General features: G+C 46.2%; 3 protein-coding genes across 6 annotated transcripts in view; 1 reads left to right on the top strand and 2 right to left on the bottom strand.

Annotated features, from left to right (window-relative positions):
* Nucleotides 1-2,128, bottom strand: part of NDUFB9 (NADH:ubiquinone oxidoreductase subunit B9) — a 7,140-nt gene extending 5,012 nt beyond the window's left edge. The window contains exon 1 of the mRNA XM_088442255.1: nucleotides 1,949-2,128. Coding sequence (XP_088298381.1) covers nucleotides 1,949-2,037 — 89 coding nt within the window. The 5' untranslated portion in view covers nucleotides 2,038-2,128. The remainder of the gene's footprint in view (nucleotides 1-1,948) is intronic.
* Nucleotides 2,129-2,399: 271 nt separating this feature from the next.
* On the top strand, nucleotides 2,400-35,728 carry TATDN1 (TatD DNase domain containing 1). Of its 4 annotated transcripts, none has more exons than XM_088442251.1 (12): nucleotides 2,400-2,558; nucleotides 3,735-3,800; nucleotides 5,784-5,833; nucleotides 7,476-7,539; nucleotides 8,568-8,711; nucleotides 11,057-11,099; nucleotides 11,353-11,438; nucleotides 13,681-13,721; nucleotides 20,423-20,499; nucleotides 21,894-21,964; nucleotides 25,617-25,743; nucleotides 34,154-35,728. In XM_088442251.1, exons 1-12 carry the CDS (start codon nucleotides 2,447-2,449, stop codon nucleotides 34,254-34,256), a joined length of 984 nt encoding a protein of 327 aa, XP_088298377.1. In that variant the 5' UTR covers nucleotides 2,400-2,446; the 3' UTR covers nucleotides 34,257-35,728. The 4 variants fall into 4 exon arrangements, with proteins under 4 accessions (XP_088298377.1, XP_088298379.1, XP_088298378.1 ...); XM_088442253.1 differs by lacking the exon at nucleotides 2,400-2,558 and adding an exon at nucleotides 3,050-3,096; XM_088442252.1 differs by lacking the exon at nucleotides 2,400-2,558 and adding an exon at nucleotides 3,578-3,649.
* A 3,457-nt stretch (nucleotides 35,729-39,185) lies between these two features.
* RNF139 (ring finger protein 139) lies at nucleotides 39,186-55,899 on the bottom strand. The gene is made up of 2 exons (XM_088442250.1): nucleotides 55,519-55,899; nucleotides 39,186-41,226 (listed from the first exon to the last, which is right to left on the bottom strand). Exons 1-2 carry the CDS (start codon nucleotides 55,685-55,687, stop codon nucleotides 39,410-39,412), a joined length of 1,986 nt encoding a protein of 661 aa, XP_088298376.1. The 5' UTR covers nucleotides 55,688-55,899; the 3' UTR covers nucleotides 39,186-39,409.
* Between the last annotated feature and the right edge of the window lie 16,190 nt (nucleotides 55,900-72,089).

Below are 72,089 nucleotides of genomic sequence, written 5' to 3'. Positions count from 1 at the left end.
AAAAAAGTGCTCATCTGTATATAGCTAAAGTCCTCAGTAGTATCTAAGGGCCTGATTCACTACGGTTCGCTATTCTGCTTATACTCATGCAACGCAGTTGCTAATATCAGCAGTGACTTGTAAATGTTTGCATTCGCATTACAATCGCAGCCTGACAAAAACGCCCACTTCCCCTTACTTTGACAACATAACAATTGGTAACATCGAGCAGTTAATGAAGGCCAGACCTTACTCAGGAATTGCTTACATTTGCGCACGCTATGATGCATCAGGCGGCATCTGGTATCGCAGTAGATCATTTATGCACGCCCCTGCAACAACATTGAAACACACTGTCACTCCGGCATTCGCCCAACTAATCCCCCGTCACCACCCACAAACGTCACTACCCGTCAATCACTCTGCCATGGGTCTACGTAGTCTCTGTGATCACAGCGTCTGGCTTGCGCACTGCGATGCATGCGCAACGCAAATTAATCGACCAATTGCATGCGTATAAGAAACTGTGTTCTTTGTTGAATCAGGCCCCAAGTCCTCTGAGGAAGTCCAACAGGACGAAACGCGTTGGGTAACATTACCAGTCCCTCCTGAGTGTGGATGTTCCTAGATACTACTAAGGACTTTGGCTACATACAGATAAGCACTTTATTGCTATTTCCTGTAGTCCATATCCCCACTATCGTATTGTAATAAATTCCCTTTGGAAATTACCACTGATGGAGGGTCATTTCTGCTTGATTTAAAGCTCATAAACCCATCTGTATGAAAGGTGTGGGGTTACTAAAGCATATTGGAGGAGCGAGCAGGAATTACGATTACATGCTGTGATCCCAGTGCTTTCTGGTACGCACATTATATTATTATCGCCACACGTTCAACATAAAAAAGTACTACACTATAGTTCTATCATATTTGGCTCAAATTGCGCCCCTCCCCTAAGGTTTCCTGCCATCAAACACCCCGGGTCCATCTGGTCGATTGAAATCTCTACGTTGAAATTCAGAGAAGCCTAAAAGATCTTTTATTTGGTACGCACAATGTGTTTTTGAGCACCTGCACTTTATTTTCCAGATACTACACTATTAGGCACATGTCCTTTCCAGAGCGCTTTCCAGATTACCTTCATCCGGCTGCCAAGCGGAAATACGGAGAGATTGCTGCCACCTTTACCAGAAGGATGTGTGTTTGGAACTAAGGGCCTGATTCAACAAGCATCGCGACTGCGAATACGCAGTCGGCCGATTGTTACGCACTGCGTACACGTCGCAGTGTGCAAACGCTCCAATGTGATCAGGACTGCGATCACAGTGGCTACGCAGACCCATCGCAGAGTGATTGACAGGAAGCATTGTTTTGTGGGTGGTGACGGGGGGAGGGGGGTCATCCGAGAAACGCAGGGGTGTCAGTGCGTTTGGACTCCATTACAGGGGCGTGCATAAATTAGCCAGTGATGCGCTGAAGTTAGCAATTTCTGAGAAAGGTCTGACCATGTGCAAGTGTACGTGGGGCTGCGATGGTACTCGATGTCACCGATGGTTTCGCAGTCTTGCTAAACATTACGGATGTGTGCTAAGTAAAGCGGACGTCCTTGTGTAGTGCTGCGACGGCATAGCAACCGCAATGAATTAGCATACTATCGCAGTTGAACTGCGTGCGTAATCGCTATTGGATTCGCAGTTGCAATCCGTAGTGAATCAGGCCCAAAGTTGCACACCACATCCTCTGCACAAACAGTACTTGGAGCGTAAGATCACGCACGATCCTTAAAAACTAACACATATATATATATATATATATATATATATATTAGTGTAATCCCAGACCTGTGACACAGCTGCCCTCCCTGGCTGTCATTGAGTGCCCTCTCTGGGAGAAAATCATGCCTGTGACTCTCAGCACCCGGCTTCCTCCCTCTCTCCTGTCGCCATGTACATACATGTAACATTACCTGAACACAGCCCAGGACTCCAGGTGCCGCACAGACCTCTTATAGAGCCGCAGCACCATTTGCTGGTGAGTCAGGTAGCCCGCCGCCATCTTACCACCCCCTCCTCCTCCGGCTTCGTCCCTGGGTCCTTTCTCAGACTGGGAGCACTGTGCTACAGACCTCTGACGTCACTGCGTCCTGTCCATCGATTGGTTACTTACTCTTGACACACGAGGTAACAAGTGTAACCGCCACCTGTCTGCGGCCAGAGCTGCTGCGGCGGCGGACATTTTCTGGGAGACTCAATCTCTTCAGCCTAGTGCAATGTTCTTCAACAAAATGGGCGATGCGATGGAGACATGATGGGGAAGACATTAATCCCATTCTCAATAATAATATTAATACTCATTTGTATGATTTTAGAGCTCATCAGTAGTTGACATTCAATAACAGTGTCTAGTGTTGTTGCTTGTTGGATGTGTACTACCCTATTATTTAAAAAAGGTTGGGTGTACCAAGATGGAGGAAGGCAACCTGTGGAGGGTGTACCAAGATGGCATCGTACAGTCCCTAGACTTGCAGGAAGCTTCAGCCACGTCCAGACTCAGCATGTCACTCCTCAGATTCATTGGTGAGGGCTGCATTCTCTAGATCCATGTTACCCCTTGCATTGACCTTGCTCCTTTAGTGTTTCCTTCATGCCAGCAAGCCATATATATATCCATGAAGCAAGGGACTGAAATTTTGGGCTAAGACTTAAGGTGCCTACACACATAGTGATATTTTACCCGATCTGGCTGATTCTGATGCATCGGAACGACAGATCGTGTAAAATATGCCAAAATCGTGAGTCCCCACTCACGTTCACGATCCCATGTGCATCCCCGCAGGTCGCATATCGCATCTTCAGATCTGCTGTGCTGTAGGGCAAATCTGACAATCTTAAGTCACGATGCACTGGATAGCATACATCCCAACATGACCCTCTCCAGGAGGGATGCAATGCTCTGTTCCTGGACTTCCCTAGTAATTTATTATTGCCATCACCTGTGGTGAGAGACCTTTCTTATCAATTAACTAGTTTAACACAGGTGATGGCAATCATACATTACCAGGGAAGTCCAGGAAACAGAGCATTGTGTCCCCCCTGGAGAGGGTCATGTTGGGAGGTATGGGATAGTTTATGAGGCACAATAGATTGTGTGTCAAATTGGCAGCTTTTCAGACCAAATTGTGCCCACGACTGCTGGGGAGCTCCCGGGGAGAGTTCAGGGGGAAATCGTACACATGTCGGGATTGTGAGCACATCACTATGTGTGTAGGCACCTTTAGAAATGTACTTAAAAATCTGAGCTCATGAGCTGTACCAATTACCAAATTCCCATATGAGTGTACGTATATATATATATATTATATTCCTGTAGCGTTGCATAGCAGCCCCGTAAAAGTAAGGAAAAGAGGCGGCACTCCTGAGTTCAATAAAAAAGCGTATACAGTATTCAAGTAATCAAAAACATAAATACATTAGTTGATGTTTCAAGGTCCTAAGACCTTTTCATCAGACCTTATGTAAAGGTCTTAGGACCTTCAAACGTCAACTAATGTATCTATGTTTTTGATTACTTCAATATACGCTTATTTTATTGATCTCAGGAGTGCTTGTATAATCCATTCTCACCAGCTCTGTCTGGCTATAGAACTGTACAAGGATGATGCAGATAGGTGAGTACAACAGACTTGTTACATATGCCAGCATTCTTTATTTCTGCTCTATATACTGTATAGGTATATACTTTTTTTTTTGCAGATATCGGCATCAATCTGACAGATCCTATGTTTAGGGGGATTTATAGAGGCACAAAGAAACATCAAGGTGAGTTTGTATATGTTCAGTTTCCCTATAGTTCTTCAGTGTCATTGTACATCGCATATCGTGTCTATCACTTATTCAAGCCCTGGAGGTAAGTGTAATAGCATGCGCGATTACGGCGAGCCTGCTTGTTCTGGAAAGCAGCAATAATTTAAAAGGCAAAACCAAACTTTTTTTCTTTGCCGGTTAAATGATTGCCGCTTTAAGAAACCGGAAAGACTCGCCGGAATTTTGACAATGCCTATATCTCGCTGGCTATTATATTTCCTCCTTGGAGTGGTCCCATCCGATCATATGCTAGGTACACACTGACAGAGATATCGCTTGTTCCATTGTAGTGCATCAGCGGGTGTGTACATATACAGACATATATCGCATCTGCCCTGCAGCACAGCTGATGCCGGTATATGTATTGCAGATACATCGGCACGTTTGGCTATATGTAAGGGTAGGGCGACCCCCCAAAATCTCCCCCCCACCACCTGCTGCAGAGACCAGCTTGTGACTGACATCTAAACTGGGCAGGCAATTGAAGTGCCCGTCCAGTTGTGATGTCTGCGTAGACACATTGGCCGAAAGATTTTGTAAGTGTGCATGCACCTACCAATCTCTATATGGGTTGGCCGAACCCATCGGCTAGGTGTGTACCCACCTTTAGATCTATTCAACTTCCTCCCCTTCTTTTTTTTTCCTTCACACTTTCTTCCTCCTCCTCCTCCTCTCACTTTCTCTGTATCTGGTTATCTCTTTCCCTCTCTCTATTTCTTTCTCTCCCTCTCTCTGTATTTCTTCCTGTCTCTTTCTCCCTCTCTGTCTTTCTTTTGCTCTCCCTCTCTCTGTATTTCTTCCTGTCTTTCTCCCTCTCTGTCTTTCTTTTGCTCTCCCTCTCTCTGTATTTCTTCCTGTCTTTCTCCCTCTCTGTCTTTCTTTTGCTCTCCCTCTCTCTGTATTTCTTTCTGTCTCTTGCTCTCCCTCTCTGTTGTTCTTTCTCTCTGTCTATTTGCTAAGCCCTGTATCGAGATAAAGTACCAGCCAATCAGCTCCTAACTGCCATGTCGCAGGCTGTGTTTGAAAAATGTCAGTTAGGAGCTGATTGGCTGGGACTTTATCTCTGGTCACTTTATCCCCATCCAAGGCTTAAAAAAATAGACCCCTGTCTGTCCCTTTCTCACCATTAATGTAATATAAGAAGTAATACTGTATTATTTGCAGACAATGATGAGCAGGAAAGTATCAGCAGTAGACACTGTATTGCTTATAGCCACATAATTGAGCATAGGAGGCATGGGTGATTTGAGACACCACACCAATAGTGGTAGTACATGTCTAGTGTTCCTTCTAGCACCCTGCACCTGTCACAACCTCTCTCCTGCCTGGGGGGTGGCACTCTCTGCTCTGGTGCTTCTAGCACACCTTTGTATCGCGGAAGAATATATACATGATGGAGTCTTTATCTCAGCAGTTTGTTGCATCAGCTGAGTGTGCTAGAAACACCAGAGCATAAAGCGACACCCCAGGCAGGAAAGAGGAACTGCGCGGGCTGTGACAGGTGCAGGGTGCTAGAATGTACACTATGGGGTATATTTACTAAAGTGCAGGTTTTTAGAAGTGGAGATGTAGCAGACTCTACTTAACACTTATCTAGCAGCTTACAGAAGATAATAGTTAGAATCTGATTGTTATGGGCAACATCTCCACGTCTAAAAACCTGCACTTTAGTAAATATACCCACACATGTCATTGCAAACTAAAAGTCAAGGGGTTTTATCACTGATGTAAAAAAATAAAATAAATAAATAAACAAAAATAACACGGACGTGTTGTAATGCAGGGACATTTGCATTGGTTAAGGGGCACTATTTATCAGGAAGCAGCCAATCATGTCACTTGGTCACAGAGACCTCATTGGGCCATTGTGATGGGTTACTAGTTGTGAACGTTTTGTGTGTGCTGTAACTTTACATCATTTGTGTTGTAAATTCACAGATGACTTTGCAGATATAATTGAACGAGCGGTGAAAATGGGCGTACAGAAGGTAAGAAGTCGCCCCTCGCACAACCTACTGTTAACTTTCCGTAAACCTGTTCAATGCTTGTTTGTGTGTATGTGTATATATATATATATATATAGATAGATAGATAGATAGATAGATTTTTTTATCTTTATTTTTTTTTTTTAAGTGCCTATGTATTAAAGGTACAGTTCATATTGTCTGCAGCATGATCATTATATGCTGTGATACTATATTCTGCATTCTCTATTGTTCTATATGAATAACTTATTATTATACTTATATTATAGCTTATTGTACCACCTTCAGTATTGCTAATGGTACTCCTTACTATATGTTCAATAAAAACATGTATAAAAAATAAAATTGCATGACGTAGTAAGTCAGCATGTTACACTTTTCATCATTCATGATCCAATATGCACTTTATAAAGATCAATCCTCACTGATGGTTAATTCACTATAGCGATCAATGATCCCTATGATTAGTTCAGACACTACAATGTTCAACACCGATTCATCTGAGGACTCTGTGGGCAGTAAGACTTGGTGCTAAGAAAACGTATATGTTCCCTGTATGTTTTCTTGCATGTATCTAAACACAGCATGGTATGTGAGAGCCTGTATAGTTATAGATGCAATTACAGCTAATAGATGTTTTTTTTTTCTCTTTAAAACAAAAAAAATCTGTTGCCACTCTAGGACGCTAATATCAGGGAGAGGGAATAAAATAAAAGGTTTAGTGTTCTAGCACCCTGTACCTGTTAAAACCCATGCAGTTCCTCTTTCCTGCCTGGGGTGTCGCTCTCTGCTCTGGTGCTTCTAGCACACTCAGTTGATGCAACAAACAGAAAATACAGAGTGTGCTAGAAGCACCAGAGCAGAGAGCGACACCCCAGGCAGGAAAGAAGAACTGCACTGGTTGTGACAGGTGCAGGGTGCTAGAATGAACACTATAAGGTTTATAACCGCTCTGATATTGGTTCCATTACTATGACATTTTTAAGGTGGCTGCTGTTTGGTGGCCCGCAGCAATTGTCTACTTTTATTAGAATGACATGGTAATCATGGGCACACTTATATCTACACTATCTAAAGATTATATTATTAGGTAATTGGAGCACACGATCTAGAGATTATATTATTAGGTAATTGGAGCACACGATCTAGAGATTATATTATTAGGTCATTGGAGTACACTATCTAGAGATTATATTATTAGGTAATTGGAGTACACGATCTAGAGATTATATTATTAGGTAATTGGAGCACACGATCTAGAGATTATATTATTAGGTCATTGGAGTACACGATCTAGAGATTATATTATTAGGTCATTGGAGTACACTATCTAGAGATTATATTATTAGGTAATTGGAGCACACGATCTAGAGATTATATTATTAGGTCATTGGAGTACACTATCTAGAGATTATATTATTAGGTCATTGGAGTACACTATCTAGAGATTATATTATTAGGTCATTGGAGTACACTATCTAGAGATTATATTATTAGGTAATTGGAGTACATTATCTAGAGATTATATTATTGGGTAATTGGAGTACATTATCTAGAGATTATATTATTAGTATATTGCAGTACACATTGCACCAGTTGTATTTCTCACGGACTTAAACAAACCATCTAATTTGCTTTATTACAGTTTATGATCACAGGAGGGAATTTACGTGAGAGCGCAGAGGCGATACAACTCGCACAGACTAACGGTATTCATTACTGACTTTGCGTGGATGAAAGTACAGGGGCTTGTGCTGGTTTATACTTTAGTTATATGATAATAATCCCTGCTCCTTAGAGAATGTGGAAGGAAAAGGTAGGCAGGTGGGTGGGCGACGGTAAATGCTACTCCTTGTACTTTATAATGTAAAGAAATCCGTAAATTAGTAGCCATATTAATGCTCATTTACAAACCACAGATGTTGCTCCGGCTTATTTGCACAAATGCATCCAATCATCCACCTAGTGCATTTCCAGCCTATGGTAACTCGCATGTATAGAATGTGTTTTTCCTGCATTTTCAGGTTTGCAGATAGTCATAAAAATGCGTATTTTGGAAAAACTTTTAAATCAAAGTCCAATCTACGTCTACTTGGGACCAATCCTTCCCAGCATTAAACTTTTCCTTTTACCTAATTTTAATGACTTTAAATGATTATCATGTTTGTATGGAGACACGTGGACTGTCTTACATGTGACACATTTGTGTGTTTGAAGGTTTCTATTACATCTGTGAAAATGTGCCTAGAAATGCACTGTGTGGAAAGTGTGAAATGCGTCACTTTAAAGGCGTAAGGTTGAGGTGGGGTGTTTGGCACCTCTCTCCTGCTGGATCTCAGCCTTTCCATAAATCAGAGGATGGCTTCCTAAATGCCCCTTCTCCATGCAGGCAGCTCACTAATCTAATCTCACTAAATTAAATCTATTTTTTTCCACGTAAAAGCAAAACTAGGCTCATTTATTCACCAAATACACAATCAGCAAGTAACATACCTGATCCACCTAACTTCACCCATTAGATGGTGCCAATGTTATCCTGCCCACCCTGCTAATGTCACCTTGGCTCCCAAATACATGTGTTTATCTATAATTCAGGTGCATTTGTAGTGACTGATGGTGTCTGATATCAATGATGATGTTTTGGGTAATACATACGGGCTTATTCAGTGCTTGAGTCTTGTATCTGTTTTTCTATCAAGTCATTGTCAGAAGAATTCTAACCAGTTGACTTTGGCAGATCGGTTTTTCAGCACGGTCGGTTGCCACCCCACCAGATGTGGAGAGTTTGAGGCTGGAGACCCCGACCAGTACTTATCTGAACTGCAGAATCTACTGGACAACAACAAGGGGAAAGTTGTAGCTGTTGGGGAGTGCGGTCTAGGTAAGTTTCAATTGGACATCGAGGCCCAAGAATTTTCTGGTTGTTTGACCACTTTTAAAAAAATATTTTTTGTCAGTGATCACCCCTATATTATATGCCAATAGTTCAAAACTACTAATATTTTTACTTGCTTCCTTTTCGAAATGGTGGCCATCTTTAAATCATGGCAGACAGCGATTTTCGTGTTTCTAGGCAATTAGGCAAATGCAAATCTCTCAGGACTGGGATGTGGAAGAGCCTTGGGACAAAAACCATTGTTCTCAACAAAGTTTGGGCTACATTATTGTTTTGATGCATAGATTACCTTATTTCACTTTTAATGGTGAAAAAGAGGGCCCGACGAGAACAAAATATTTGCGAAAATACGACTTTTCAGGGTGCCTTTATCTCAGCTTGGAAAGAAATATCAGGTTTCAGTTTTTGTGTGAGAGGTACATACGCACTAGTAGTTTGTTAACAAAATGCTGAAGATGTGTGCCCTACTGTTTTTTCATTAGATTTTGAAAATGTAAGTTTTTTTTCAAAATTTTACCAACTGTAGGCCTAAAAATCTTGGGTTGGCAAAAATAGAAAAAATTTAATTTTTGGTTCAGATCTGTGAGGATTAAGGACCTCATTCAGAGTCGGTCGTTGCGGCCGCTCGGTCGTAAGGGAAAAGGGACCGGATATGCAAATGATGCGCTCGCAAGTTGCGTCGTTAAGATGGGATCGTTAGCTGGACGAGTGAGGGGAGGATGCGGCCGTAAGACTAAAAACACGCCCACTTCTCGATCGCAAAACACATAATCTCCGGGCATGTAAGGATTAATCGGGAACCATCGGAGCTGGTCGTAGACCTTAAGGTTGACCATACCCTCTCTTAAGCTCTACGATCTAGTCAGTGTAAAAACCTCCCATGTCACATGTGCCATGACACTACTTTGTTAATTATGCACTCCCATAAAACGCCGTTTGCATAGTCAGGTACGCCTGCGTTCGGATCTCCACTCCCCCGTTCACAAGCACCTTCCCCTGTTACCACCCACAAACGCCTCATCCTGTCACTCAGACCTGGCTCAGACCTCTCCTTGAACACAACCTGGCTGTGTTCAAGGAGAGAGCAATTTCTGATCGTAATAGCTAGTTTGCGTACGCGCATTGCGAAACTTACGCATGCGCAGTTTAGCGAATATCGCTGGGTACGACCGAGCGGCCGCATACGACCGACTCTGAATGAGGTCCTAAATTCCCCACTACACTACAGTAACTTCCTTAATCTTTAGTGCAGTGTTCGATGTGTAGGTCAAAAATATAAATTTCTATAGTAATACCATGGGCCCTGTTCCTGCGGATACATTTGTCAATCATTACGGTGCATTTAGAGAGACCGAGAATTTTTTTTTTAAAGTGCCAATTACATTTTTAACAGGCAAAACATGTCGTGTTTGATAAATAAACCCTTGAGTATTTCATAAGCACTTAATAAAATGATGAAAGGTAGAGACGCATCTCCATTCTAACATGGCAGCTTGTTGCAGAGGTGTGAGATAGATAACGTGATGGACATATTCATTTAAGTTAAATTAACAGCGTAATTATTTCACCAAAATAATTGTAAACCTGCAACGAAATATGCAGGTGTTATATAAATAAATACAGGTTGAGTCTCCAATATCCAAATATTCCAAAATACGGAATACAGGGGTATTACTATATGGGCACTACTACGGGGGCATTACTATAAATTACTGTTTTGCCCTGGGTGACAAAAATCCTAGTTTCGGCCCTGGTCATTACGGTATGCAAATATTCCAAAATACAGAATATTCCCTGGTCCCAAGCATTTTGGATATGGGAGACTCAACCTGTAGTAGCAAAAAAAAATTGGCTTATAGTTGCACTGTGGCTCCATTCTGAGAGATGAAAATCTGATCTAGTTGCAGTGGAATATCTCTGTCCAGGTGGAAAATGAAGTTGACATTCATCTGACGTGTTTTGCACCATCAACTTTAAAAAAATGTTACTGACTACTGATTCTTTTACTGACATTTCACTTATGTCATTTGAAGATGAAACTGACCTCCTTACCGCAAACCAGAACCAAACAGATTTGCGCCAATCAGTCGAAAACCTAGTTTGTATAAAGTGCACTGTAAATCCCTGTGATCGGTGTGGTCCCTACACATTACACCTCACATTTTACACTCTGTTGTTGCACCTTGTCACACATTAAACCAGCGCTATAACAAAAACGTAAATATAGATGGGTCAGTGAGATAAAACAAGGTCTTCACCTTTCTGCAAAGAAATCATGTTCTAAAAAGTAACACAGAACCTCAATAGCCGCACATCTGTCTCCCTAACAGACTTCGACAGACTGGAGTTTTGTCCTAAGCAGACGCAGATAAAGTAAGAAATATTTTATATTGATACTTTCTGAAATATGAGGAGGAAAGACTGTGATCTGGTCATCGGTGTATTAGGATGTCGCTGACCATTTGCAGCGAGAGAACGTGCTAGATTGCTGAATATACTGTAGTTATTACATATATCTGTATCAGACCTATGTGTTCGATGTGTGCATAGACATATTTTTACAAACTGCATGGTGTAATATATCTGTAAGTATAGAGCATGACACAGCCTTATTCTCTCTGACAAGGTATTTTGAAAAGCAGTTTATTCTGGCCGAGCACTCGAAGCTTCCCATGTTTCTGCACTGCAGGAACGCGCACAAGGATTTTCTAGGTAGGTCGCTGCGGGTTATAAGGGGCTTATTTGCATAGTTTCTATGGGAAACCGTATTTTAGCACCACTAGAAGATAAGACACATATGTAAGTACAAATTGTGTCTCACAGTGTGCGTTACAACGAGATGGCCCTGGTAGTATGTAAGGATAACGCATTTTCTAAACATAAAGCATTCTGTGAAGTAGCCAGTCTCACTGCACCACATCATACACAGAGCAGCCAGTCTCACTGCACCACATCATACACAGAGCAGCCAGTCTCACTGCACCACATCATACACGGAGCAGCCAGTCTCACTGCACCACATCATACACGGAGCAGCCAGTCTCACTGCACCACATCATACACGGAGCAGCCAGTCTCACTGCACCACATCATACACGGAGCAGCCAGTCTCACTGCACCACATCATACACGGAGCAGCCAGTCTCACTGCACCACATTATATACGGAGCAGCCAGTCTCACTGCACCACATCATACACGGAGCAGCCAGTCTCACTGCACCACATCATACACGGGGCAGCCAGTCTCACTGCACCCCATCATACACGGGGCAGCCAGTCTCACTGCACCCCATCATACACGGGGCATCCAGTCTCACTGCACCCCATCATACACGGGGCAGCCAGTCTCACTGCACCCCATCATACACTGGGCAGCCAGTCTCACTGCACCCCATCATACACTGGGCAGCCAGTCTCACTGCACCCCATCATACACGGGGCAGCCAGTCTCACTGCACCCCATCATACACGGGGCAGCCAGCCTCACTGCACCACATCATACACGGAACAGCCAGCCTCGCTGCACCACATCATACACGGAGCAGCCAGCCTCGCTGCACCCCATCATACACTGGGCTGCCAGCCTCGCTGCACCCCATCATACACGGGGCAGCCAGTCTCGCTGCACCCCATCATACACGGGGCAGCCAGTCTCGCTGCACCCCATCATACACGGGGCAGCCAGTCTCGCTGCACCCCATCATACACGGGTCAGCCAGTCTCGCTGCACCCCATCATACACGGGGCAGCCAGTCTCGCTGCACACCATCATACACGGGGCAGCCAGTCTCACTGCACCACATCATACACGGGGCAGCCAGTCTCACTGCACCATATCATACATGCAGATTTGTGTGACCTGTGCATGTTTGTCCAAGTTTTTTATCTTATTTACTGCAACTATGTTTTGCTTGATGATAAGCTGCTACTAAACACAAATATACAATATGTTTCTAAATCATTTCTATTTGTCATGTATTCCCTTTTATGAAGGCATTACTCACATGTCACACACTCCCTCTGCGCCTTATTAGTGGTGATTTCCGCCAGCGGTCTGTGATCCTTTCCTTCCATTAAACCTTCTGTCTGATCGTAAATCGTTATTGGAGCAACCCCTCACCTACCGGGAGTATGATGTGCTTCATATTTATAGGCTTTGGAAATGTACTGTAAATGCAGACTGTGGTATAATAAACAGACTCAGTGAGAACAGCAGCGATGTATAAAATCATATATATCTAAATAAATACATGCGTATAATGAGCTGCATAGCTAAAACTTCATCAATTGTGAAGAATTTTTGGGGTATTGTTTCAAGACTCCAACAAGCGCCTAATATTACTCTGTCGGTTTTAGATTTCACTTTTGCAAATGTAGTTGTTTTTGTTAATTATAAAGTTTGTTTTAAAAGATGGATACAAATAATAAAAAAAACACCTGATGGGGACAGTCTTATCCAGATGTGGCAGATACACAACATAACATTATTTATTAGGTAAAAACAAACCTTAATTAAGTTCATCATATACTAGTTCATTTAGAGGGAGACAGAACAAACCCTCAGTGTAACCCCCTTTACAGTAAGAACCCTTCCTGCACTGATGATGAAACTATCTGTCTTCCATTCGCAGTTGATGACCTTTTGTCTTCGGCATGGTCCATTGTAAGAAATGTTAATTAGACAAGTCTCCTCACTGACCTCCGATATATGTTTATACGTATTAATTATATCATCTCTCGGGTGTTTTGTTTTTCCAAAAGAAATCTAATTTTTCTACCTTCTCTATGATTGAACCCCTCCATTCCCTTTATTAATCAGACTAGCCTTTGGACCCTCTAACGTTCCCCATTGTCTTTGCAGTGAGGTGTCAAAATAAAACCCTGTATTCAGGATGTGGTCTCACTAGAGGAGAGATGTTAATTTTGTGTCTTCCTTCCTTTGATGATTTTCAGAGATAATGCAGAGGAACCGAGAGCGCTGTGTTGGGGGAGTGGTAAGTACGTACTGACGCCGAAGGCGTGTCCGCTATGGAGTCACCCGGGCACCGAGCCAATACACCGAGTGCTCCAAAACTCTATGACTGAGACACTCACGGGAACCCCCCCCCCTCCATCCCAACAGACAGCACCACCTGTGGGCAGGGCAGGGAATGAGCTTAGCTGCCCATTGACCCCACAGATTGGACATCTTGTATTGGTATCTCCTGGTGCTGTATGATCAAACCCACAGTAACCTCTTCTGCTGAGACACAGATCATAGACACAATGGTAGATTGAGGTTGCGATCAGCCCTATGCTGGGGCCATGAGCATCCCCCACTCCAGAGTCCTTTCATGTATAATTGCCCCTTGCACCTCATTCTGTAATGTGCACTCTGGGACTCTTCTGAGATTTATTTTCCTTAGAACCACTGAAAGCCACTCACCTCACACAGCAGCCTCATGCCTCCAACATCCCCCACCAAAAAGGGTGAGGTATCAAATCTTCTACAGAGGGCAAGTGGAGCTGTAGCTCATAGCAATCAATCAGATTGTAGCTATCATTTAGTACATTATCTAAGATACTAGCCAGAAGGTTATTGGTTGCCATGGCCGACACCCTTAGTTGACCTCTGTAGAAGGTGTGATAAATCTCTTATTAGACTCACACTTGTACCATTGAGCTGGAATGGGAAAGATTGTGGCTCCTTTCAGCCCTGGGCACAGGTCTAAAACTCCTCACTGTATTCTGCCGCAGGGAGCCCTTGTTCATTATATGTAATAATTAGCTGTTGCCCGCAGCTTCGCCCATGATGAAATTGCTTCTGCCAATATTGTTTTTATTTGTGGTGTTCTAGTTGTATGTAACCTATCCTATTCACCCACCACTCACACCAATGTCACTGTGTGCCCTGTGCACAGACTGCTATGTAGCCTCTCCTATTCATCCACCACTCACACCATTGTCACTGTGTGCCCCGTGCACAGACTGCTATGTAGCCTCTCCTATTCATCCACCACTCACACCAATGTCACTGTGTGCCCTGTGCACAGACTGCTATGTAACCTTTCCTATTCACCCACTTATTCTCGCCCCATCGCGAGAGTGGCCCATGTGACCAGCAGGGGATGTAGTCATGTGACCGGCGGCTGACAATCCCAACAGTGGAATGCCGGCTAGGGATTTATGATAGGTGTCGAAATACTGGTGCCTATCATAATCCCAACGCCGAGGACGACATACCGAACGAAGCTAATTCCGGGGCGCCCTTAGCATTAGCCGTGGGGGGGGGAGGGTTAGGACTAGGGAGTTTAGCGGGGTTAGTGTTAGGTTTGGGGGGGGGAGGTTAGGGTTAGGCACTAGGGCGTGAGGTTAGGGTTAGGCACCACTAAGGGAGGATTAGGGGGGGACAGGGGAGGTTATGGTACTTACCTGCCTCTGTCGGGATCTTCATCCTGTCAGGCATTCATTCACACCAATGTCACTGTGTGCCCTGTGCACAGATTGCTATGTAACCTCTCCTATTCACCCACCTCTCACACCAATGTCACTGTGTGCCCTGTGCACAGACTGCTATGTAACCTCTCCTATTCACCCACCTCTCACACCAATGTCACTGTGTGCCCTGTGCACAGATTGCTATGTATCCTATTCACCCAACACTCACTCCTATGTCACTATGTGCCCTATGCACAGACTGCTATGTAACCTCTCCTATTCACCCACCTCTCACACCAATGTCACTGTGTGCCCTGTGCACAGACTGCTATGTAACCTCTCCTATTCACCCACCACTCACACCAATGTCACTGTGTGCCCTGTGCACAGACTGCTATGTAACCTCCTATTCACTCACCACTCACTCCTATGTCACTGTGTGCCCTATGCACAGACTGCTATGTAACCTCTCCTATTCACCCACCTCTCACACCAATGTCACTGTGTGCCCTGTGCACAGACTGCTATGTAACCTCTCCTATTCACCCACCACTCACACCAATGTCACTGTGTGCCCTGTGCACAGACTGCTATGTAACCTCTCCTATTCACCCACCTCTCACGCCAATGTCACTGTGTGCCCTGTGCACAGACTGCTATGTAACCTCCTATTCACTCACCACTCACTCCTATGTCACTGTGTGCCCTGTGCACAGACTGCTATGTAACCTTCCCTATTCACCCACCTATTCTCGTCCCATCGCGAGAGTGGCCCATGTGACCAGCAGGGGATGTAGTCATGTGACCGGCGGCTGACAGACTGCTATGTATCCTTTCCTATTCATCAACCACTCACACCAATGTCAATGTGTGCCCTGTGCACAGGCTGCTATATAGCCTCTCCTATTCACCAACCACTCACACCAATGTCACTGTGTGCCCTGTGCACAGACTGCTATGTATCCTATCCTATTCAACCACCACTCACACCAGTGTCACTGTGTGCCCTGTGCACAGACTGCTATGTAACCTCTCATATTCACCCACCTATCGCACCAATGTCACTGTGTGCCCTGTGCACGGACTACTATGTAGCCTATCCTATTCACCCACCACTCACACCTATGTCACTGTGTGCCCTGTGCACAGACTGCTATGTATCCTATCCTATTCAACCACCACTCACACCAGTGTCACTGTGTGCCCTGTGCACAGACTGCTATGTAACCTCTCATATTCACCCACCTATCGCACCAATGTCACTGTGTGCCCTGTGCACGGACTACTATGTAGCCTATCCTATTCACCCACCACTCACACCAATGTCACTGTGTGCCCTGTGCGTAGGCTGCTATGTAGCCTATCCTATTCATGTGACCGTAGGCCCAAAGCACCTCTTCCCCCACCCCTTACCGGCCGCACACATGGTGTCACACCTATCTCACCAATGTCACTGTGTGCCCTGTGCACAGGCCGGTATGTAGCCTATCCTAATCAAATGAACATGGGCCCAAAGCACCTCTCCCCCCACCCCTTACCGGCCACGAGCATGGTGCCACACCTATCTCCTGCATTGATAATATCAATGTCAATACCTTTTTGTCATTTTTATTGCTCGACGGATCAAGATGATGCAAAGTGCAGGTTATTTCTAGGAGTTCCTACTACAAAATTATGCAGTTTTCATAAAAATTGCTGTAGACCGGTTGTGGCAAGATAAAAACAAAAGTTAATAATACAGCAACATCTAAACAACATGAAAGCGAATAGTGGCAATATGGCTACATGGTATAATTAGTCATTTTTTTGCCAAATGTAAAGCAATAGGATGAAGCGAGTAATGTCATATACAAGTCACTCTAAAGTAGGGGTGGGCAATAGGCGGCCCCCCAGAAGTTATAAAACGACACATCCCAGCATGCCCTGCCACAGTTTTACATTTTGACCATGCTAAAAATGTTGCAATGCATGCTGGGATTTGTAGTTCAACAACAGTTGGAGGGCCGCTTATTGCCCACCCCTGCTCTAAAGGGATAATAAACTTCTAGGTAATGTCAGTTAATAGTAACTCGTTGAGTCATTGCATAACATCCACCTATAGCCTGCTTCAGCCTTATCTAGCATCATCAGTGCGGGGCAGGGCGTCCTAGTCGGCATGTGACCTGGTATACAGGCACCCTCACTACTCCAGTCTATGGAGACAATACACATCAGTGCAGGGCAGGGCGCCCTAGTCAGCATGTGACCTGGTATACAGGCACCCTCACTACTCCAGTCTATAGAGACAATACACATCAGTGCGGGGCAGGGCGCCCTAGTCAGCATGTGACCGGGTATACAGGCACCCTCACTACTCCAGTCTATGGAGACAATACACATCAGTGCGGGGCAGGGCGTCCTAGTCAGCATGTGACCTGGTATACAGGCACCCTCACTACTCCAGTCTATGGAGACAATACACATCAGTGCGGGGCAGGGCGTCCTAGTCAGCATGTGACCTGGTATACAGGGATCCTCACTACTCCAGTCTATAGAGACAATACACATCAGTGCGGGGCAGGGCGCCCTAGTCAGCATGTGACCTGGTATACAGGCACCCTCACTACTCCAATCTATAGAGACAATACACATCAGTGCGGGGCAGGGCGTCCTAGTCAGCATGTGACCTGGTATACAGGCACCCTCACTACTCCAGTCTATGGAGACAATACACATCAGTGCGGGGCAGGGCGTCCTAGTCAGCATGTGACCTGGTATACAGGCACCCTCACTAATCCAGTCTATAGAGACAATACACATCAGTGCGGGGCAGGGCGTCCTAGTCAGCATGTGACCTGGTATACAGGCACCCTCACTACTCCAGTCTATAGAGACAATACACATCAGTGCGGGGCAGGGCGTCCTAGTCAGCATGTGACCTGGTATACAGGAACCCTCACTACTCCAGTCTATAGAGACAATACACATCAGTGCGGGTCTGGGCGTCCTAGTCAGCATGTGACCGGGTATACAGGCACCCTCTCTACTCCAGTCTATGGAGACAATACACATCAGTGCGTGGCAGGGCGTCCTAGTCAGCATGTGACCTGGTATACAGGCACCCTCACTACTCCAGTCTATGGAGACAATACACATCAGTGCGTGGCAGGGCGTCCTAGTCAGCATGTGACCTGGTATACAGGCACCCTCACTACTCCAGTCTATAGAGACAATACACATCAGTGCGGGGCATGGCGTCCTAGTCAGCATGTGACCGGGTATACAGGCACCCTCACTACTCCAATCTATAGAGACAATACACATCAGTGCAGGGCAGGGCGTCCTAGTCAGCATGTGACCTGGTATACAGGCACCCTCACTACTCCAGTCTATAGAGACAATACACATCAGTGCGGGGCAGGGCGTCCTAGTCAGCATGTGACCTGGTATACAGGGACCCTCACTAATCCAGTCTATGGAGACAATACACATCAGTGCGGGGCAGGGCGCCCTAGTCAGCATGTGACCTGGTATATAGGCACCCTCACTACTCCAGTCTATAGAGACAATACACATCAGTGCGGGTCTGGGCGCCCTAGTCAGCATGTGACCGGGTATACAGGCACCCTCACTACTCCAGTCTATAGAGACAATACACATCAGTGCGGGGCAGGGCGCCCTAGTCAGCATGTGACCTGGTATACAGGCACCCTCACTAATCCAGTCTATGGAGACAATACACAGTGTGGGCAGGGTGCCCTAGTCAGCATGTGACCTGGTATACAGGCACCCTCACTACTCCAGTCTATGGAGACAATACACATCAGTGCGGGGCAGGGCGTCCTGGTCAGCATGTGATCTGGTATACAGGCACCCTCACTACTCCAGTCTATGGAGACAATACACATCAGTGCGGGGCAGGGCGTCCTGGTCAGCATGTGACCTGGTATACAGGCACCCTCACTACTCCAGTCTATAGAGACAATACACATCAGTGCGGGGCAGGGCGTCCTAGTCAGCATGTGACCTGGTATACAGGCACCCTCACTACTCCAGTCTATAGAGACAATACACATCAGTGCGGGGCAGGGCGTCCTAGTCAGCATGTGACCTGGTATACAGGGACCCTCACTAATCCAGTCTATGGAGACAATACACATCAGTGCGGGGCAGGGCGCCCTAGTCAGCATGTGACCTGGTATATAGGCACCCTCACTACTCCAGTCTATAGAGACAATACACATCAGTGCGGGTCTGGGCGCCCTAGTCAGCATGTGACCGGGTATACAGGCACCCTCACTACTCCAGTCTATAGAGACAATACACATCAGTGCGGGGCAGGGCGCCCTAGTCAGCATGTGACCTGGTATACAGGCACCCTCACTAATCCAGTCTATGGAGACAATACACAGTGTGGGCAGGGTGCCCTAGTCAGCATGTGACCTGGTATACAGGCACCCTCACTACTCCAGTCTATGGAGACAATACACATCAGTGCGGGGCAGGGCGTCCTGGTCAGCATGTGATCTGGTATACAGGCACCCTCACTACTCCAGTCTATGGAGACAATACACATCAGTGCGGGGCAGGGCGTCCTGGTCAGCATGTGACCTGGTATACAGGCACCCTCACTACTCCAGTCTATAGAGACAATACACATCAGTGCGGGGCAGGGCGTCCTAGTCAGCATGTGACCTGGTATACAGGCACCCTCACTACTCCAGTCTATAGAGACAATACACATCAGTGCGGGGCAGGGCGTCCTAGTCAGCATGTGACCTGGTATACAGGCACCCTCACTACTCCAGTCTATGGAGACAATACACATCAGTGCGGGGCAGGGCGCCCTAGTCAGCATGTGACCTGGTATACAGGCACCCTCACTACTCCAGTCTATGGAGACAATACACATCAGTGCGGGGCAGGGCGTCCTAGTCAGCATGTGACCGGGTATACAGGCACCCTCACTACTCCAGTCTATGGAGACAATACACATCAGTGCGGGGCAGGGCGTCCTAGTCAGCATGTGACCGGGTATACAGGCACCCTCACTACTCCAGTCTATGGAGACAATACACATCAGTGCGGGGCAGGGCGTCCTAGTCAGCATGTGACCTGGTATACAGGCACCCTCACTAATCCAGTCTATGGAGACAATACAAATCAGTTCTGAAATAATTCATCAGTGCAGGTTTTTAGTCTGATTAAGACACATTGGTGATAACCCAGACAATTAAAGTGATAGAAGCTTTTGTTTGTTATAGATCTTTAATATATATTTATCACATAATACATTTAGGTTCATTCGTTTGATGGTACAAAAGAAGATGCAGAAGCTATAATTAATTTGGATCTTTACATTGGCATTAATGGCTGGTAAGCATTTCTTTTTAATGACAATTATGACAAGAAACAAAACAAAAAAGATAAAGCCAAGCACATTAATGATGAATGGACTATAGTAGTGTATTAATTAGATGTGAGTTGTACCAATGACATCAGGATCATAATTCCTTTCACCTACAGAACTATTGAAAGTGATATGTGTGTAAATAGCGGTTATTGTGCTGTGCGTAATCGGCTGGTCAGTCACTGCGTATTTGTCAAGGCGATAATACTTAAAGGTGCCCATACACGGTGCAATAAAGCAGCCCATTAGACGGATTGGTACGATTTGGCTGCTCCATCGTATCGTGTATGGGCATGGTATCGGACAGAGGGCCCGATTCAGACCCGCTCGCAAGCGCATAGTGCTCACAAGCGGGTCGATGGCCGGGCAGTGCGAGCCCTGCAGCGAGCGAGAAATTACTCGCTCTGGGACTCGCAACAAAACGGGGCAGCTGTCGATGTTGATCGACAGCTCGCCCCATTTTGTAGGCGGGGAGGGGGGTGGCTGACCAAACGGAGGCGTTCCGCGTTCTCGTGATGTCAGTAGTGAGCTTCCTGCTCTATTAGAGCAGGAAGCTCACTGGGGCTTCCAGGAACCAGACCCTACCACAATGGTCTCGTCGCAAGCCCGATGGTCGCGACCATCACCTGGCCACTCGCAAATGCTGTGGGTGGTCACCCACAGCTTAGCGAGCGGCCTGGAGGCCGGACAAGAAAAAAACAAAAAGGGTGCCCTGATTGAGAGCGAGCACTCACAAAGAGCGTCCGGCTCTGAACAGCCCCAGAGCGCGCTCCCGTGGGGTTGTACATCGCACCCCCAGATCTTACTGCAGATTTAGTCGACCTGGGGATGCGATGCGCGATCCCATGCAGTGCTGTGGGGGTGGGAGGAGCCGGCATATCGGGCGGTCGGCCACCCGATCGCACAGTGTGTGGGGACCGACCGAAATGTCGGACGTCGGATCCCCCATGGCGTCGCATGGTGCATATAGCTTTGTGTATGGCCGGCTTTTGCGACTTATGTATGTAAAATCTCAGTGCGTCTATTGTTTGCCTGCAGATACATAATATCAGAGAGTGCTCTATATAGTGCTTATAAGCTAACATAGGAATAGTAAAACAAGGATCCTTAAATGGAGCAGGTGAGATGTTCCATCTTTTCATTATATATGTTCATTTGTCTAATGCAAGTTAGGAAATGAAAGCAAGTATCTGATTGGTTGCTGTGGGGCCTCCAACATTTGACTTATCAGCTCTCATATTCATTTTGTATAGATGTCTCTGATGAACGGCTGTCCTTGTTTCAGTGTAACTGTGTGTATGTACATGGCTGATGTGTATTTGTGTGTTATTTACTTGTTTTGTTGTTTCCCAACTCCTAGTTCATTAAAGACAGAGTCCAACCTGGAGGTGCTTAGATCTATACCCAGCGAGAGGCTGATGATTGAGACAGGTGAGGTTCCCATTGGGACATGTTACTGACGGGATACATGCTTATCTGAAGGGGTCAGGGATTTTACATCTGTCTGATAGTATGGGATTTGAGACCTCCATTTACAGTGCAGAAAGATTGCCTATCAGTTATAATCCACTTATGGCAGCATGAAATAGGTGTATTATATTCTTTATTTGGGCCTAAAAGCTGGTTGTCCAATTCACTTCCCATGGGTTTTGTTAAAGCCAAGGAGTTAGATTCTACCTTTGTGTATAATAGTACAGGCCCTGCCCACTTGTCACATGACTCTTAGTGAAATTAATTATGGAATACGTAAAATATATACAGATGTGTCCACATACATCTATCCTCCATGCGCTACAAGTAGCGTTACACATAACGCGTGAGCGCCGCAGCATCGAGTGTCTTTTTGTGCGACCTTTCCTTTCAAATGCATTTTATTCGCAAAGTGATGCTAATAGGATACACAAGCAGCTTCTGCTGATTAAAATGATATGCGGCATGCCTATAGTCTGTGTGTGGCTGTATCTGCATGCGAAATGCTATGTTACAGTGCCAGTGGCTGCATCTGTATGCGAAGTGCTACACTACAGTGCCAGTGACACTGTAATGTAGCATTTCGCATTTAGATACACCCGCAGTTGCACACAGAATATAGATATGCTGCATAACATTTTAATCAGCAGAAGCTGCTTGTGCCTCCTGTTAGCATCACTTTGCAAATAAGACGCATTAGAATGGAAAAAGTTGCACGAACAGACACTCGATGCTACCGAGTCACGCCATGGCATGGCTATTTAACGCGCGAGGAGATTAGATGTATGAAGAAACATCTGTATTTGCAGTTGGGAGTAAAGCAAAAACAGAGCAAGTAACTTTTCACCGGGACAAACCATGTTGCACTGTAAGGGGTGCAAATACATTTATTATGTTTGCATGCAGGGTAAATACTGGATACTTTTGTATGTAGCCAACAAATTCTGGACGGCTTTAATTTTACACTACAATTTAGATTTGGGTTTGACCACACCCCTCCCAAATCTAAATCTCTCTGCACATTTTACATCTTCTCCACCTGTAGTGCAGCATGGTCTTACCAAGGTGCAAAGGTACTTGCTCTTTTTTGCTTTACTCCCAGATCAGAATCAGCCTCTTTGTCTTCCTCATTATCACTTAACTGACCATTTTTTTTTTTCCCCGCAAAACCTTAAAAATGGTCAGATTCTTTTATTTAATAAAGTTTAAAAAGTATTTTTAGTTATATATTTAAATATTTTATAAATAAAAGAAAAAAATATATTTTTAGGGGGTGTTTTGCACCCCCATTCCCCTGTGACCATATGCCCCCATTATAAAATAACTGCCCCCCCCATTGACAAAAGACCCCCAGGGGTCATAAATACTAATAATACCCACCACACACCCCTAGTAGTAAAAAAAAAAAAAGTTTTATAACCTAAACCCCCACCCCACCCTGTTTTTCGCAAAACCTCGCTCCTAATACCATGACCAGTGTATTTTTATTTTACCCCAAAAAAAACCCTCCAGGGTCATATTTCTTTATATCGCCCCACCCCCAAATGCAGAGCGCAGCGCAGCATGCGTCAGGGGGACTGATGATCATTACGCCCTGCTGTAGATGATCTCAGCACTTGCAGAGATCAGCCATATAGTGCATAGATCGCACTTTCATCCCCGGCACATGTGCTTCTGAATGCCGTTTGCACAGCATTCTGGGGCACAATTCTGGTAATGATGGCGGCGGTCACAAACCGCCACATCACTGAAGGGGGTCCGGGGACTTCAGTCGCATCACATGTGATGTTGCCAGTTAAGTGATTAAAACAAATTTCCAAAGGACCATTATATATCAAGCTGGGCAGAACTGTGACCCGGGGAGCCTGTTCTGAGCCTCCCACTGGATGGATTTGGACAAAAGCTTCACAGAGTGGTAACACTGGATCCCAGAAGACATACTAGGGGGGGGTTGAGGTCCCAGTCGGCTCTCCCATTGGTCTACGTTGGGCAGAACTTTGACCTGGGGAGCCTGTTCTGGGCTTTCCACTGGATGAATTAGAAAAAACACTTCACAGAGGGGTGGCAATTGGTCTGGGATGCCTAATGGAGTGGTTGGGGTCCCAGTTGGACCTCGGCGGATTGTGCCGGGCAGAACTTTGACCCAGGGAGCCTGTTCTGGGACTTCCACTGGATGGATTTGGACGACATCACATAAACCGTAATAACTTGAAGATTTAAACCTGGGCAACGCCGAGTACTTCAGCTAGTACTGTATATATTATATAACAATATACATGCAATGACAAGACCGGAGGATCACCCGTCACTTACACACAGCACAGCTCTGGCGGCTGAATCAATATTCTGCGAAAGCCTCGAGCTTGGATACAATTTGCAGATGCCGGTTGTTGGCCTGGGAGCCCTGTTGTCCTAATATTACAGATAATGGAGATTTGTACTGCAGAGTTTTCTCTTTAATTACTTGCTGGTGTTCATATAGCATAAACTGGACGATTTACATGACAGACTTCACAGAAATTGGCACGGTCGTTGTTCAGAGTAACGGTTTTAGATTGTCATATTATAAATTAGGACTTGGACTCCTGTGTCCTGATTTAGGTTACGGCTTGCTTCCCTACAAAACATAGATTTGAATTTAATTTGTGTTTGGAATGATCTCCTCCTGAAAGCACTGGTTTATGTCAGACGAAGGAGTATCCAACCTGCAGTCTTCAGCACAGATGCTTAAATCTGAGATGCTAATTAAGTCATCTGTGCTCAAAACATGGAAATCCTTAAAACCTGGACTGTTAGGGTTTTCTTGGACAGAGTTTGGGAAACGCTGTTCTATGCACTTTAAGAAATTCAGAATATTTCTAGGTACAATTCGTCTTCACTGTCGCACATTCCTAAATGGAATATTTTCGGAATGAGTCATGTGACACAAGTGGGCGGGATTATTATTTGCACAAAATAAGAGGCATTCAACAAACGGTATGCAGTCGGGAAGCCGGTGGACCTAATCTTGACAGCCGGCTTCCCGACTGCTTAATCCCATTGAGGGTTAAATGACAGGCGTCCAAATCTAGGCGCCTGTCATTTTACCGAGACCGGTGCCTGGCATCCCGATGGAAGGGACGCCGGGCGCTGACAGCCACGGGGGGGGAGGAGAAGAGAGAGAGTTAGGTTTAGGGCTCCCGTGGGGGACTTAGGGTTAGGCAACCCCCCAGGAGGTTAGGTTTAGGCTAGGGGTGGTTAGCGTTAGGCACCCCCGGGCGGGACTTAGGGTTAGGTGGTGGGGAAGGGGGGATTAGGGTTAGGCACTGGGGGGGGAAGGTTAGGGGGTAGAATTAGGTTAGAGAATACTTACCTTGGACGATCGGGATTCCAACCGCCGGGCATGGGTGCGGCGGTAAATCATGCAGATTCCCAACAAACTACGTGGCGCTTCATTTGTGGGTTACATATGATATACCTATATGGCAAGAGCAATAAGAGTTAAACTGTATGCCCACCTTGTTCAGCAGATGTTATATGCTGGGTAGTAGTATGAGTAGTTCACAGTTATATGACCTCTCCTAGCCATCATGGCGCAGGTTTATTCTGATGTTTTCCTGTTTCTATGGAACAGACGCCCCCTGGTGTGGGGTGAAGAACACACATGCTGGGTCAAAGTATGTGAAAACCACTTTCCCGACTAAGAAGAAGTGGGAATCCGGGCACTGTGTGAAGGACAGGAATGAGCCCTGCCACATCATGTAAGTGTCTGTACACAGCTGCTCACAAGACCAGGCGTATGCTTTTAATGTTAAGGATGTATAGCGACAGCGCTCAATAAGTACTAGATATTCTCCACCATTACAGTCCAGGTTTTAAGGATATCCATGTTTGAGTCCAGATGGTTAAATCAAATTGATTGTCAACTGTGCTCAAGCTTGGGTATCCTTTAAAACCTGGACTGTAATGGCGGTGTTTGGGAAACTCTGCCCTAGCTGCTCAAACAATGGTGAGAGTCTAGCCTCACAGAAATGGTGAGAGTCCAGCCTCACAGAAATGGTAACCAGATATTGCGTTCATGGAATATTTCAACAATAAAATTGCTGATAGCATGCCATGCATTCACGATGTTGCTTATGACTGACTAGGGCACAGGTACTCAAACTCGGTCCTCAGGACCCCAAACAGTGCATGTTTTCCAGGTCTCCTCACAGAATCACAAGTAAAATAATTAGCTCCACCTGTGGATCTTTTAAAATGTGGCAGTGAGTAATGAATACACCTGTGCACCTGCTGGGTGACCTGGAAAATGTGAACTGTGTGGGGTCCTGAGGACCGAGTATGAGAACTTCTGGACTAGGGGTTCCCAACCATGGTCCTCAAGGTACACTAACAGTCCAGGTTTTAAGGATAGCCATATTTGAGCACAAGTGTAATTAGTATCTCAGTTATTTTGATTTAACCATCTGTGCTCAAGCATGGGGATATCACTAAAACCTGGAAGGTTAGTGTGCCTGGAGGACCGAGGTTGGGAAACACTGGACCATAAGGTATACACAACTAACCGCTATATTGAGGGAATGCCCTGTACATATCCGCAGGACTGGCAGACCTTGCTACATCATTCTGGGATGTTTTTATAGGTGTGTGAAAAGAACAGAAGGCAGGATCATGGTTAGGTAACTTATCTCATCTCTGCCTGTCACAATGAAAGAATAATGACCCTGGAATTTTACCTGAAGTTAAAGGCAGATTTTTGCAACACATACCCCTTTTACACTGGCATTATTGCACGTGAACACGCGTCAACCTAGGATCTGCCAGTGTAAACCAGTGGTTCTCAAATTCGGTCCACAGTGCATGTTTTCAAGGTCTCACCACAGAATCACAAGTGAAATAATTAGCTCCACCTGTGGATCTTTAAAATGTGTCAGTGAGTAATGAACACACCTGTGCACCTGCTGGGTGACCTGGAAAACATGAACTGTGTGGGGTCCTGAGGACCGAGTTTGAGAACCACTGGTGTAAACTGATTAACCCGGGGATCCAACTTGGGTAGCTTACAGGGTTGGGCACGGGTCATTCCAGTGTCAACCTGCAATGTAAACGGTGTGACCCTGGTCGTGCTGCATGCTAGCTGATTGGCCGGCTTCAATGGCACTTGAAGATTACATCTCCAAGCGTCCACTGCAACACCAGAAGATCCGGGTCACTGCAAGCCAGCATAACCCAGGTTGACATCACAGTGGTAAAGGGCTCTGGGGCTGATTCAGAGCCGCTCGTTCGCTCCGAGCGATGTTTGCACATCTGGGCATGCGTATGGGTTGTAATGCGCATGCGCCAACCAGTCAGTGCGGTCGGAAATCGTGTGCTCGCAAAATAGCGAATGCCTGCTAATTTGAGTGACAGGATGAGGCGTTTGTGGGTGGTAACAGGGGAAGGTGCTTGAAAACGGGGAGTGGAGATCCGAACGCAGGCGTGCCAAACTGTCAAAACGGGCGTTTTAAGGGTGTGCATAATTAACAAAGCAGCGTCATCGACCACGTCACTTGGTTGTCTTTTAGCCTGAACTGCTCGCATGATTGTGGTAGGAAAATGCTACCACAAGAATAACGAGCAGTTCATACGCCTTTCGATGTACTCGATTAATCTAATAAATAGCGGAGATGACATGATGCGAGCGGCCAAGGGGCGTCTTTACAAAATAGCGAGCGCATGTTTTGTTTGCTCGCTCCGACAGAGGCGTCAACAGACCGCAAAGAGCAAGCGCTCAATTTAAATAGCCAACCCCTTTTTCTGAACGAGCGTCCGCAAATAGCATCAGGCTCTGAATCAGGGCCTCTGTCCCGGGTTGGAAACGTGTTCCAAATCCCGGGTCAGACTCGGGACTTTGGTGTAAAAGGGGTATAATTGGTACATTTTGTTTCTCTCTCTCACTATAGTTTCATCAACCTCCTCATTATGTGTTCTCATTCTTTGACATACTATAGATTGTATTAACATACAGGACCTTAATGAGAGTTAGGAGTAAGTTAAGCCATGTTCCACTTCAGGTGGGACAGATATAAAATGGACAGAGGATTAAATTGGGAAGGGATGTATCCTAGCTTAATGTTAAAGTTTAATGTAAAGAAGAAAAAAAACCTAGCATTTGTTCACTACATGCAAAAAAAATAATATGAGATATGGTAAGAACTTACCTTTGTTATCGCTATTTCTACGAAGTCCATAGGGTTCCACAGGATACCTTGGGGTATAGGTGATAACTCTATGGTGCCCGATGCCTGACGTCAAGTTTTCAGTCTCCCAGGATGCACTAGGGTCCCCCTCCTATACCCCGCCCCCGAGCCAAGGCATCTCAGTTACGTACCAAGCCATAGGCCGGAGGAGGAGAAGGAAGAGAGAAAAATGATCTGGACACACACAAGAATCACATTCTCACCAGAGGGTGACAGAAAAAAACGGGGACCAGAGCAAAGCCCATCTGCAGCACAGGTGCGACAGGGCGGGAGTCCTGTGGAACCCTATGGACTTCGTAGAAATAGAGATAAAGGTAAGTTCTTACCATATCTCATATTTTCACATCAGGGTCCATAGGGTATCCACAGGATACCTTGGGGATGTCCCAAAGCAGTATCCTTTAAGGGTGGGGACGCTCCTGTGCTGAAAGGAGAATCCGCCGCCCGAAGGAAGCATCCTGAGAGGCAAAGGTGTCAAACGCGTAATACCTCACAATGGTATGGACAGAGGACCACGTGGCAGCCTTGCAGATCTGGACTGCAGAGGCACCACGTCGAGCTGCCCACAAAGGACCCACAGACCTAGTGGAATGAGCCCTCACAGAGGATGGAACCGGAAGGCCTTCATGAAGTTAAGCTTCTGAAATTGCCATACGAATCCAACCTGCCAAAGTTTGCTTTGAAGCAGGCCAACCCTTTTTACGGAAGCCATAGAGGACAAACAAGGCGTCCGACCGCCTAAACGAAGAAGTGCGGTCAACATAAATCCTTAAGGCCCGCACAACGTCCAAAGTGGCCTCACCCACTGAAAGATCAGGTGAGTTAAAAGCAGGCACAACGATTTCCTCGTTGATATGAAAACTTGAAACAACTTTGGGAAGGAATCCAGGATGAGTGCGCAGCACCGCCCTGTTCCTATGAAAAATCAGAAAAGGGGGTCTACAGGAGAGAGCCCCTAAGTCAGAAACACGTCTGGCCGAAGCAATGGCCAGAAGGAAAATTGTTTTAGGTGTCAGCCATTTAAGGTCCACTGAGCCCAGTGGTTCAAACGGCGGTCCCTGGAGAGCTCTCAGGACCACAGCTAAATCCCAAAGTGCCACCGGTGGAACAAAAGGTGGCTGAACGCGAAGAACACCTTGCATAAAGGTGCGCACATCAAGGATCGCAGCAATCCTACGATGGAACCAGACTGACAGGGCAGACACCTGCACCTTCAGAGAAGCAAGGCGAAGCCCATGGTCTAGCCCCGCCTGTAGGAAAGCGAACACTCTAGACAGACGGAACTCCCGAGGGGTATAACCTCTCAGTCGACACCACTGGAAGAACGTATGCCACACACGATGGTATATCCTTGCAGAAGATGGTTTCCGAGCTCTTAGCATAGTTTGTACCACAGAGCTGGAAAACCCCCTGGACCTTAACATGGCCGTCTCAACAGCCACGCCGTCAAAGACAGCTGAGCCAGGTCCGGGTGAAGACAAGGACCCTGTGATAGCAGGTCCGGTCGTAGCGGCAACCGCAGAGGAATGTCCACGGACAGACTCTGAAGGTCTGAGAACCAGTGCCGCCTGGGCCACGCGGGAGCTATCAACAGGAGCGTACCTCCTTCCTGTTTGAATTTCCGGATTACCCGCGGAAGAAGAGAAAACGGAGGAAAGAGATAAGCAAACCGGAACATCCACTGGACAGACAGGGCATCCACCAGAGACGCCTTTTAGTCTCTTGTTCGAGAAACGTACACCGGCAACTTGTTGTTGTGCCGTGACGCCATGAGGTCTATCTCTGGAAGACCCCACCTGTCCACCAGAAGTTGAAAGACATCCTGGTGCAGAGACCATTCCCCCGGATGAACGTCCTGGCGACTTAGAAAGTCCGCCTCCCAATTTAGCACTCCCGGGATGAAGACCGCTGATATGGCCGGAAGATTGCGCTCTGCCCAAACCAGGATCCAAGAGACCTCTACGAGAGCCGCCCGACTGTGGGTTCCTCCTTGCCTGTTTATGTAGGCCACGGTGGTAGCGTTGTCCGACTGGACCTGCACCGGGTGACCCTGGAGAAACCGATGTGCCTGCTGGAGAGCATTGAAGACCGCTCGGAGTTCCAAGATATTTATTGGAAGCTCCGCTTCTGTCGGCGTCCACCTGCCCTGGAACAAGTGTGGACCCGAAACTGCTCCCCAATCCCGAACACTGGCGTCCGTTGTCAACAGGACCCAATTTGGAACCCAGAACGGACGTCCCTTGTTGAGGTGGGTCGTCTGTAACCACCATGCAAGGGACAGGCGAATCTCCGGGGTGATCACAATCGTCTGGGACTTCAGAGACTGAGGCAGCCCGTTCCACTTGGACAGGATCAGGTGCTGCAGAGGTCTGGAGTGAAACTGGGCGTATTCCACCATGTCGAACACCGACACCATGGAGCCCAGTAACCTCATCGCCGAGTGTAGGGACACCCGGCGGCTGTGCAGACAACTGCGCACCCTTGACTGTAAAGCAGAGATCTTGTCCTCCGTCACGAAGATCCTTTGCTGTCCCGAGTCCAATAAGGCTCCAAGATGCAGAATCCTCCGAGACGGGATTAGAGTGGACTTCTGCCAGTTGATTAGCCAGCCGTGCCGTTGCAGCAGTGCAATGGTCAGGTCCAAGTGGCGTAACAGGAGCTCTGGAGATCCTGCCACCAATAACAGGTCGTCCAAGTACGGCAACATGCGGACTCCCTGCAGCCGCAGAGAAGCCGCCATGACCGCCATCACCTTGGTGAAAACACGTGGTGCTGTCGCCAGGCCAAAAGGTAACGCCCGAAACTGGAAGTGGTCGCTGCGGATTGCAAACCTGAGGAACTGTTGATGGCGCAAAAGAATAGGGACATGCAGGTAAGCGTCCTGTATGTCCAATGACACCATGTAGTCCCCAGGTTCCAGCGCCAGAATGATGGACCGTAGGGTCTCCATCCGAAACTTCGGAACCCGCAAAGACTTGAGTGCTTTGAGGTTGAGAATCGGACGATACGACCCATTGGGTTTCTGTACCAAAAATAGATTTGAATAGAAACCCTGGCCCCTCTGGGAGAATGGAACAGGCACTATAACTCCAGCCTGGAGCATAGTGTGCAATACCTTCCGCAGCTCCGTAGCCTTGTTCCGGTCTAATGGTAGACCCGTGGTGAAGAATCGAGCCGGGGGTCTGTGCCGGAAGGAGAGGGCGTATCCGTGGGAAACCACCTCCAGAACCCAAGTGTCTGTCGTAGTGGCCGACCAACACTGGGCGAACTGCAGCAGGTGGCCTCCCACCCTGGGATCCCCCAAAGGGAGACCCAGACAGTCAGGCCGCAGGCTTGTCAGCTGGCTTGGGGGCCGGACGTCTGGTACTCCATGCCTGCTTCCGGGGCTTGGCCGATTTCTTAGGGCCAGCCTGTCGAGGAAACGACTGTGGTTTGGGCCTGCCCTGGGCCCTAGATGACCGAAAGGACGATGGTCCAGAACCAGAAGGAGCAGCGGCCGATGGGAGACAAGCCGATTTGGCTGCCGCCAGCGTGGCCACAATCTTATCCAGATCCGGACCGAAGAGAACTTCTCCGGTAAACGGCAACGCTTCCAGACCCTTTTTGGAATCTGCGTCAGCCTTCCAGGATCACAGCCACAAGGTGCGACGAGCAGCCACCGTTGCTGAAGAAATTCTAGACACCAGAGTACTAATGTCTAGAGCCGCCTCGTTGATATAAGTGGCCGAATCACGGAGATTACCAATCAACTCCGCCTGTTCGGCCGGACAGTCGGAATCAAAAGAAGCCTCTAATGAATCCGCCCAGCGCTCCAGCAAATGGCCATAGCCGGCCGTGCTGCCCCCCCCGCAAGGGAATAAGCGGATTTCAGGCAGATCTCCACTTTGCGGTCCGTAGCATCCTTAAGGGAGGACATAGATGGCATCGGCAATGTGGCACTACAGACAAGACGGGTCACGTGAGAATCCACCTGTGGATTCCTACTTTGGAAAATAATTATCCGCGAACGGATAAGCCACCGCCAGGCGTCTCTGCGGCTGGTATCTTTTGCCAGGCTGTTTCCACGCCTCCTCTAAATGGTCCACCAACTGACCCGAAAGAGGAAAGACTGTGGCATCGCCCTTCACATCTTTGAAAAAGGCATACTTAGATTTAGCCGCTGGGGGAACTTCGTCCTCAATCACCAAGGCTGTGCGGACCGCCCGAATAAGTCCAGGAATATATACTTTGGACTTAGCATCAGCGTCCTTAGTATGGAGAGGTTCCTGATCGTAAGGATCCAGAATCTCCCCATCATCAGACGTCCCCTCGTCATCCTCATAAGGAGCCAACAGAGACGCCACCGGCCGCATCAGACTCCCCCTGCAACACATCCGACAAGTGCTGTACAGAACTAGTCAGGGAGTTAACCCACGCTGGCTCCTGAGAAACCGGGAGCGGGAAAATAGGGAGACTGTGGGGTACCACCAATTGTCGTGGGAAACCCTGCCTGGGTGACGACACCACTGACTGCTGGGATAAACCCATCGGTGTAAACGCGGGCTGCAGAGCTAACTGGCCTGAGCGAAACAAGCCCAGGGCGGCTCCTGTACCGGTGCTGTAACCGTAAGAGGCCGCGCCATGGACAAACACTGCCGGCAAAGGCCCTCCGCGCTACCCTCCCCCTCCGCTAACGGTACTTTACACGTAGTACACTGTAGCCGGAGGGGAAAATCACTTTCGGACATGATGGCACCACGTATGTGACATCTCACCAATTATATCTTAAATAGGCGAGACCCCACCCTGCAGCACCGCAAGGGCTTAGCAGAAAGAACAGGGACAGTAATAATGCTGACAGTTTAGAGAAAAGTTACAGGCAGCAGCGCTAGCACAGTCACATACAATGCAAAGAAAATCAATTCCTGCACTAATAGCGCTGATCACTCAACTACGCAGACACAGGGCCTGGTAGGAAACAGCGCTGCATACACAGACCTGACCACAGCGGAGGAGAGGTATGCGGGGGGACCCAGACCACGATGCTTCCTTCCAGGCTTCCAGCAGCGTTCACCATGCGTTCTGGAGAAGATGGGCGTCGAGGAGCAGAGAGGAGGCTGGCCTGGGGGAGGAGCGCTGCCACAGGACCAGTCGGCAGCATGCAGAGAGGGCTGTGTGCAGTAGGGGAGGCGCCGGCTGTGAGACAGGGAAGGCGCGCTCCCCTGGCATGCATTTAACCCCTGGGACGCCGCAGCGCTACCGCTCTGCTGCGGTCCGCTTTCCCAGGGGGTAGTGGAAAGCGCAGGTTGGTCGCCTGGCTCCACGCTGCAGCCAGTCCCCAGGGAGCCCCCTGCTTGGGGACTTAGGACCATGTGACCAGCGGGAACCCACCGCGGGACCCCGCTGCTTACCTTTGTCCCCCTTGGATCCGGCCATGGTCCGGAACATCTGGGGTCACCGCTAGCTGTGACCCCAGATGCTCACCAGCATCCCCGGATCGGTACCGGCGTTCTGGTACAGGCGGGGGTGTAGGGAAGACAGCATGAACGTCAGGACTGACTGTCCATGCTGTACATCCAGATGTGCAGCCACAGCTGCACTGAAGAAAGCTTCAGGGGCTCTTCTAGCCCCCACTCCGACAGGTGCACCCGACTCCGGCCGGGCACCAAACTAAACTGGGGTGCCTTGGCTCGGGGGCAGGGTATAGGAGGGGGACCCTAGTGCATCCTGGGAGGCTGAAAAGCTTAACTCTATGGTGCCCAGCGACTGACGTCACACCTATACCCCCCAAGGTATCCTGTGGATACCCTATGGACCCTGAAGTAGAAAGTGAATGATTTTTTTATTTAAACTAGATCGTTTAATGGTAATTGTTCAAAAAATCGTTGTGTGTGTATGCAGCTTTAATGTTAGGGATTACTGCTGGTTACTAAAAACACATTTATAATCACAGACAGGTCCTGGAGATAATAGCCGCAGCCAGAGAAGAGGAACCGGAGGAGCTGGCAGAGACGCTCTACGCCAACACAACGAGAGTGTTTTTCCCAGACTTGTAGGATGGCAGCTCTGGATGTAGTGGAGAAGAGGCTGGAGAAGAGCAAGTAACTTTGCACCTTGGCTAAACCATGAGGCAGGGCGGGTGTAATATGGGCAGAGATTTAGATTTGGGAGGGGCCTGTCCAAATTGCAGTATAATAATAAAGCTGTGCATCATTTGTGGGCTACATTGAAAAGTAGCCAGTATTTACACTGCATGTAAAACCAATAAACACATACATCCCGCCATGCCCCATTCCAGGGGGGACACAATGCTCTGTTCCTGGCATGCCCTCCTAATTTATGAGTGATATCAATTAACTAGTTCACCACAGGTGACGTCAATCATTAATTAATTGGGACGTTTAGGAACAGAGCATTTTGTCCCTCCTGGAATGGGGTCATGGTGGGAGGTATGTGAATGTATTTGCCCCCCTTGCAGTGCAGCATGGTCTGTCCAGGTGCAAAGTTAATTGTGCTCTTTGTTTGCTTTGCGCCCAACTCAGAATCAGGCCCCACGTGAGGTGCGATGTGCTCCGCTACCCGCAAACTACATGGTTCACAAAGCTGCCAGTGTTATTGAACCACTCTGCCAGGGGGTATAGCCATCAGACAAGGCATAGAAGGAACATGGGGGGGGTAGAATGAATTATGTCGCTATAACGCTTCCTGCTTCGCCTCTTTACCGGGGTGAAGCAGGCAGCACTACCGCTGAGATGTACTAACACCTCCCGCCCTCACACAATCCCTATCTGAGCGTACAACGCATGAGACTAGTGCTGATGCGCTCTCTCCCCATTCCCAACGGGATCTGAGCCGGCGGGTACAGTGCCGTCCCTGCTGTGGGGCGATAGGGCAACAGCAGCTGTCGGAACGGTCAGAGCCACTGACGTTCATATATTGCCCAGCATCTTGTAGACAGCAGCGATGATAATGACAGAGGCACATACCCCTCAATGATACATGGGGGAGAAGCTGTACTTCCCCATATTCCCGGGTAATTCATCTACCCCATGATGTGCCAGGGTTAGACCCAGGGGCCATGGAAGACCTTCAAAAACATGTTCCTTCTGGCATCTGCCATACCCTTAGGAGAAGGAATCACTCTCCACAAGCTGATTATATTTTTTATAACCATACTGTCCTACAACCATTATGCAATACATGATTTCTGGTACCACAAAATGTATTTAAAGTCCCACTTGTTAGAACTGAGTCCTAGGGCTAAATTTACTATGCAGCAGTTTGGGACACTACATTTAAAGGGGCAATTAGTCAATACAAAACCATTCATGCTTCACATTGAATAGAATTGTCCCTTTAAACTAGCTGCCACATTGCTTTGAAAAGTGCTGCATAGTAAATTTAGCCCTGAATGTAAATTATAGTGGACATACTGCTGTCTCATCCTCTGATTACCAGCATGGCGCTGATGTGCGCAGTGTCTGTTCCAGCTGCCCTATTGCTTCCGTTACCTGTTTATAGATCACTATTTGCTAAGATAAAAATGACTAGCAAAGGATGTCTGTGGTCCTGTCATTCTTTCTTCTCTGTATGCTCAGGGTTGGGGGCTATCATGACAGCACAGACCTACAGGGCTCATCTATACCAGTATCTTTCCTGTGAACGTGGATAGACAGATGCAAATACTGAGCGTTTTCCTGGATGAAGTGATGCTGATGCAGTCACCCAACCGCATTACCAATGGAGAGGATAGGCTAAATATTCTGTTTTCCTTCCCTTACTCCAGCACACACCTGTGTGGTTCATGTCTCAATAGATATTAGATGAGCATCAATTTCTCCTCCATTCAACCTTCAAAATACAAAGAAGCTAGCGTAGCCTAAATGACACTTGGGTGCACATAGAGCACTGTAGCTGTCACTTACAGTGCATGTTCTTTTGTTCAGCTTACAGAATAGATGTCTGCGCAGGATTCAGGTACGCCCAGCTATCTCCCTCTCGCAAGGGATCAAAGAGCAAAGTCACCTATTCCCAAATATGCATCTAGGGCACTAGCAAATGTCTGGATCCCCACATTCCTTAAATATATATCTAGATCTCTGCAGAGTTTCCTTCCACTGTAAACAAAGACATTAAAATGAAAATGTAATTTGAGTCTAACACTGTAAATAGCAGAAAACCACCTCTGCACCTAACACACATGTCTGCCTTCATACATGTGCAAGACACGATGCTTTTGCAAGCTTGTGGTGTTACATAACTCATAGTAAAAGGGGAAGGCACAGCACCAGATATAGAATGAATACTCAGGGGTAGCCTTACACTATCATCCAAGGAATCTTGTAACATTTACCAGTTCTGCAACTACAGTCTCCAAATGACACATTATACAAGCCCAACAAACTGCACTGCAGGGGTCCTTCCCATGGATACTTGTGATTGGCTGCCATTACTGATCATTACTCAATCCGCATTTTGCAAGTCTAACCAATCGGAGACCCCATAGACGGTTCAGGTAATTTGTGACCCCAATAAAGCAGCACAGGTGGCAGAATGCACTTAATTTTCCTCTACTGTCCCATTCTGTGTGGGTAAGTACATCAGGATGGCAGCACTTTGTAACAATAGGAGGAATTTGTCTCCGTACCTTACAGAGTTACAGGATAGTGGCACAAATTTGGTACATAAAAAAAAAATTGTATTGAAAGAGAAATATTCAGTGCATCCAGAAAGTATTCAGAACGCTTCACTTTTTCCACATCTTGTTATGTTACAGCCTTATTCCAAAAGGAATAAATTAATTTTTGTCCTCAAAATTCTACACACAATACCCCATAATGACAACATGTAAAAATTTTTTTTTTTTTTTAGATTTTTTGCAAATTTCATAAAAAAAAAAAAAAAAAAACACAAACCACTAAGAAATCACATGTACTTAAGTATTCACAGCCTTTGCCATGAAGCTCAAAATTGAGCTCAGGTGCATCCTGTTTCCACTGATCATCCTTGAGATGTTCCTACAGCTTAATTGGAGTCCCCCTGTGGTAAATTCAGTTGATTGGATTTAAGGCTCGATTCTGTAAGGCATACACCTGTCTATATAAGGTCCCACACTTGACAGTGCATGTCAGAGCACAAATCAAGCATGAAGTCCAAGGAATTGTCTGTAGACCTCCGAGACAGGATTGTCTCGAAGGAACAAATCTGGGGACGGGTACAGAAAAATATCTGCTGCTTTGAAGGTCGCAATGAGCACAGTGGCCTCCTTCATCCGTGAATGGAAGAAGTTCGGAACCACCAGGACTCTTCCTAGAGTTGGCCGGCCATCTAAACTGAGCGATCGTGGGAGAAGGGCCCTAGTTAGGGAGGTGACCAAGAACCCGATGGTCACTTTGTCAGAGCTACGGCATTCCTCTGTGGAGAGAGGAGAACATTCCAGAAGGACAACCATCTCTGCAGCAATCCACCAATCAGACCTGTATGGTAGAGTGGCCAGACGAAAGCCACTCCTTAGTAAAAAAGGACATGGCAGCCTGCCTGGAGTTTGCTAAAATGCACCTGAAGGACTCTCAGACCATGAGAAACAAAATATTGAACTCTTTGGCATCAATGCCAGGCTTTATGTTTGGAGGAAACCAGGCACTGCTCATCACCAGGCCAATAACATCCCTTCCGTGAAGCATGGTGGTGGCAGCATCATGCTGTGGGGATGTTTTTCAGGGACAGGAATTGGGAGACTAGCCAGGATAGAGGGAAAGATGAATGCAGCAATGTACAGACATCTTGGTTGAAAACCTGCTCCAGAACACGCTTAGCCTCAGAACTGGGGTTCATCTTTCAGCAGGACAACGACCCTAAGCACACAGAAAAAGATATCAAAGGAGTTGCTTCAGGACAACTCTGTGAATGTCCTTGAGTGGCCCAGACTTGACTCTGATTGAACATCTCTGGAGAGATCTGAAAATGGCTGTGCACCGACGCTTCCCATCCAACCTGATGGAGCTTGAGAGGTGCTGCAAAGAGGAATGGGCAAAACTGCCCAAAGATAGGTGTGCCAAGCTTGTGGCATCAGATTAAAAAAAAACTTGTGGCTGTGATTGCAGATCAAGGTGCATCAACAAGGTATTGAGCAAAGGCTGTAAATCTTATGTACATGAGATCTTAGATTTTTTTATTTCATTAAATTTGCAAAAATCTCAAAAAACCTTTACACGTTGTCATTATGGGGTATTGTGTGTAGAATTTTGAGGACAAAAATTAATTTATTCCATGTTGGAATAAGGCTGTAACATAAAATGTAGAAAAAGTGAAGCGCTGTGAATACTTTCCAGATGCACTGTATTTAAAATATTGAACACTGTCAGGTTTAGCAAGTAGACAGTCCTTTTAACTCCTGATATTTACACATCCATTCCATACTGCCAAATGCACATTGTAGAAGAAAGAATATTTATAGGTTTACAAAAAGACCCAAAACAATCGAATACTGATGCAGAGTCTCCTTCTATACACAGATAAATAAATTGCACGAATAAACATTTAAATGAGGCTCGGGGGGGAGATGTGCTGTTCCCATTCAGTTACCTATGGATAAGCTTTCAGAGACGGCCATCATTGAGTTTAGAATGTGTTTTATGGGTTATGTAATTGGTGCCAATTTCTCAGAACAGGTCATTTAATTAAGACAACCGCTAAATATAAAAGGGGCAATCAGTTAAAAGGCTGAGGCAGCCTTCTAACTGATTGCCCTTTAAACGTAATGGGATTCTCGACCAAAATGATGCCAGTTCTCAGAAATCAGGGAAGTGTCTCAGGGATGAAAAGGGAGCACTAATGCTCTGCAACTTCCACTCCAGACCTGTAATGAGAAATGCTCTGCAGTATGTGTAATCATTGTCACATATAAAAGAATCCTGGTTTCCCGACTGTATAACCCATATCGGCTTTAAAAAAAAAAAAAGTAAGGGAAGCTGAATCAATTTTTTTTTTTAATTTCATGTACAAGAATGTACACATTTTAATTAGGTCACAAAAGAGACCAAGAGATATATTTACAGTAGCAATTAGCTGACATTATCCATTCAGACCTTGCTTCAGGGTTCCGATTGTGCTTTCAGTTACATAACAAAAGAATTCCCGATCTTAATTCCACCTTTAAATTCTGCAATACAGACACACAAACAGCAAAGAAAAACCAATAAATAAATGTTTATTTCCTCAAATTGCCAATATCGTCAGTGTGTTCCTCCTCTGCAGTGGAATGATGCTGCTCGGCCGTCCACTCTTCCTCCTCGCCTTCTGTGCTATCGTCGTCGCTTAAGTCGTGGCCATCTAGCTCGCGCTCCACGTCCCCGTTTGCAATATCTTGCGCTGGTTCCTCATTTGGCACAACAAAACCATTGTTGTTGGAAAAGGAGGCCGCCTCTTTTGGGTCGTCTTCGATGTATACTTTCTGGTGGCACATTGGGCACGTATCTTGAATGTACAACCACTTCCGAAGGCAAAGTGCGTGAAAGTAATGATGGCAGGGCGTGACGCGAGCAGACGTTCGGAACTCCTGGTAGCAGATTGCGCACACGTCGTCTATCTCGCTGGCCTCTGAAACTTTCACTTCCGGAAGGGAGTTGATTTTTTTGACGGCTGTCCTGCGGTTCATGAAAGTCTTCCACCCGTTCATTGCTTGCAAGTATATATTGAAGTACGCGTGAAGACACATCATGCAGGCTCGGATCTTGCTGCCCGACTCGAACATCATCGTGTAGGCTCCGTTTCCGAACATGATCACTCCGAAAATAAACTCTACGATGCTGCCGGTGGAACGGACGTAGTAGACGTAATCGTCCAGCTTTTCCCACACTACACTGTAGTGGCCATCAATCATGAACAGCGCGTACACAGTCAGAGAAACTATCACTTTTAAACAGAGTTCCACGCAGAACGCCGTAACGGCGAATAACCAAGTGTTCAGCGCGTGGTAGTGCCACAGGACGCAGCTAAGCAAAATTGGAAGCGCAAAGAGGAATGCTGATACCAAGAGCACTGGGAAGTGCCTGCGAAAAGAAGACACATGGGAGGCACTAAGTGACATTAACACCGGGTCGGTCATTCCATGGATAAAATGTAAGATGGCGGTCAACAAAAGGCACATGTTTCGACAGAGGCGCACAAGTCTGTCTTCGGGCTTTAGTCCGCTCAGGCCCGTTTGCAGGGCTAATATAAAAAACAGGACAGGCGCTACAAACCCCAGGCGTTTGTCCTCTTCTTCTGTAGAGCCGATGAAGGCGAGTATTGCGAGTCCCAGGTAATGTGCTAGGGAGGAGATCACTGCGCTCATTCCTAAGACGGTCAGGGTGGAATCGCACCCGCTGATGATGAGGTTGCAGACCAGTTCCCAAAAGTCTTTCCACTGTATAAAGTGGGAGTCCATGTCGGCATTGGCATTGGACAGCCTAACCATGTAGACTAAAAATACAGCTTGTGTGGCTAGTCTAGTCAGCCAAAATACTCGCAACACGTCGGGAAAGTGGACCTTCTTCCAGACGTCTTCCACCATGACTTGTAATCCATAAACCTGGTACATGTGTTTCAGCAGGAGAAATGTGTATTTGGTGGAATAGTAGAACCACTTACACCTGATGTACAGGCATACTGCAGTGTAGGTTAGCAGCACTAGGCCAGATATGAATACTAGGGTCTCCTGAACCTGGATGGGAACTTCAATGACGAAGCCAACTGCTGGGACTAAGAGGTCCAGTATTATCAGCTGGGAGTAAACGGACTGGATGTCAAACAATGTGATGAAGCCAATACTGAACGTGAGCTGCAAGGCAACAAGTGGCATCCACAGAGACGGCCCACCGGAGGGAAGAAGCCCCAGCTTGTAAGCCGAACTAGAATTCATGTGCAAAGTGGTATAGTAATTCATCAACACTGAGGTTGCAGCAATGGTGAGGGCCATACTGATGGTGTAAAACTTGAAAAGTGCTCTCCAGGACAACACCAGCACGACGATGGATGCCAGGACACCTAGGGGGAGGAAAAAATAAAATGGAGATGTAAAAAGTATTTGTACAACGCTACCTAAACAGCATGCACATTACATACAAGCATAAAACCAAGAGTCACACTACTAGTTTGCACCCCCAAATGGCACTTTGCCCAGTTTAGAGAGTGTAATTACTATAGAACATTAAATCATTGCAGCCATTACAGACTCCTATAGACAATGCTAAACCCAATCTAAGGATAGAGGTGTCGGAGGGGGCTATTTGGACCAACGATACCACATAACGCTAAACGTGTTTTGGGTACAACCTACATCGTGGTTCAGTGTACCCTACAGCTAGAATTCCCCAGGTCTGCTTAATAAACCAGACTATATGGTTTCCCTGGGCAAGGTGGCATTCCAGACAAGAAGTTTCTGTAAATCATTTCTACCATCTTACTACTTGTTTATTCAGATGATGTAGAGAAGGTAAGAAGTATAAATTGAATATACACAAGGAAATGATTGAACAAAAATATATAAATAATAATAATAAAAAACAACACACTAATGGTGGGTACACACTGGGCAATATTACTGAGAGACTGCACGATTACGACATCGTAATCGTGCAATCGCTCAGTAATCGTGCACTTTTATGTCGGAAACGACCAGCGATGCGCACTCCCGCTGGTCGTTTCCGACATTGTCCATCGCGTGAACATGCGGCACAATCTGACGACCTCGTCAGGTTGCTGCATATTGGGGAATGGGGGAGAGAGAGCCCGGCGCTGAACGATATCGTTAATGATATCGTTCAGCAGCTGTGCTCAATGTCATGAACGACATTGAGCACAGCCTGCCGGGGACACACTACACGATATCGCTCAGGGAGCATATCGTCTAGTGTGTACGCACCTTTACATACCCCAAATCTGAAAACATAATTGCAAACTATACATGTAGATTTTTACAGTATTAGTTGATGCATTGATTAGTAGCACAAGACACTTATTAACTAAAAGGCACACATCCACTAGACGATTAACTTTAGCGATTGAACGATAACGTTTAATAATAGTTTGCAAAAAATGACCAGCGATGCGCGCTCCCGCTGGTCGTTAGACATCTATCGGGCAAATATGTTGTACAACCTGACGATAACGTCAGGTTCAGCATGTTTGCAGATGATAGATGACCCTGCACTGAACGACTGCTTGGTCAGTGTAGGCACAGCACAGACTGACAAACGGCTACATGATTACAATGTCGTAATCGTGCAGTCGTTTTCATGTCTTTAAGTGGATGTGTGCCTTAACAGTTTATAGTTTGCATTAGGATTCCAGTAAACTCCCATGTGCAACAATGTCCTGTAGTGAGCTGTAACTACAGAATTACTACAAAGTAACCACCAGCAGATGGATCTGTGACTGTAGGTAGGGTCTGATTACTTGGCACGGATCACACTTGAATAATGTACATCAGCAATAGGTTAATGGTGTGTTCAGCACATTTATTCTCCTCTAACTTGCTCACCTGATGTTACAATAGCATGCAAAATCGATACTTCAAAAAGGGATGGAGTCAGGAGGCCGACCGCTGGCTTCCAGACTGTTTTATCCCGGCAAGAGACTAATGATAGGAGTCGGGAAATCATCAGCTCCAGGCCAAAATCCTGACGTCCTGCTTCCAAATTATAGGTAAGCCGGGCAATCGGGAACGGATGGCCCCGCGGAGTGGGGAGGGGGGGCGCGTTAGGTATAGGGGATCCCAGGGGAACTTAGGCATAGGCACACCCCCAGGAGGATTAGGCGAGGGGAAGGGGGGTGCGGTCAGGAACCCCCATGGGGAGGTCAGGTTTAGGCACCCCTAAAGGAGGATTAGGGGGTGGGGGCAGGATTAGGAGGTTTACTTACCTCCGTTGGGATCTCCTGCTGCCGGCGTCTGTATTTCATCGACATGACATACCGATTCCCTTCAAACACACACAACAAGTTATAGGGCTGTAAGCAGCTGAAACTTTGAGTATGCAGGAATAATACCAGTTTGTAAAGTATTGATTACCATGACACCCATCAGGTGAGAACGGCGACAGTCAGAAGACGACAGGTATGATGAGCAGACAGAAAATGTCTGATGAGAAAGTGCAGAGAGTAATAATAATAATAAAACAACCAGTATAAAGTGTAAAGCTGGGTACACACCAGTGATTGCAAATACGCGCTATAGCGCATATTTTACTCAGTATTGCAGACGGGGGACTCACTTTAAAAAGTGGCAGATTCCCCTGGGACCAGGCACAGCCGCCCTGCAGAGAAAAAGCCAGCGCTGTCATTCAAATAGATGCCGGTCGCGGGCCAATCGGAGCTCGCAGACCAGCAGCCAATCAGGAGCAGCGGCCGGTCCACAAGCTCCGATTGGCTCGCGGCCAGCGCCAGATTTGAATGATGGCAGCGCTATCTTGAAGGGCTGCAGTGCTATCCCCAGACTTCCACGTACAGCAGCGGCAAGAGGGGGTTCCCACAGCTCAAGGCAGCAAATATGCATTTAAGGGGCATGTGGGGAGGTTTGATGTTGTTGGGAGTATCAGATGGACATTCTAGGGGTATGTGTGGTGGCATGTGGGGAGGTCTGATGGGCATATTGAGAGCTCTAAAGCAAATTATGATGGAACCCATAAATGGTCAGGTAGGAACCAATATTTTAGGACCCAATATTTTTTATTCTTTTTAAAGTGGAGGGCCCCTAGGACCCACATATATTGTCACTCAGCGTGATCACTGCACACTATGCATTCCGATGCGGAACAGAATATTATATTGTGTGGATCGTATAGTGTGTACGTCTGATGGCACGTGCCTGCGGGTCATCGCATCGTCTCATCCTCGGTGCTCACAGCAGATGGGACGATGCAGTGAACGATGTTGCTAAATGAAGCGCGGAACGACACACTGCGCCATTGTCCCGCAGGCTGGGTAAACCATCATGTATTGTGTCTCCAGCTTAAGTGAAGAAAGATAGAGAAGAAAGAGAGCTACAGTGTCAGGAGAGCCCAGGGAAAGAGACAGAACTGACAGGAGAAGCTACAAGTCTCACAGGCCAGCAGCCATCTACTGTCTGAGACAAGCCCGGTGGAGCAAAGAGACAGCATTAAGCAGATCCTGAGAGATATTTATACTGTACTACAGTAAGCCAAGCTATTGATAATTAGTTACAGGAATGACTCCCAAAGTCTCTTATATCAGCATTTTTGTTCATGGTACCCCCTAGGCCAAAAGTAAATTGGGCCGACCTATCAACCTCGGTCATACACGTGGCTGCGCTTCTGTTTGTCCGCACATTTTATGATTGGCACCTGTCAGCACTGAAAGCGCTTGGTCTATCACATAGCCTATAAATGATCTGATTTTGTCCTGAACCACCAACCACAGGATGTCAAAAAAAACCCATACCCGCTGATTTACCGCATTAATTACACCGAGTCTGAGGGGAAAGATCATGTGAATTTGTAACTAATAATAGTGAGTTATTTGACAGCTTTGTAAAGACTTTAAATATACTGTAGTTCATATATATTGTCCCTGTGGTTGTCGCTGGGTTATTGCATGGCTTAGTATTAAAAAGTCTCCCATTGAGATAGATACATCTTTTTAAACAAATATAAATTAAGTAAGCAATTACATTTAAGTTAATACCAGATAAATATAGGTTTCAGTGATAACGAATGTGTGCTAATGTCATTATGATAAAGTGTAATTTAGCACAGTCAGACTTGGCTGAACTAGCTGGTTACCATGATTGGTAAATTCCTGGCTCTCTCTCATATACATAGCGTTCCCGCTAGGCTGTTTTAGCGGGGCGCGGCGCCCTGCCCTCCTTCTGGAGGGCAGAAAGCACACTGCCCTCCAGGAGGAGGGCAAAAAGCGCCCTGCCCTAACAGCCTACGGGAGCTGTTCTCACCAGCGGGACGCAGTGTCCCGCGGGTGGACAAACATGCGGTGACCCGGTCACCGCCGGAGAATAGACGCCGGGCGCATGCGCCCAGCATCTATTCTCCCTTTCTGCAGCGCTTGGGGGCTGCCCGGCATGTCCGTAAGCGCCGGGCACGACCCCAAGTATGACGAAAAGGGGACAAGTCTTATAGACATGCCCCCTTTTCATGACCACGCGCCTTTGGCGCACGCACAAGGTTGCCCTATCTAGCTCCGGCGCCCTGCCTGCCGCCGGAGCTAGAGTGAACACTATATACATACTAATATATATATACACTGCTCAAAAAAATAAAGGGAAGACTAAAATAACACATCCTAGATCTGAATTAATGAAATATTCGTATTAAATACTTTGTTATTTGCATAGTTGAATGTGCTGACAACAAAATCACACAAAAATTATCATTGGAAATCAAATTTATTAACCCATGGAGGTCTGGTTTTGGAGCCACACTCAAAATTAAAGTGGAAAAACACACTACAGGCTGCTCCAACTTTGATGTAATGTCCTTAAAACAAGTCAAACTGAGGCTCAGTAGTGTGTGTGGCCTCCACGTGCCTGTATGACCTCCCTACAACGCCTGGGCATGCTCCTGAGGGATCTCCTCCCAGACCTGGACTAAAGCATCTGCCAACTCCTGGACAGTCTGTGGTGCAACGTGGCGTTGGTGGATGGAGCGAGACATGACGTCCCAGATGTGCTCAATTGGATTCAGGTCTGGGGAACGGGCGGGCCAGTCCATAGCATCAATGCCTTCGTCTTGCAGGAACTGCTCACACACTCGAGCCACATGAGGTCTAGCACTGTCTTGCATTAGGAGGAACCCAGGGCCAACCGCACCAGCATATGGTCTCACAAGGGGTCTGAGGATCTCATCTCGGTACCTAATGGCAGTCAGGCTACCTCTAGCGAGCACATGGAGGGCTGTGCGGCCCCCCAAAGAAATGCCACCCCACACCATTACTGACCCACTGCCAAACCGGTCGTGCTGGAGGATGCTGCAGGCAGCAGAACATTCTCCTTGACGTCTCCACACTCTGTCACGTCTGTCACATGTGCTCAGTGTGAACCTGCTTTCACCTGTGAAGAGCACAGGGCGCCAGTGGCGAATTTGCCAATCTTGGTGTTCTCTGGCAAATGCCAAACGTCCTGCACGGTGTTGGGCTGTAAGCACAACCCCCACCTGTGGACGTCGGGCCCTCATACCATACTCATGGAGTCTGTTTCTGACTGTTTGAGCAGACACATGCACATTTGTGGCCTGCTGGAGGTCATTTTGCAGGGCTCTGGCAGTGCTCCTCCTGTTCCTCCTTGCACAAAGGTGGAGGTAGCGGTCCTGCTGCTGGGTTGTTGCCCTCCTACGGCCTCCTCCACATCTCCTAATGTACTGCCTGTCTCTTGGTAGCGCCTTCATGCTCTGGACACTATGCTGACAGACACAGCAAACCTTCTTGCCACAGCTCCCATTGATGTGCCATCCTGGATGAGTTGCACTACCTGAGCCACTTGTGTGGGTTGTAGACTCCGTCTCATGCTACCACTAGAGTGAAAGCACCGCCAGCATTCAAAAGTGACCAAAACATCAGCCAAAAAGCATAGGAACTGAGAAGTGGTCTGTGGTCACCACCTGCAGAACCACTCCTTTATTGGGGATGTCTTGCTAATTGCCTATAAATTTCCACCTGTTGTCAATTCCATTTGCACAACAGCATGTGAAATTGATTGTCAATCAATGTTGCTTCCTAAGTGGACAGTGATTTCACAAAAGTGTGAATGACTTGGAGTTACATTGTGTTGTTTAAGTGTTCCCTGTATTTTTGGGTAGGCTACAAAATAGCAACGTTATCCTGAGTAAAACAGAAAACCTCCTGGTCTAATTAACACATAGGGCCTGATTCAGAGCCGGACGCAATTAGCACTCGCTCGTCCAGAAAATAGGGGTGGCTATTCAAATGAACTGTTCGCTCTTTGCGGTCTGTTCCATCCTCTAAGTCTGAACTAGCTAACAAAACTTGCGGTCGTTTTATGGATAAATACGCCCCCTGGCCGCTCGCATCCTACGTCATATCCGCTATTTATTAGATTAATCGAGTACATTGACCAGCGTATGAACTGCTCACTATTCTTGTGGTTGGTTTTTGCTACCACAATCTTGCGAGCAGTTCTGGCTATAAAATAACCCAGTGACGTGGTCAATGACGCTGCTGTTTTAATTATGCACACCCATAAAACGCCCGTTTTGACCTTTAAGCACGCCTGCGTTCTGATCTCCACTCCCCGTTTTCAAGCACCTTCCCCCGTTACCACCCACATACGCCTCCTCCTGTCACTCAAATTATCAGGCATTCGCTATTTTGCGAGCACATGAATTTCAACCGCACTGACTGGTTCGCACATGCGTATAACGATCCGTACGCATGCGCAGTTGAGCAAACATCGCTCGGAGCGAACGAGCGGCCGCTTACGAGCGGCTCTGAATCAGGCCCATAGTTTATAAAATAAGCCATAAATCTGCACCCTTCCCTTTAGTTCTTATACCAAGAGAGGAGAAAGTACCAAGTGGTGCCAGTATAACTTATTGTGTAACACTACCAGTGGACTGCAGCTTTAAAAGCCAAAATTATTTAGGGTAAAGGCTGCTATATCTGGCTTTTCACATTGCACTGACCTGCTTTCTCAGACATCAAAGCCTTGCTGAGAAACCACACTGAACCACCCCATACAGATCTTATATACTTCTTAGAACACCCGCCACCAAACCGTGATCATATCACGAGACCAAACCAGCTTGTGTGCTCAGCATGGAGGTAATGAGAATGGGGACATTTGCAGACATGGCACTGAATGCGATGCTCCAGTCAGTTCAAGGACGTAAAGTCTGGTTTAAACTAGTTACAGCCACATTGGTCTTCCTGTAACAAAAATACAGGTTCTCTTTCATTTGACTACAATGTTTCATGACAAGGAAGAAATATAGGAATAACGCTGGGTACACTCTAAGGGGTCAATCCTATTACGTGCCATGATCTCGCCAGTGGCCGCACTTTACGGTAACCCAGATTCGCCAAATTTTGCAAAGAGTGCGATGTGCCGGCGGTTTAACGCCGTTGCAACGGCACATCGCGCAGAAAGCTGCCCATACAGTGCAATATGCACCTTGCTATGCGACACGCGATCCGACAGCAGTCATATCGGGCAGTCCCCACACACGGAGCAATCTGGTAGCCGACCGCCCGATATGCCAGCACCCCCTCACCCACCCGCATAGCGCTGCATGGGATCGCACCCCCAGATCAAGTGAACATGCAGTAAGATCTGGAGGTGCGATGTACAACCCCACGAGAGCGTGCACTGGCCGATATGTTCACACACGGTACGATATAGCAGCAATATGATGCCGATCCGACGGATCGGCTGCTATATCTCGCAGCGTGTATGGGCAGTTTAAGATTTGCCAGGGCATCTATTCACCCGGTGGTGATCGGTCACCGTAACTTTTCCCATGCCAGCATCCTGAGACCATTCATGTGCGGGGTTCTTTCTCAGCCAAGGGAGTGGGATCACTTACAATTTTGCCTAAGAATACAGCCATAGATAAAGAATGGTACCAAAACATCCTCCAAGAGCAACTTCTTCCAACCATCCAAGAACAGATTGGTGATGAACAATGCCTTTTCCAGCATGATGGACCACCTTGCCATAAGGCAAAAGTGATAACTAAGTGGCTCGGGGAACAAAACATCGAAATTTTTGGGTCCATGGCCAGGAAACTCCCCAGACCTTAATCCCATTGAGAACTTGTGGTCAATCCTCAAGAGGCGGGTGCACAAACAAAAACCCACAAATTCTGACAAACTCCAAGCATTGATTACGCAGGAATGGGCGGCCATCAGTCAGTATGTGGCCCAGAAGTTGATTGACAGCTTTACAGTGCGAATTGCAGAGGTCTTGAAAAAGAAGGGTCAACACTGCAAATATTGACTCTTTGCATAAACTTAATGTAATTGTCAATAAAAGCCTTTGGCATTTATGAAATGCTTGTAATGTTACTTCAGTATAACATAGTAACATCTGACAAACAGGTCTAAAAACCACTAAAGCAGCAAACTTGGTGAAAACAGATACTTGTGTCATTCTCAAAACTTTTGGCCATGGCTGAACTAAATGATCAGCAAGGATCTCAGCTGTCAACAATGCATTAATAATCTCCCAACAGACACTGGGTGTGGGGGACATTTTTTTTATTACATATACACACACACACATTATATATATATATATAATTTATTTATGTGCACTTCTGAGACACAAGAATCAGATATTCCAACTTCTCGCACAAGTTACAATCTACAGCAAGAAAGCCAACAGCAATCATGGACTCTCTGTAAAAGTGCTAATGGCTTCTGCTTTATAATTACATACAACACTAACATACTAAGTAAAGCCTGCTATCCTATGGACAATCACACAACACTCTCTGAATCTGTGTATATCTGACATGTCCCTGTGGACACAGAGAGCAAGGTCACCGCTAACGTCCTAATAATACAGCCAGTAAGATGGATACGCCCAATGCCTTGACATCTGTGTATGACATTAATGATCGCCACAGGAGGCTGGAATCCCCCTGAGAGCAATGTATTTAGGGCTGATGAAACGTTCTCAGTATGGCCGCCAGCATGCGGAGGGGAAATCATGGTCTGGCTGGGCTCCCAGGAAAAACATAGTATCCCAATAAAAATGGTATTTAGGGCAGATAGTCCCAGGGTCAGGGTCTTTCCCATATACTCAGCACACACAGGTCGTTGTAATTTCTGGAAGTCTCTCCAACAACATGGAAGAATACTGTACGAGAGAACTACGGCTCCCAAGATGTAATATTACATGGCATTTACATAAGATGAGATGTTATGTCTTACCAGGGATGCAACATACACCTTAGTGCAGGCTACAGACACATTGGGCACAGGGCAATTGGGTCACATTGGGGACCGGGCAATTGGGTCACATTGGGGACCGGGCAATTGGGTCACATTGGGGACCGGGCAATTGGGTCACATTGGGGACCGGGCAATTGGGTGCGAGCAAGAATGAACGTTGCTTCGCCCTGGTTAAAGGTACAGCGCTCAATGCAGGTCTTCTAATGAGAGGTCTCCAACGCATTACACACGATAAAATTATGTGGCAACTCGCACATAACTGAATGTACCCCCCCCCCCATCAGTCCAGTGTAGTATTACCAGTAAGAAAGATGCCAGATATAATCTATCGTTTAATAGTAAACACCACCAACAAGACTAAAAGGTGGGTACACACTTTAACGGTGGTCAGGGAACAGGGGTAAATCTGAAATTCCTGGGGGTAATGGACGGACTGCCGGGCGTGCATATGAATCATTCTATAATAGAATGATTCATATGCATGCCCGGCTGTGCCTCAGGGAAGCTCTAAGCCGGACGCCCGCTGGGATGTTATTACCAGCGGGTGCCCGGCTCCTTCCCTGCAGCGCCGTGTTAGCCGGAGTTCTCTTTCTGAACTCCAGCTTCCGACTCTCTCCATGCGCACTATGGGAGACACATCATAACGTCTCTCCCATCATGACGTCTCTCCCACGTCTCTCCGAGCGGACAGGACAGTGGCGGATGCAGGAGCAGGGATTAAGGAAAGTGATTTTTTTGTACAAGCGGCACTACAGGGGCATTATATGGGGGCATAGCTATACGATTTCCTTCCTTTCAAATCAAAGGGGTAACGTCGGCGTATCTAAATATATTTTGGGGTAAAAGGTAAAAAGTTCCCTGACCCCTGCACTATACAGATATATCTGCAGATGATGGTGGTTCAGTGTGTACGAACAACCATCATCTGTGTCCCTCCTCAAGGCTGCCGCTGTGTGTGTACGGGTGGTCTGCCGACGGCCTGTACACACCTGCCGATGGACAGATAGGTCTGCAGACATATCTGTCAAACGGCTGTGCAGCACAGCCAATGCGATGTCGGTGAACGCTGAAGTTCACCGACATATCGCGGGTACACACTGCCCGACGGGCAGCAGATACATTAGCCGATCAGTTGATCGGCCAATGTATCTGTCAGTGTGTACCCAGCTTAAAGGGTCTATTTACTAAGCAGTGTTAGGAGACAAAGTGAAAGGAGATAAGGTATCAGCCAATCGGCTCCTAACTGCCATGTCTGGCTGTGTTTGAAAAATGACAGTTGGGAGCTGATTGGCTGGTACATTATCTCCTTTCACTTTGTCTCCTAACACTGCTTAGTAAATAGACCCCTAAGTTTAAAATTCACCTTACACTTTTACATTTGTAACGGTTAATGGATGAATTAGGTAAGACAGCATTTTAGGTGTATCTGCCTTTCTGTGGTGAGAAATAACCTACAATAATACAGTGATGTGGGAGGCTCTATACCCTCAGTATTAGGCAGTAAAAAGGCATTAATGGGGTACCTTATAACCCTTGTATACAAAATCAGAGGAACTATACAGGGCATACAGTATTGGGATGGGAGGACAATAGTGTAGTTGGGGGGCAGCATACTGTATATAGACTCAAGCAGTGATGTGAGGGGGCAGAAGTAATATCAGGCAGTAATAGTGTAGAAGGAACACTATATACCCCCTGTATTGGGCAGGGCAGTAGTAGTATACTAGAGGTATTGGACAGTAACAATATACTATATAACGCCATATTAGTATCAGGCAGTAACCTATGAGCATTACGAGATAACAGTATACTATGGGCCCGATGCGGAGAGGCATGCAGGTAGCAGATGTTAGTCGCACTGGGCATGCGTCCAAGTCGCACGGAGATGCAGAACAAATTTGGGAGCAAGGGTTATGGATTTCAGCGGGCGTTCCTGGGAAGGTAACGGGAGCGGAGAGCCAGGTGCTGGCGTGTCGCTGACAGCAGCTGTGCTGACTCAGGACACCATGTTCAGACGAGAAATCGCACCTGCCACAGGGCTGGTGCAAGCTTCCGTTGTGCGACTGATGGCACGTCTGGATTGGCACCACTGCAAGTGGGTGTCTCAGTATGCACAAAGTCAGCAGCGGAATTAGCATATAAACACTGCTGCGGCAAAAGGCGCGGCCACATCTGTGTCCGACCCAGAATCAGACCCTATATATAGTGTAGAAGGGCAATATATACCCCCAGTATCAGACAGTAACAGTATAACCAGATGTATTGGGCAGTAACAATATGTTATGAGTATCAGCCAGTAATAAGAGGTAGTAATGATGGGACATACGAGTATCAGACAGTAATAGTAGAAGTATTAGGCAGTAATAGGTGTGTATCAGGCAGTAATAGGTGTGTATCAGGCAGTAATAGTAGGAGCATGGGGCAATAATAGGTGAGTATCAGGCAGTAATAGGCGTGTGTATCAGGCAGTGATAGAAGTATGAGGTAATACGGTAGTAGTAGGAGTATGGGGCAGTAACAGTGTAGAGGGGCACTATATACCACCAGTATCATGCAGTAATAGTGAGGGTGCAGGGGCAGTAAAAGTATAATTAGAAGCATCAGGCAGTAATAGGAGGAGTATGGGGGCAGTAATAGTATAACTAGAAGTATCACGCAGTAATAGGAAGAGGACGGGGGCAGTAATAGTATAACTAGAAGTATCAGGCAGTAATAGGAAGAGGACGAGGGCAGTAATAGGAGGAGTATGAGTGCAGTAATAGTATAACTAGAAGTATAAGGCAGGAATAGTAGGAGAATGGGGGCAGTAATAGTAGAACTAGAAGAATCAGGCAGTAATAGTAGGAGTACAGGTGCAGGTATAGAAGGAGTATGGGTGCAGTAATAGTAGAAGTATCAGGCAATGATACTGTAGTAGGAGTACGGGTGCAGGAATAGTAGAAGTATCAGGCAATGATACTGTAGTAGGAGTACGGGTGCAGGAATAGTAGGAGTATGGGGGCAGTAATAGTAGGGTTGAATATAATTTCCCCTTCGTCCTGGAAGTGACATGGAATGAGGGTGAAAGTGTGGTTCCAACCCCAGAAAGGTCACCAACAGAAGAAGTATGTCCACTCGCCACACTTGGGACACGGTGGCTCGCTTTGCTTGCCTCAGGTTTATATTCCCTCTATGTCCACGTGGATAGTAAGGTATGATATTGAAATAAATACACAAAAAGTCGGGCGCTCTCCACTAGGTTACAATCAAAGTCTCTTGTTAGTCTCACATGCAAAACAGTCTTGTTTGTTCAAGTAAAAATTCCAATTTCCATCTATCGACGTAGGTCGATAAAACTTTATTTTATCATTACCTACGTCGATGGATGGAAATTGGAATTTTTACTTGAACAAACAAGACTAACATGTGTGACTAACAAGAGACTTTGATTGTAACCTAGTGGAGAGCGCCCGACTTTTTGTGTATTTATTTCAGTTCATTTGGAGAAAGTGACCTCCATATTTTGAGTCTAGTGGCTGCACTCCCCATTTGGAGCGCAAATTATATTTGTTTATTTTTATAAGGTATGATATTGGACAGTAACTGACAGGGTCCGCTCAGTGAAGGGCATCTAGACAGAGGGGGCAGTAATGGTAGGAGGAGGAGTATGGGGGCAGTAATAGGAGGAGGAGTATGGGGGCAGTAATAGGAGGAGGAGTATGAGAGGCGTATGGGGGGCAGCAAGAGGAGGCGGCGTATGGGGGGCAGCAAGAGGAGGCGGCGTATGGGGGGCAGCAAGAGGAGGCGGCGTATGGGGGGCAGCAAGAGGAGGCGGCGTATGGGGGGCAGCAAGAGGAGGCGGCGTATGGGGGGCAGCAAGAGGAGGAGGCGTATGGGGGGCAGCAAGAGGAGGAGGAGTATGGGGGGCAGCAAGAGGAGGAGGAGTATGGGGGGCAGCAAGAGGAGGAGGAGTATGGGGGGCAGCAATAGGAGGAGGAGTATGGGGGGCAGCAATAGGAGGAGGAGTATGGGGGGCAGCAATAGGAGGAGGAGTATGGGGGGCAGCAATAGGAGGAGGAGTATGGGGGCAGCAATAGGAGGAGGAGTATGGGGGCAGCAATAGGAGGAGTATGGGGGCAGCAATAGGAGGAGTATGGGGGCAGCAATAGGAGGAGGAGTATGGGAGGAGTATGGGGGCAGTAATAGGAGGAGGAGTATGGGAGGAGTATGGGGGCAGTAATAGGAGGAGGAATATGGGAGGAGTATGGGGGCAGCAATAGTAGGAGTAGTATGGGGGCAGCAATAAGAGGAGTAGTATGGGGGGCAGCAATAAGAGGAGTAGTATGGGGGGCAGCAATAAGAGGAGTAGTATGGGGGGCAGCAATAAGAGGAGTAGTATGGGGGGCAGCAATAGTAGGAGTAGTATGGGGGGCAGCAATAGTAGTAGTATGGGGGGCAGTAATAGTAGGAGTAGTATGGGGGGCAGTAATAGTAGGAGTAGTATGGGGGGCAGCAATAGTAGGAGTAGTATGGGGGGCAGTAATAGTAGGAGTAGTATGGGGGGCAGTAATAGTAGGAGTAGTATGGGGGGCAGTAATAGTAGGAGTAGTATGGGGGGCAGTAATAGTAGGAGTAGTATGGGGGGCAGTAATAGTAGGAGTAGTATGGGGGGCAGTAATAGTAGGAGTAGTATGGGGGGCAGTAATAGTAGGAGTAGTATGGGGGGCAGTAATAGTAGGAGTAGTATGGGGGGCAGTAATAGTAGGAGTAGTATGGGGGGCAGTAATAGTAGGAGTAGTATGGGGGGCAGTAATAGTAGGAGTAGTATGGGGGGCAGTAATAGTAGGAGTAGTATGGGGGGCAGTAATAGTAGGAGTAGTATGGGGGGCAGTAATAGTAGGAGTAGTATGGGGGGCAGTAATAGTAGGAGTAGTATGGGGGGCAGCAATAGTAGGAGTAGTATGGGGGGCAGTAATAGTAGGAGTAGTATGGGGGGCAGTAATAGTAGGAGTAGTATGGAGGCAGTAATAGTAGGAGTAGTATGGGGGGCAGTAATAGTAGGAGTAGTATGGGGGGCAGTAATAGTAGGAGTAGTATGGGGGGCAGTAATAGTAGGAGTAGTATGGGGGGCAGTAATAGTAGGAGTAGTATGGGGGGCAGTAATAGTAGGAGTAGTATGGGGGGCAGTAATAGTAGGAGTAGTATGGGGGGCAGTAATAGTAGGAGTAGTATGGGGGGCAGTAATAGTAGGAGTAGTATGGGGGGCAGTAATAGTAGGAGTAGTATGGGGGGCAGTAATAGTAGGAGTAGTATGGGGGGCAGTAATAGTAGGAGTAGTATGGGGGGCAGTAATAGTAGGAGTAGTATGGGGGGCAGTAATAGTAGGAGTAGTATGGGGGCAGTAATGGTAGGGGCTCTCACCCAGCAGCCGGAGGACGAGCCAGAGCAGCATGGACAGGTACCCGGCAGAGCCATCATGGGACGAGTTTAACATCACGTCAATGATAAAGACCGGAGGAACCCGCAGCGCCACATCCAGCACAGCCCGGAGCCGCTGACCGAGCACCGGTACCTGCTGACGGTCCGCCATGGGTTCTAGGCCTGCCGCCCCCTCCCGGAGCTGGGGGCCTCCCCGGGGCTACTCGCCGTTGCCGGTGTACTCCTTGGCCAGCTCCATGTTCCCCCCGCACCTGCCGCCGGGCAGAGACTGCTGCGTCACCGCTGCCCGCTACGTGCCCGGACGTCCTGTCCCGTCATAGCAGCCGGAGCGCGGGGCCGGCACTGCGCATGCGCTTCACCTGCTGGGACTGACAGCGACTGTATTTATTTTTTTTCCTCTTATTTTGTAATTTGCAACTTTATTAGACTATGCTCTGAGTGACAAACACGACAGGTGTCTGTTTACCTGATATGTTCAATCACTTGCAGTTATTATATGCAGTGTGGGCCTCATTCACTGCCGATCGCAAGTTCCATTACACACGCAGTTGGACGGTTGTTGTGTACTGCACATGCGTAAATATATATATATATATATATATATATATATATATATATATATATAATAAATAATAAAAAAAATTGTCTCTCTATTTTTACAGTCATGTAAATTACATTACCCCCTGTGTACGTTTAGTATCTTCATCTTTTTCTCAATTTAGGGGATTGGGCCTGATCCTTATAGGCAGGGGCATTTCTAGAGCGGAGAGGGCCCGTGTGCAGTCTCTGACACGTGCCCTCCCCTCCTCTCTGTCTGGCAGCCGGCAGCGCACTGAGCTGTGCTCGGCCAGCGCCGGAGTTATAGACTTTGGGCACTAGAGTGTGCCCAAAGTCTATAGAGGATGCGCTGGTCACCGGGAAAATGGCTGCGGCGGCCATTTTCCCTGTACTGCGCATACGACAGGAAATTGGCCGGCGGCCATTTTTCAGTCATTTTTGCAGCGCCGGACCCCCGCGCCGACGTGGGACTCTGGAGAGGTAAGTTATTCTATGGGTGCAGGGTGTGCGGTGCGGGGCCTGTGTTCCCTGCACCAATTATAGATACGCCCCTGCTTATAGGTTGTGAATACTCCCATGTAGGGGAAAGGGCATGATCATTATGGACGGTCTTCATTCTTACGTGGGAGAATGGATAGAACCCATATGGGCTGTCTTTCCTGTAAACATCATTTCACATGTGATGCGCTGGAAGTTTTTATAGTGCACCAGGTTCAGGTGTGTTCAGTATGCTTCGGTGGCCAATCTCCCTGTAGCTAGGACAGGGCCGCAACTAGGGGGGGGCTGGAGGTGCACGTGCGCCGCTGTACCCGGTGCCAGTGACCTCCAGCCCGGTGCTGCAGAGAGGCTCCAAGTCGGACGTCCACTGGTAATATTTATAACCAGCGGGCGCCTGGCTCCTTCTCTGCAGCGACGCGGAGTAGTCGGAGCCGAAGGCTGGAGTTCTCTCCTGAACTCCAGCTTCCGGCTCTCCCCACGGGCACTATGGGACGTCATGACGTCTCCCCCAGAGTTCCGGGGAGCAGCCAGCGGACCGGACGCAACGCTGGATGCAGGAGCAGGGTTCAAGGTAAGTATTTTTTTTAATAAGCTGCACTACAGGGGCATTATTATGGGGGCATGGGTATTATCACAGGGGCATTACTTTGGGGACATGGGCATTACCACAGGGGCATTACTATGGGGGCATGGGCATTACCACAGGGGGATTACTATGGGGGCATGGGCATTACTATGGGGGCATGGGCATTACCACAGGGGCATTACTATGGGGGCTTGGGCATTACCACAGGGGCATTATTATGGGGGCATGGGCATTACTATGGGGGCATGGGCATTACCACAGGGGCATTATTATGGGGCATGGGCAATAAGGGGTATTACTAATGGGGCATGAGCACTACAGAGGCATTATTATGGGGGCATGGGAATTACCACAGGGGCATTACTATGGGGGCATGGGCATTACCACAGGGGCATTACTACGGGGGCATGGGCACTACAGGGGCATGAGCACTACAGGAGCATTACTATGGGGCATGAGCACTACAGGGGCATGAGCAGTACAGGGGCATTACTATTGGGGCATGGGCACTACAGAGGCATTACCACAGCGGCATTAATATGGGAGCATGGGCATTACCACAAGGGCATTAATATGGGAGCATGGGCTCTACAGGGGCATTACTATGGGGGTATTAACGTATGGCCATTACTATGGGGGCACTACTAAAGGGGCATTGCTATGGGGCATTATTATGGGGGCATTATCATATGGGCACTACTACAGGGGCATTACTATATGGGCACTACTACAGGGGCATTACCTCAGGGGACATTACTATAGGGGTACTGCTGCAGGGGGAATTACCAGGGGGGGGGCGCCAAATTACTGTCTTACCCCTGGTGACAAAAATCCTAGTTTCGGCCCTGGCTAGGATAGGACACACCGTGACAGAGAGGCAAGCCTTAGTAATTTCCCCTATCTGCAGACACAGTGATCAGACCAGTAGGAAGGTACAACGCAGTTTTATTTTTACAAGTGAGTGAATAACAGCAGTATAAAATGTACCATGGGCAGAATACAAACTCACAGCTTTCAATATCAATGTAATTACGGAGAACCTCCCTGTCCTCTACCGGTGACCCCCAGCTGGCAAGTAAAGGTCAACAACAGGAAACACAGTTCTTACAAAACCTTTTTGAAGCGCTGAGGAATCCTGGGAAAAACACAAACTATGCTAGACCTAGCAGATCACCAGCAGAATGTACCAATTAAAGACAGTCCTTGCTAATACTTGTGCCTATGCTGGGAAAAAATAGATAAACACATAGGCTATGCTGAAAGCAGTAGTTCACCGGCATCTTGCAATAGTTTAAACACAGTCTTTGAGCCTTAGCTGAGAAAATGGGGATAACACTTAAGCTGCATACACACACAACGATTGAGTCAATGAACGATTTTAGTAAACTATTTTCTACCTTGAAAAAAATGAACTAAAATCGTTTACTAAAGTTGTTCATTTACTATGTTCATTTGAATGTAATGAACGATTTTTATGAACTACAAACGATTTTTGCATATTAACTTAATGAAAATCGTTGAGTTGACAAGTCTGACTGAACTACAAACTACAAATGTGAACGTGCATGAACAATAATTGTTCATCGTTTGAATCAGAAAGTGAACGATTTTTTCAAACGATTATCGTTAAACGATATCGTTTAACAATAATCGTTCAAAAAATCGTTGTGTGTGTATGCACCTTTAGGCTATGCTGAACACAGTAGTTCACCTGCAATACTTTAAACACAGTCTTTGAGCCTTTGCTAAAAAAAAATAGGGATAACTCTTGGGCTGTGCTGAAAGCAGTAGTTCACCGGCAACAGTCTAAACACAGACTTTGAGCCTTTGCTGAAAAATAGGGATATCACTTAAGCTATACTGGAAGCAGTAGTTCACCGGCAACTTGCAATAGTTTAAACACAGTCTTTGAGCCTTTGCTAAGAAAATAGGGATAACACTTAGGCTATGCTGGTAGCAGTAGTTCATCGGCAACTTGCAATAGTTTAAACACAGTCTTTGGGTCTTTGCTGAAAAAAATAGGGATTACACTTAGGCTACGCTGAAAACAGTAGTTCACCGGCAACAGTTTAAACACAGTCTTTGAGCCTTTGCTGAGAAAATAGGGATAACAATTGGGCTATGCTGGAAAACAGTAATTCACCAGCAACAGTTTATACACAGTCTTTGAGCCTTTGCTGAAAAAATAGGGATCACACTTGGGCTATGCTGAAAGCAGTAGTTCACCTGCAACAGTTTAAACACAGTCTTTGAGACTTTGCTGAAAAAATAGGGATAACACTAAGGCTATGCTGAAAGCAGTAGTTCACCGGCAACTTGCAACAGTTTAAATACAGTCTTTGAGCCTTTGCTAAGAAAATAGGGATAACACTTAGGCTATGCTGGTAGCAGTAGTTCATCGGCAACTTGCAATAGTTTAAACACAGTCTTTGGGTCTTTGCTGAAAAAAATAGGGATAACACTTAGGCTATGCTGGTAGCAGTAGTTCACTGGAAGCTTACAATAGTTTAAACTAGGGGTGTGCACCGGCCACTTTTCGTGTTTTGGTTTTGGATCTGGATCTTTCTTCGTGTTTTGGATCTGGATTGGTTTTGCCAAAACCACCCTTCCGTGTTTTGAGTTCTGGGTTTTGTGTTTTGGATCTGTATTTTTTTTTTTAAAAAGCATAAAAACAGCTAAAATCACAGAATTTGTGGGTTTTTCTGCTCCTATGCTATTATTAACCTCAATAACCTTAATTTCCACTCATTTCCAGTCTATTCTGAACACCTCACACCTCACAATAGTGTTTTTATATCCAAACGGTTGCACCGAGGTAGCTGGATGACTATGCTAAGAGATACGAGTGGGCAGCACAAACACGTGGTCCATCTAGGAGTGACACTGCAGTGGCAGACAGGATGGCAGTTTGAAAAACTAGGCTCCAAACAGTACATAATTCAAAGAAAAAAAAGAGGTGCAAGATGGAATTGTCCTTGGGCCCTCCCACCCACCCTATTGTTGTATAAACAGGACTTTAACAAACCAAACATTTCAGCGCCAGGGTCTGCCACACGACTGTGGCTGAAATGATTGGTTCGTTTGGGCCCCCACAAAACAAGCTGGCAATTAATCTGTCCCTGCACAAACTGGCTCTACGGAGGCAAGATGTCGTCCTCATCCTCCTCATCCACCGATTGCTCACCCTCTTCAGTGTTGTGTACATCCTCATCCTCACAGAGTATTAATTCGTCCCCGCTGGAATCCACAACCACAGGTCCCTCTGTACGTTCTGGAGGCTGGTCTCCCTGGAAGATTTGATAATTCATTTTATGAACATCATCTTCTCCACATTTTTGTGGAAGCAACCTCCTACGCCTTTCGCTGACAAGGTTCCCGGCTGCACTAAACACTCTTTCGGAGTACACACTGGAGGGGGGGCAACTCAGGTAAAATAGAGCCAGTTTGTACAGGGACCTCCAAATTGCTTCTTTTTCCTGCCAGTACAGGTACGGACTGTCTGACATGCCTACTTGGATGCTGTTACCGATGTAATCCTTTAACAGACAGACGCACGCTTGTCGCTGCTGCTTTAAGGATGCAGGTGCGGCTACAGCCCACACATTTCACAAAGACAGAAAAAAAAATAAGAATTTTTTTATTGTTTGTGGAGCGCACTTTGAGGGTTACACCACCCTTTAACAGACAGACGCACTCTTGTCACTGCTGCTTTGAGGATGCAAGTGCGGCTACAGCACACACAATTCACAAAGACAGAAAAAAAAAGAATTTTTTTATTGTTTGTAGAGTGCACTTTGAGGGTTACACCACCCTTTAACAGACAGGCGCACGCTTGTCGCTGCTGCTTTAAGGATGCAGGTGCGGCTACAGCCCACACATTTCACAAAGACAGAAAAAAAAGAAGAATATTTTTATTGTTTGTGGAGCGCACTTTGAGGGTTACACCACCCTTTAACAGACAGACGCACGCTTGTCGCTGCTGCTTTGAGGACAGTATCATATGCAGTGACAGTAGACTTGTCAGAAATTGTTGGCACGTCCTTCAGTTCGGACCAGATGTCCAAACCGGCCCTTGACTTATGACACAGGCGCACGCTTGGCGCTGCTACTGTGTTGATGCACGTGCGGCTACATTGCACACAAGTCACAAACACATAAAAAAAATAGTTTTTTATTTTTTGGAGCACTTTGAGGGTTACACCACCCTTTAACAGACAGATGCACGCTTGTCGCTGCTGCTTTGAGGATGCAAGTGCGGCTACAGCCCACACAATTCACAAAGACAGAAAAAAAAAGAAGAATATTTTTATTGTTTGTGGAGCGCATTTTGAGGGTTACACCACCCTTTAACAGACAGACTCACGCTTGTCGCTGCTGCTTTGAGGATGCAGGTGGAATCTAGACGGGATTTGGAACCGGGGACACACTACCTCCATCAATTGTCTAAATCCCACTGCACTAATGTCGGATACCGGACGCACGTCTAACACCAACATAGCAGTTAAGGCCTCAGTTATACGTTTTGCTTCAGGATGACTGCTGTCGTACTTCATCCTCATCGCTAGGGACTGTTGGAGGGTCAATTGTTTAGTAAAAGTAGTGGTGTTCCTACTTCCTCTCTGGGATGATGAACAACTCCCAGCAGCAGCAACAGCACTAGGAGGAAGTGGTTCTTGATCTTTCCCTATTTTATTTTTATCGGAGAAAGTTTGGTCCTCCATTTATGTTATATTGATATATACGTGCGGCTAAGGCGCACACAAACACAGAAAATATTTTTTTATTTTTGCTGGAGAGTAGTGAACTTTGTGGGTTACACCACCCTTTAAGAAATGAGCCAGCTCTTTACTTATGGGACACAGGCACACGCTTGGCGCTGCTCCTTTGTTGATGCACGTGCTGCCACAGTGCACACAATTCACAAACACAGAAAATATTTTTTTATTTGGTTTGGAGTGTACTTTGGGGGTTACAGCACCCTTTAACGGTCAAGCCAGCCGGCCCTTTACTTATGACACAGGCGCACGCTTGGCACTACTTTGTTGATGCACGTGCAGCTACTGCGCACACAATTCACAAACACAGAAAATATTTTTTTTATTTGGTTTGGAGTGTACTTTGGGGGTTACAGCACCCTTTAACGGTCAAGCCAGCTGGCCCTTTACTTATGACACAGGCGCACGCTTGGCACTACTTTGTTGATGCACGTGCGGCTACTGCGCACACAATTCACAAACACAGAAAATATTTTTTATTTGGTTTGGAGTGTACTTTGGGGGTTACAGCACCCTTTAATTGACAAGCCAGCCGGCCCTTTACTTATGACACAGGCGCACGCTTGGTACTACTTTGTTGATGCACGTGCGGCTACTGCGCACACAATTCACAAACACAGAAAATATTTTTTTATTTGGTTTGGAGTGTACTTTGGGGGTTACAGCACCCTTTAACGGTCAAGCCAGCCGGCCCTTTACTTATGACACAGGCGCACGCTTGGCACTACTTTGTTGATGCACGTGCGGCTACTGCGCACACAATTCACAAACACAGAAAATATTTTTTTATTTGGTTTGGAGTGTACTTTGGGGGTTACAGCGCCCTTTAACGGTCAAGCCAGCCGGCCCTTTACTTATGACACAGGCGCACGCTTGGCACTACTTTGTTGATGCACGTGCGGCTACTGCGCACACAATTCACAAACACAGAAAATATTTTTTTATTTGGTTTGGAGTGTACTTTGGGGGTTACAGCACCCTTTAACGGTCAAGCCAGCCGGCCCTTTACTTATGACACAGGCGCACGCTTGGCACTACTTTGTTGATGCACGTGCGGCTACTGCGGACACAATTCACAAACACAGAAAAAATATTATTTTTTTTAGCACTTGGGGGGAGCACCCCTGACGGACAGAGCACCCCCTGGACAACACTACAGCACCCCTTTAGGACTGGGACACTGCACAGGACTTTGGAGTGGACACAGCCCCTATGGACAACTGACTGCACAACACAGTCCAGCCAGCCCCTATGGACTTTGAAGTAGTGGACACAGCCCCTATTGACAACAGCAGCACAGCACAGCACAGCCAGCCCCTATGGACTTTGAAGTAGTGGACACAGCCCCTATGGACAACAGCAGCACAGCGCAGCACAGCACAGCACAGCACAACACTACTCTGCACTACACTACACTACACAGCCCAGCCAGCCCTAACTCCCATCCTCCCTCTTCACTGTCCACAGCCGAGTGAGAAAATGGTGCCGACGCAGGTACCTTATATAGGATCCAAAACCCGCGAGACCCGGAAGGCGGGATGATGACGTTTTGCCTCGATTTCAGATCCGAGTCAGGCGGGAAAAGTCGAGCCTGACTCGGATCGGCCTCGGATCAGGGGGGGCTCGGGGGGGTTCGGATTTCAGAGATCCGAACCCGCTCACCCCTAGTTTAAACACAGTCTTTGAGCCTTTGCTGATAAAAATAGGGACAACACTTAGGCTATGCTGGAAGCAGTAGTTCACTGGCAGCTTGCAACAGTTTAAATACAGTCTGAGCCTTTGCTGATAAAAATAGGGACAACACTTAGGCTATGCTGGAAGCAGTAGTTCACTGGCAGCTTGCAACAGTTTAAATACAGTCTTTGAGCCTTTGCTGATAAAAATAGGGACAACACTTAGGCTATGCTGGAAGCAGTAGTTCACTGGCAGATTACAATAGTTTAAACACAGTCTTTGAGCCTTTGCTGAGAAAAATACATACATGCATATGCCACACACTATTACATTCATATACATTGCATTACAGACCCAGCATTTAAAATGTATAACAGGCCAGAATGGATATACATTACATTAGCATCCCTACAGTAAATACCGGCAACCAAGCAGTGCGTTAAAAATATTTACATCACTACCAGCGAATAGGTATACATTTTATGGCATGAAAAACAGCATTTACATTAATATCACTTGCATCAGACATGAGCTGACACAATAGCCCAGTCACGACCCCTCCCAGCATGAGCTGGAGGTCCACAAGAGAAGTAACACACCAAATATTTGGACAATGAGTCTCCTATGGGATCCATAGTGCTGTATAAACATATGGAAAAAAAATTGACAGGGGCTGCAGGACACCTAAGTGCCTCCCTAATTTACTAAGGGGTAACCCGATAACTATGGGAGTACCACACACATAAGTAATGACACTGAATTATATGATGGAGTGTAACTATAACAATAGTTGTTAAAAAGCATAATGCAGTATAGGTAGCCCAATTTGAATATATGTAAATTATTGAATCCAAAATGCATTTTGTTAATTATTGATGTAATGTTTTCACTCTTTTCCTGTGTTTTTTGCATTCATAAAACAGTGGTTTGCAATAGAGTAAGTTCTATAAAAGATATATATATATATATATATATATATGTATTAAAAACAGAAATAAAAAAAATATTCTCCCTATTTCTACAGGTGTGTGAATTAAACTACCCCCAGTGTGTGTTATTTATTTTCAAGTAAAAGCAGTCATTGGAGTGGGGCGCCAGTCCCTTAGTTTGCCAGGGGTGCTCGGACCCCTAGAAACACCCCTGCTGTTTAGTACAGTAATTTACATACTGGCTGCCCTGCCTGTTCTCTATTAAGCTGGCTGGCCACTATACAATTTTCTGTCAGATATCTGTCCAATCTGGCTAGTTGTAATGAAAACCTGTAGTAGTCGCGGGTCACAGTGTTGACATCACACGCCGCGGCTGCTCATGGCTAGACCAGGGCACTGGACACAGCGCTCTATTGTACAGCCCTGCAGCGCTGTTACTGACCCTACCCCCGCTGCTCCCCAGCATGTTCCGGCCAGTCACCCTGAATGTTAGTGGTGTTGCCTCCATTAGAAGAGGAGGAAGGCACCATTTTGTAGAACAGCTGGACCTTCACCATCATTCTTCTATCCAAGGAAGCCTGATGCACTATGGATACCTCTAATAGATATCTTATGCAAAGTCGACCCTATAACTCCAACTGAAAGAATTGATGTCATGTCTCCTGATGACACTTTAAAAACCACTGAGACATTGTCAAACTATCTTCAGCTAACATTGTTGACTGAATAATACAATGTCAAGTATTTCTATTCAACTTGATTTATATATATTTAAACTACTGAAACCATCAAATCTATTATTACCTATTACTATTTGTAATACACCCGGCGTTTTTGAATTAACTACCTTGCTTTAAAATTATTTTTAACTATAAACCCTTTATCCTCCCACTTTTACATTTTGACAAACATTAACATTAGTATAGACTATTTCCAGAAATGTTTTGAACTTTTTTGTCGACACACTTTTTGAGATAATCATGATCAAAAATTTCAATTTGAATTTGGAAATAGTTTTTCCTCAAAAATCCTATTGTGTTGTATGTCATAGGAAAGGGCATACCAAATACAGTAAAATGACACCACTCCCTCCTCTCTAGCTTAATTAGGAGAGCTGCTATGGTGATTTGAAAATATGGCGGTTGTGCATTTTTGACAGAATTTTGAAAACTTTACATGGCCATATTTTGGAAACGGCATGATATATTTAAATAAAATGTTGTATTTATCTTAGACTACATATATACTATCCATATACCAGATTTTAACAAAATCTGAGCTGGTGAGGTAAAATCAGTGTGTTGATTTTGACACGGAATGACCCTCAAAGGCTTGGAGTCTCAGGGCGTATTCAGTCTCCTAGAACACTGGGGAGGAAAGGCGCATATTGAAGGTCAGGCCTCCTGCTAAGCCGCCATGGGTCATAGAGAACACCGGCTCTGTTGCATACTTGCCTAATTTAAAAAAAGCTTTTCTGTGAGATTGTGAAAGCAATACCTATGAATGCGGCGGTAAAGTGGTCGTGTACTGCTGCATCTGAGAGGCGTGCCATGAAATTGACTTACATCCAAATGTAAATTAGCCCCAAAGCAGTTAGTAAGATCTACTTCTTGATGAAAACACACTGATACTTTTCAGAAAACAAATGTAGCCATAAGGATCATTGTGCCTTATACCCAATGCAGGGACATATATATATATATATATATATATATATATATATATCTGTTTTTTGTTTTTGTTTTTTTAATATAACAGCGCAAATCGCTCTTCATCCAACAACCTGTGCTCTCTGCATTTCATTTACTACCCCAATGTTTAGCTATATTTTCTGTAGTCTATGAATAGATAAGTAGGTATGATATGATAAGACAATATGTAACAAATACTTAGTAGACAATGTGGATATTATATGGTTTAGCCAACTTTGAAAATAAATCATTTTTTATTACATAATATCCACATTGTCTACTAAGTATTTGTTACATATTGTTTTATCATATCATACGTGCTAAACATAGATTAACTCCATACTTGGTTCATAGATACCGCACGTTAGTAATGTTTGCTAGCTGAGCGCAGTATATCTTTTTCTCTGTCAATACTTAAGGATCTGGTCAGATATCCTATACAGCAGCTCGCTTGCATCCTATGCCCTCTAGAAATCTTGGTGCGCTAGTATCCATTTGTTTTCTATGAATAGATAAGTTTTTGTATCTTGTGGTTTTTCTTTTTTAAACATACAAATTTATTGAGAGACAACATAATAATCTGAAATATAACACAGTCGATAGTAATCAAAGTATGGATGACAATACCATAACCAATTTTATGGATAGTAAAGAGGAACAAAGAAGGGAGGAAAATCAGCAAGAGAACGGTATGGCTGTCCGTAAAGAAAACAGAGGGAAGAGAAAAAAATAGTTGGAAATCCCAGGGGTAAGGCTATTTAACCTAACTCGAATGGGGAGGGAGCATGCTGTGAATCAAGCCAAGGGGCACCAATTCTTGTCAAAGGATTTGGAAGAGTTATTAAGTAAACTAGTCATTTATTCCATATGGTGTGTATACTAGATCCTAGAAATTGAGTTAATTACAGGAGGGGCCAATTGTTTCAAGTCAGCGGCTATCTTAAAGGTGGATGCAGAAACTTTGTGGCATATCAGTTTGTTTTGGTGTTTAGTAGCAGTCAGAAGACCCAAAGGTAGAAGAATATACTCAGGCTTGCACGGGATGGGAATCTGAAGACTATGGGATATGAGATTGATAACTTCCCACCAGAGATTCAACATTTTTGGACACGGCCACCATATATGAAGGAGAGTATCTGTTGAGGCGCATTTCCTCCAACAATGGTCTGATGTATCTGGAAACATTTTGCTCGGGTGGGATGGTACATATTACCACCTGTACAACAGCTTATAAATATTTTATTTTAACACAAATTGAGCTGGAGGTGGCATTTTCACAAATCTCTTACCAGTCATCCTCGTCTATAGTGCCACCCAAGTCTGTCTCCCAAGCAATTTCATGGGGGTCATGCAACTGGGGTGATTCCTCAGACAACAATGAGTATAAATCAGAAACTAAACCTTTAGTCGAGGATCGTCTAAAGCAGAGAGTTTCGAATGTCCTTGAAGATAGCCCCTGTTTAACCTAATGCCGCACATCCACTAGCAGATGAGGCAACGACAGTACAATTATGACATCGTAATCATACCATTGTTCCCCATCCCCTGCAGTGCCTACACTGAACTGTTAGTTGTTCAGTGTAGGCACCCTCCATCATCCCCGAACATGGTCAATCTGACGTTATCGGCAGATTGACCAACATGTCCGGGCAATGATTGATGTCGGAAACGACCAGCGGGAGCGTGCATCGCTGGTCGTTTCCGACATTTTAGTGCCAGATTCATGCACGATTAATGGACAACTGAATGATAACCATGTCGTTATCGTTCAGTCGTCCATTAATATCTGTTAGTGGATGTGGACCTTTACAGTGGAAATGTCTAAGTTGAAGAAACTGATAAAAATTCCTAGAGGGTATGGCCAGCTGAGATTGGAGGTCTGAAAAAGAAGGAAAGTCATCGTTCCGAACTATATCATTTAAATATCTGATATTGCCCTTTCTCCAATAACTAAATGGATTTCTAGACATACCTGGTGGAAAATCTGGATTATGAAAAAGTGGAACAATTGGAGAAGGACATCGCACAATTGAAAATTTCCGATTGGTACTATCCCACATTGTCAGGGAGTGAGCTATAATTGGGTGGGAGGAGATCATTCTAGGACATTGTGTCCTGGGGAGCCAAAGGAGGGATAAAACAGTAGACAGCCCTAAACTATTTGCCTCAATTTCTGCCCAAATGTTTTGCGCACTAGGATTGCACCATAAAACCATTGAGCGAGTTGCGCAGCCATATAATATTTTTTTAAATAGGAATACCAAGCCCCCCGCTGTGGGATGGCCGTTGCAGAATCTTTAGACGAACACGAGGACACCGGTTTGCCCAAATGAAATGGGAGGTATGAGGCTGCAGAAATTTAAAGACATATGAAGGGACAAAAATCGGGAGGGTTTGGAAAATGTAAAGGAGCTGAGGGAGAAAGTTCATTTTAACTGAATTTACCCTGCCTATCCAAGAAATAAAATGATTAGACCAGGAGTCTAGGTCAGATTTAATTTTAGAGAGAACCTGGGGTAATTAGCTTGAAAAAGTTGGTGATATCGACTAGTGATAAAAACATTGAGGTATTTTATTTTCTGTGTATGCCAACAAAGTGGATATATCTCTTCCAGGGAAGATTTAACTAAATTGGGGCAATAGAAGTCTAAAACCTCTGTTTTTGAAGTATTGATCTTATACCCAGAATATTGAGAATACAAATCAATTTCAGCAAAAAGAGACTGCAAAGACTGGGTCAGGTTAGTCAGTGAATTGAGGACATCATCTGCATACAATTTGATCTTATATTCAAAAGAACCAACTTTTATGCCAGTAATGTCATTATTAACGTCACTGCCGGGGGTTTCATGATCACAGCAAATATTAAAAGGAGAGAGAAGGCAGCCCTGTCTCATGCCATTGGAAATCCCGAAGGTCAAAGAAGTAATTCGGTTGACCATGACCGTGGCTGATGGTGTGCGATATAATGCCATTACGCCATACAAAAACTTTCCAGAAAAACCCATAGGTGTAAGAACTTCAAATGCAAAAGACCAGGAAATACGGTTTCTGAGCATGTATAGAGTGGATCAGGTCTATAGCTCTTCTAGTGTTGTCTGGAGCTTGTCTACCTGGGATAAATCCCACTTGATCAGGTATGTAAGAAGGGGACCCAAACGATTGGCCAACATTTTGCTCTAAATTTTAAGATCAACATTTAGCAATGAAATTTGTCTATCATTAGAACATTGAGTGGGATCTTTATCAGGCTTTGGGATCACCACAATAGTAGCCACAGTCGAGGCTGGGGAAAAGGAGGCACTGTGCAGTATTTTATTAAAGAGGGAGGTGAGAGGCAAGCTCCTTCATATACTTTTTATAATATTGAACAGAGAACACATTGGGGCTCGGGGCAGCAGAGTATCACATGGATTTAATAGCAACACATGTTTCCTCCATAGAAAGATCCTCATTGAGCACTGAGACCTGGCAGTCCGACAAATGGGGTAAACAAATGCCCGATAAATATGAACATAATCCCTCGGATGAGATTTAAAATTATGCCAACACCTTGGCGCAAGGTCACTATAACAGCTGCAGCTGAGTGGTCTGAGGTGTCACCCTATAACACCACAACAAAAACAAAAATATCAAATAGGTGACAACCCAATAGCGTTAGTGACACCACACTATAACAGTTCACAAATCAAAATAGAATAGAGAAAAGGGGATACTTCACTTCCCTTCAATAAATGAAGAACTGGCGATGGCTGTAATACTTTTTCTTTAGGCAGAAACGTCACTCATGTCATATAACAAAAAAGATAAATGTCGACCATAGTGTGAAAAGTAAACACTGTTTTTATTATAATAACAATAGATGTAGAAAAGAATAGTACTGTACGTACAATAAATCCAAACACAGATCAGGGTGCATCTGATTATAAAAAGGAGAATAACCAGATGTCCTTAGTAATGGTGCCTGTAGAAAGATGTTGGAGGTCTCCGGAAAACCCCTTTAAAGGCTCCTATATGAAGGATCAGGTATTCGATGGTATCTCCAAAAGATGTCTCCAATAGAAGTTCTTAAGTCACACAACACGAACGCGTTTCAAGATGACACTCTCTTCCTCAAGGTACTTGTGACTTTTAGCTTTCTGGGCCTGCTTTAAATACTCAGTTCATTCATCATATCCGGGTTGAAGGCCATTTAAAAAATCCCTTATTGGGGGGGGTGTGGCCTGACTATAGAGCTGGGTAGCTGCGTTTCCTAAAAGCTCCCACCACACTAGCTATTAAAAACCCCTTTCTGTCCTGGACTGGGGCACCTACTCCTGCCAAAGCATACCCATTGACCCACTATGCCCAAAGGATCCATCCGCAGAGGTAGCAGCGACGCCGGAGGTCTGCTCTGGGCTTTTGGAGCCTTAGGACCTGCTCCACACTAGAAGCCGCGACCTTGATTACTGATGCCGGCCACCCGCTCGCCCACCTGCCGCAATCCAGGTGGTGTAGCGGAGCTCCAAGAAGACTCCCTCCACTGACCCACCAGCCTCAGGGAGACCCCTGACTGCCCACCGCTGTATACTTTGCCGGCTGGGGGACCGGTGGCACCAACCTGGGACCCAGAGCTGTTCCTCCGATTGCAGCTGGCGGGAGACCCAGAGAGAGCACCGGCGTTACTCAGAGGTGAGAGTTGCATTTGCTCACCCCTGTGCTACCTGCTGGAGTCGCCGCCCAGTGGTGCAGGGGCCTGCTGCAGTCGTCCCTGGGCTCCCACGCAGCGCTGTACAGATCTGGGCACTGGGCCAAGGGATCACGGGTGCCATCTTGGGATATTCCTGTGAGTCCCCTGCAGGGATACCCTTGACAGCACAGAGAGAGAGGCTCTCCCACGCTGTGGAGCTCTCAGAATCACCATACAGGACTGCCACCCTGTCAATAGCCGTGACCCCCTATTGTGATATCAAATAAATACAAGATCCGGGCCTCACTGGAATCCTCATTATACAGATCCTCCCACTTGGAATTATTATTTACTGGAGCAGTGTCCAGATCCAGTCCACATTCACTGTTTACTGCTCCGTAGCGTCCTGAGCTCTCCTGCCGGCACTGTTTATCTCTCATCAGCAACCCATTGCTATTACGACATTCTTTATTTGCTACATCAATCTGTATAGATGAATCCCTGAACACACCGATATTGCACCCTCCGGTGGTACTACATTATGCTATATAGTTTAATACAGCATTCTTCTCCATTTCACTGTTATACCAGGATATCTGTCACTGTTCCAATCATTCCAAATACTACCCTCACCTATCCATCATCCCCTCACTACTACTCCTACGATATCATTATGAATAGGTCTAACGCAAACACCAGGAAATGAGTGGGCGGTGACATAGCCCAACACTTTTCCAAAGGTGATAAATCCTCAACGGCTGGCAACCCCTCATCACCACGCCCCCACCAAACAGATGATGATGATGACTCTCCCCCCCTGCCCTGTCTTCTAAAGAGGACATCATGGCATTAAAATCCCTTATCACAGACCTCAAAGAATCTCTGGAATCTAAATTGGATAAAGCGGTCTCATCTGTTAAATCCGATCTCTCATCACTGTCCTCCAGAACCTCTAAATTGGAGTCTCGTCAAGATGCTCTCCAGAAGTCCCAAAACGAAACCCACAGAGATATTGGCCACATTATTCAAGATCTTGCTGATCTTCGCACTAAAAATGAGGACTTAGAGAACCAAGACAGAAGAAATAATTTTCGTATCCAGAACATCCCAGAATCTATAACCCCGGACAACCTAGAAAACTACCTGCACAATATATTCACCTTTATTATCCCT

This window comes from Taudactylus pleione, unplaced genomic scaffold (assembly GCF_031769625.1).
Source record: "Taudactylus pleione unplaced genomic scaffold, aTauple2 ptg000306l, whole genome shotgun sequence".
Lineage (NCBI taxonomy): Eukaryota > Metazoa > Chordata > Amphibia > Anura > Myobatrachidae > Taudactylus > Taudactylus pleione.
This window is presented reverse-complemented; position numbering and strand designations above follow the sequence as displayed.

What these genes read in the sequence shown, in the direction of transcription:
- TATDN1 (XM_088442251.1), top strand. Translation starts at nt 2,447, where the DNA reads ATGGAGGAAGGCAACCTGTGGAGGGTGTACCAAGATGGCATCGTACAG. An exon ending in ACAACTCGCACAGACTAACG is followed by an intron (nt 7,540 to 8,567) that starts GTATTCATTACT and finishes TGACTTTGGCAG; the next exon opens with ATCGGTTTTTCAGCACGGTC. An exon ending in GAGGCTGATGATTGAGACAG is followed by an intron (nt 21,965 to 25,616) that starts GTGAGGTTCCCA and finishes TCTATGGAACAG; the next exon opens with ACGCCCCCTGGTGTGGGGTG.
- RNF139 (XM_088442250.1), bottom strand. Translation starts at nt 55,687, where the DNA reads ATGGCGGACCGTCAGCAGGTACCGGTGCTCGGTCAGCGGCTCCGGGCT. An exon ending in GCTCGTCCTCCGGCTGCTGG is followed by an intron (nt 41,227 to 55,518) that starts GTGAGAGCCCCT and finishes TCCTCCCCCTAG; the next exon opens with GTGTCCTGGCATCCATCGTC.